Source organism: Schistocerca serialis, chromosome 11 (assembly GCF_023864345.2).
Source record: "Schistocerca serialis cubense isolate TAMUIC-IGC-003099 chromosome 11, iqSchSeri2.2, whole genome shotgun sequence".
Classification (NCBI taxonomy): Eukaryota; Metazoa; Arthropoda; class Insecta; order Orthoptera; family Acrididae; genus Schistocerca; species Schistocerca serialis.
The window spans coordinates 45,451,145-45,523,233 of NC_064648.1; the positions used below are offsets into that span (position 1 = coordinate 45,451,145).

Below are 72,089 nucleotides of genomic sequence, written 5' to 3' on the forward strand. Positions count from 1 at the left end.
CGAGAAATCAGGGCTCATGTGGAGGCATACAGACAGTCGTTTCTCTCTCACTCTATTTGCGAGTGGGACAGGAAAGGAAATGACAAGTAGTGGAAACACGGTACCCCTGCGTCACGCACCGTATGTTGGCTTGCGGAGTATCAGACGTAAATGCAGATGTAGGCGTGCCGATAAAACGAACGGATAGTTTTGTGTGACGGATGTGTGTGGGCAGCTGGTCCCTCCGCACGGACGAGAGGCGCCGTGCTGTGGTCAGGACGTCCTGCACAAACACTTCCGCCACGCGTGTCGTTATATAGGGCCCGTGTCCTGTGTTCCTATGTCAGTCCCAACTGCTCATCATGAATCCGGGAGACGTGGCTGCATCGCTGGTGGTTTTGCTGCTGACAAATGACAACGCGTTGTTCGATTGTGTCTGTAAACAGATCAAATTCGCCAAAGACCTGGCGGGTAGACTTCCAGTGAGTCCTGGTTTACTAGAGATCTGGAATACGTACTGTATACTTAACGGTGAGTACTTTTTTTCGTACATTATGGACCTGCATGACGTTAAGCGCTGTGCGGTTTTCCACAACTGAGAGGTGGTTTGCCTTGCACATACTGTAGCCAAGGAAGATAATACGTTCTCAACCTCACAGTAAAGGACCATCTTTAATTCTGAAAAATGCAGTTCATTTTCAACCTTTTAGGTCAATGGACTTTTTCAGCCGTTTTCGGACTGAGAAGATATCGTGTATTACTATTTCAAAAGACTGTAAATTAACCATCTACTTTCCCTTCATTCAGCCCGAAACGCTTCCCACATTTGTGAGACATGTGTAAGTGAGAGGTGGCCAAATGCATTCCATATTATGAAAGCATGTTTGTGGAGAGCTTGTGTGTTTTCTTGTCAATATTGGGTGCATGATGTGTGTACTGTAATCCTACATTATTTGCAGATCGAAGGGTACAGAAATACCGGGTAATTCAAAATGAATACGACAACAACAAAAGGCAGCGATTGTTTGACGCATAGTGCTGCCTCGATAAGAATTACAGACAATGTGAAGGAACTGGCTAATAATCTGGTAATAAATCTGCAACGTAACTTTTTCAGTTTTTCGATACGACGTGTTCAATCGTAAACATGTTTTCGAGCCACTGCCGGCTCATCATCAGATGGAGGTCTTACAAGAACATTATGCCGTGGACCAAGTGTAGCTACATGCAGCGTTGATGCTGCTGGCTGGAATGACGGATATTCAGTAATCAGCGACGAAACGTTTACGAAACCGAAAGTTTGCCTACGTTTTAGGTAATTACGGTACACTGCCTTGTGGTATCTGCATCAAATCTCTTCGTATAATATACATTATTAAGTTATCTACACAGATATACACAGTATTTAGTTGCACTTGGTTTTACGCTGATTCACAGAAAGTAAACACTGCATGTTTTTAGAAAGAATATTGATATGACAGATATGACACTTTACTCCATCATGGCCTTTGACATGAGATACACTGTATTACAGCACAAATATTACTGGTATAGAATTTATATTTCAGTAAATTTTGCTAGCTGCAGGAGTGTGTTTGTATTGGCAAGGTAATTTTACACAGCGCTCATTATGAACACTCTGTTGGTCATATCAGTGACAATCTTTCAGTGCTACACATTGCTGCGAAAGAAATACAGCTGGACCTCCTTGAACAATTACAGATTTACATCCACAAACTAAAATCACCTCAGAAAATCCTAAATGAACAAACTGAATCATCACTTTTTCTTCCATAGTTTCCAGGACATCCTGGCACCAAAACAACAAAAATGAAAGTGCTAACACATATTCATCTTCCTGTATGAATTTTGTTCTCCCTGTCATGCAACAACTATGGTATTCCGTAATTTGTAAAAAGTTTTTAATTGCCCAGTAAATTGTCCACTCTATTTGTACACCTTTTGTATAACTGTTAACCCATATTACAGTTATGTTGCCAATGTGAAAACGCTCCTGCAGCTAGGAAAATTTACTGAAATGTAATATCTGTTCTGGTGATATTTGTACTGTAATAGAATGTATTTCATTCCATGTCCACGATGTAGTAAAGTGTCATATATATGATATCAATATTCTTTGTGAAAGCATCCACTGTTTACTTTCTGTGAATCAGTGTAAAACCAGGTGCGGGTGAATACTGTGTATATTTGTGTAGTTAGCATAATAAGTGCCTTATAGGAAGATATTTGATAAGGATACCACAAGGCAGTGCGCCGGCTGAAGTGGCCGAGCGGTTCTAGGCGCTACAGTCTGGAGCCGAGTGACCGCTACGGTCGCAGGTTCGAATCCTGCCTCGGGCATGGATGTGTGTGATGTCCTTAGGTTAGTTAGGTTTAATTAGTTCTCAGTTCTAGGCGACTGATGACCTCAGAAATTAAGTCGCAAAGTGCTCAGAGCCATTTGAGCCATTTTTGAACCACAAGGCAGTGCACTGTAACTACCTAAAACGGAACAAACTTTCGGTTTCGTAAACGTTTCGTCACCGATTACTGAATATCCGTCATTCCAGCCAGCAGCATTAACGCTGCATGTAGCTACACTTGGTCCACGGCATAATGTTCTTGTAAGACCTCCATCTGATGATGAGCCGGCAGTGGCTCGAAAACATGTTTACGGTTGAACATATCGTATCAAGAAACTGAAAGAAAACGACTGGTTGCATAATTATTACCAGATAAATCGCCAATTTTAATCACAGTCGCAGTTCGTCATCCACAATGGATATACTGGAAATGTAAAGGAATTTGGGTAGTCCAGAAAGTATATCCAATCGGAAGATAGTGCGTATGCCGTGGTACATTACACGAAAACTCGGCTTCATATGTGAAAATGGTGGGGGACATTCTTCCAATCGGCTTCCTGTTGTCATAGCGCAGCTATGCAGCTAAGCTCCTCCCAATGGCCACAACATCCGCAGGTGGCAGCGTCGTTTTGAAGGAACAGGATGTTTGTGCGAAAAGAAAGAAGAACCGGCGGTCGTCAGAGGATCGTCGTTTAGGTCAGAGGCGGGAGCGAATCAGCTGAGTGGTCAGCGCTGCAGCTCAGGCAGGGAAACGAGCAGAGTGTGCGCTCCGGGGAAGTTAGCCTCGTACAGCTTGCCGTAACAGGCGGGGAAGCGAGGCGTATCGAATCAGGTGCAAACTTGTGACATTGCTGTGGTGTCTAATGTCTCGTTCTTTTCAGTGCATCAGATTGAGGTGCTAAAGAAATAGTTTCATTATATTCGCTCAGTAGCTCGGTACGGGCTTTTGTTAAAGTTTCGAGAATATACCTTCACTGAAGAGTCAAGCAGTATATTGCTCCCTCCTACGTATATCTCGCGAAGAGACCATGAGGATAAAATCAGAGAGATTAGAGCCTACACAGATGCATACCGACAATCCTTCTTTCCACGAACAATACGATACTGGAATAGAAGGGAGAACCGATAGAGGTATTCAGGGTACCCTCTGCCACACACCGTCTGGTGGTTTGCGGAGTATGGATATAGATGTAGATGTAGATATTCCTTTCATTGGATAACGCGTAGGAAAGCGAAGTAATTACTTTGACATCTGACAGCTAAATACTCCTTTGACTACTGCCTATATTCATGGAAGTACAGTAGACCGACAAGAAAGCTTATTTAGAACACTGCTCAAGCAACGAAAGACAAATTAAATTCAGCGCTTCAGTGTAGAAAGCCGCTTTACCGCAGTGCTCTGACTAGCCACTTCAATTGCACAGCGCACTGCACCGTGACGTAGAGCACTCAGCCAGGTGCAGTGCCGGGCTGCTCTTGAGCCCTGACTGCGCACACCCCCATCCCACCTTTACAGCACAAACTATCAGACTGACCTGTGGTTTGGATTTTGGCTGTTGTCCATTTGACCAAGAGGAGTCACATGTAGCACATGTTATATACGTTAACTTGTTCTGAACTTTTCTTTTATATTCTGTTCAGTTCTTATCGCTGTATCGTTATGCGTCATATAACTATAGCCGTTCGTCATCGCTGTATTCACTATGAAATGCCGATACAGCGAGGTACGTGCAACCTGCGGGCGAGGCTCGCTTGTTCAGGAGGCATCGCCTGCCTGCAGCCACTCACAAAGCCTGGCGAATACCTGCAGAAGGGGAGACTTAATTTCATAACTAAAGCCATATATACTAATAACAGCAATTCATTTTTGTGATAGTAAATGACAGGCAAAGTTTCTCAGTCATTGGCTACAATTGTGACGTTATTCCAATTCCGTGATCTTAAAGTTTAGCTTAACAAAACGTCAGGGACAGAGTTTCCCGAAACTATACGAGAAGGTACGAAGTAGTCCGAAATTACGTACACTGAGACAAGAAAACGATGCGTGTCCGTTATGTAAAGGGGGGGTAGGGTGGCAAACGGGCCGACTTGGAGTAGGAAAGGAGCCACAGGTATAAAACTCTAGAATTTTCCAAATCTACACTACTGGCCATTATAATTGCTACACCACGAAGATGACATGCTACAGACGCGAAATTTAACCGACAAGAAGAAGATGCTGTGATATGCAAATGATTAGCTTTTAAGAGCATCCACACAAGGTTGGCGCCGGTGGCAACACCTACAACGTGCTAATATGAGTAAAGTTTCCAGCCTATTTCTCATACACAAACAACAAATTGGTTCAAATGGCTCTGAGCACTATGGGACTCAACTGCTGAGGTCATTAGACCCGTAGAACTTAGAACTAGTTAAACCTAACTAACCTAAGGACATCACAAACATCCATGCCCGAGGCAGGATTCGAACCTGCGACCGTAGCGGTCCTGCGGTTCCAGACTGCAGCGCCTTTAACCGCACGGCCACTTCGGCCGGCACACAAACAACAGTTCTCCGGCGTTGCCTGGTGAAACGTTGCTGCGATGCCTCGTGTAAGGAGGAGAAATGCGGACCATCACTTTGATAAAGGTCAGATTGTAGCCCATCGCGATTGCGTTTTATCGTTTCGCGACACTGCTGCTCGCGTTGGTCGACATCCAATGACTGTTACCAGAATATGGAATCGGTCGGTTCAGGAGGGTAATACGGAACGCCGTGCTGGATCCCAACGGCGTCGTATCACTAGCAGTCGAGATGACAGGCATCTTATCCGCATGGCTGTAACGGATCGTGTAGCCACGTCTCGATCCCTGAGTCAACAGATGGGGATGTTTGCAAGACAACAACCATCTACACGAACAGTTCGACGACGTTTGCAGCAGCATGGACTATCAGCTCGGAGACCACGGCTGCGGTTACCCTTGACGCTGCATCACAGACAGGACCGCCTGCGATGGTGTACGCAATGACGAACCTGGGTGCACGTATGGCAAAACGTCATTTTTTCGGATGAATCCAAGTTCTGATTACAGCACCATGATGGTCGCATCCGTGTTTGGCGACATCGCCGTGAACGCACATTGGAAGCGTGTATTCGTCATCGCCATACTGGTGTATCACCTTGCGTAATGGTATGGGGTGCCATTGGTTACACGTCTCGGTCACCTCTTGTTCGCATTGACGGCACTTTCAACAGTGGACGTTACATTTCAGATGTATTACGACCCGTAGCTCTACCCTTCATTCGCTCCCTGCGAAACCCTACATTTCAGCAGGATAATGTACGACCGCATGTTGTAGGTCCTGTACGGGCCTTTCTGGATATAGAAAATGTTCGACTGCTGTCCTGGCCAGCATATTCTCCAGATCTTTCACCAACTGAAAACGTCTGGTCAATGGTGGCCGAGCAACTGGCTCGTCACAATACGCCAGTCACTACTCTTGATGAACTGTGGTATCGTGTGGAAGCTGCATGGGCTACTGCACCTGTACACGCCATCCAAGCTCTGTTTGAGTCAATGCCCAGGCGTATCAAGGCCGTTATTACGGCCAGAGGTGGTTGTTCTGGGTACTGATTTCTCAGGATCTATGCACCCAAATTGCGTGAAAATGTAATCACATGTCAGTTCTAGTAGAAAATATTTGTCCAGTGAATACTCGTTTATCATCTGCATTTCTTCTTGGTGTAGCAGTTTTAATGGCCAGTAATGTATTAAAAACTGTGGTAAAAATTGAGATAATTAACTACAATATTTGCGCTTTTTCTAAACATGAATTTTAAAATCTAACAGCTCTTTCATTTTTTGATAAATTAAATGAATTGTACACTTTCATACACCTGCAAGTATGGTTTGTATGCTGTGCAAAATTAATGGAAGAATCTCTCTTACTTATGAAGAAAAGTGTACCTATCGCAACAAATACAGCCAATAGGAAGTGAAAAAATGATTAAATTTCACAGGTAAAAAAAATTATTATGTTATGTTTTTGAACTTCCACTGCTATCACTGTGAATCCTGAATCCTTCCTGGTCATGCTGACAAGTTTTATAAATTTATTTGTAAAATTATAGACAGTGGAAATAAAAATATCCTGCAGTGCCCTTCCTGCTTCACGTCGGCCTGTGTGACGTGTCCTTTCCCCTTAATGAGGTCGTAACTCCGAGAAAAACATTGGCAGGCAATAATGAGGGAGCTCAAGTATGTGTCGTTCCAGGAGGTGACAGTTGGTGTGGAGGCGCGCTGGGAGTCGCTGGCCGCTGCTGGACGTTTACTGGAGCCGCGGAGACCCTCAGTGGCTGCCGCTGCACTGGGAGGCAGGCAGGTGTCAGGTAGAGATGGGCAAACTCGTTCATCCTTGGGAACTAGTTCACTGCTGATCGTTCTTTTTTGGGAACCGTTCATTTTTACTCGTTCACCGTTCATTTGTACTTGGTATATGGTTCTTATGAAAAACTGAAAACTAGTAGTGTAGGTGACTGAAGGATGGAGGACACCAAGAGGGGACACTTGCCTCCCCCCTGGAGTATAGAGTCTTTATTCATTACAGAATTCTTACACACGTTTAGAAGTTATTTCTGTGATTCTGCAGAACCTCTCTTTTAGCCAACCGTAGCCTTGTGTGGCTGATCGCAGGGAAATAATAGAGGGTGGCGCAAGGAAAACCGGCCCCGAGTACAGACTGCTCACCAATTACGGACGATGCGTTGCCCATTACGAGCAGATATAACAAACAGACAAACATGTAATAATTAGGCAGTGAAGAAATAACAAGCTAATGCAAGCAACAATTGCGAAACAATCGATGACGATGTGTAGAGAGCTGGAGAAGAGAACATGAAAATCTCACGCGACGCGCATGGGCTATAGCTCATGTAGTCTTGTAAACCTGTTAATATACCACAAGAGTCTTGTATAAAATTCTTCGTTTCGACTTCCACTACATAGCTATGCTACGTTGTATTCAATAATCGTTTACACCCTATATGTACTTCACGTTGTCTCTGAGTTCATAGGCGAAGTTGAGACTTTATGGAAACGTAAAATAAAATGTGGTTTTCTCATACTTGCGTCACACGCTTAGAAAAAAATTAGGTTTTTATGTTGCTTTATTAAAGTTAATGCAGCAGTAATAAAGCGCAGTAATAAAGTTTTTGGTTTGAAAGCCCATTCTTAACAAATGTTTTTGAGATAATAAGTAAATACGATTTTATGGCAACCTATGTCTTTCCAAATAGAGAGGCACCGGTCTTCCTACTGAGCCAAAATGACCCGCAACCCACTTTTTTTTCAAAGAAAACAAACTAGCAGGTAATGCAAATTGCAAACAACCACACTTAAAAATAATTGGAGCCTTCCTAAATGTGATGTTTTGTATATGAAAGATACACGAATATCGTTTTATATGAATTTTCTTACACTAAAAATTAAGCAAATTATTGAGAGTTAGCTGCTAAATCAAGTCGATGAAACCAAAAAACATATGAATAAGAAAAAAAAACTTGCCTTGTTATAAGTATGTCTTCTGCTGTTCATCGATATAATGAAGTGAGCTGATATGCCCTTTTGTTACCTGAAAAGACTTACCTATTAGATACAACGTAATTTTTATGTAATTTACGTAAGTACGCGCATGGGCTATAGCTCATGTAGTCTTGTAAACCTGTTAATATACCACAAGAGTCTTGTATAAAATTCTTCGTTTCGACTTCCACTACATAGCTATGCTACGTTGTATTCAATAATCGTTTACACCCTATATGTACTTCACGTTGTCTCTGAGTTCATAGGCGAAGTTGAGACTTTATGGAAACGTAAAATAAAATGTGGTTTTCTCATACTTGCGTCACACGCTTAGAAAAAAATTAGGTTTTTATGTTGCTTTATTAAAGTTAATGCAGCAGTAATAAAGCGCAGTAATAAAGTTTTTGGTTTGAAAGCCCATTCTTAACAAATGTTTTTGAGATAATAAGTAAATACGATTTTATGGCAACCTATGTCTTTCCAAATAGAGAGGCACCGGTCTTCCTACTGAGCCAAAATGACCCACAACCCACTTTTTTTTCAAAGAAAACAAACTAGCAGGTAATGCAAATTGCAAACAACCACACTTAAAAATAATTGGAGCCTTCCTAAATGTGATGTTTTGTATATGAAAGATACACGAATATCGTTTTATATGAATTTTCTTACACTAAAAATTAAGCAAATTATTGAGAGTTAGCTGCTAAATCAAGTCGATGAAACCAAAAAACATATGAATAAGAAAAAAAAACTTGCCTTGTTATAAGTATGTCTTCTGCTGTTCATCGATATAATGAAGTGAGCTGATATGCCCTTTTGTTACCTGAAAAGACTTACCTATTAGATACAACGTAATTTTTATGTAATTTACGTAACTATAAAATACTTTTTGATTACCGGTCGTGGACGCTGAATAGCCAGAACGAAGTGCAAGAACAGTTTGGAACACATTTAAAATAGGCGAGCGCAGTGAACGAAACGAGCAACTGGATTCTGAACTAACTAAGACCAGTCGGCAGTGGAACTGAGACAGGTGGTCATGCGAAGAACGGCGAGTGCGGCCGAGGGAGATCGAGACCGAGACGAGCACGCGACCGAGGCTGGAACGAGAACTGCCGAAGTGACCGCCGCGACCGAAGTGAATTATGAAGCGATCGTTCCTTGGAATTCGTTCCTTGGTCCTTTCGTTCATCTTGGTGAACCGTTCCTTTGCGCCCGTTCGTTCGCGAACTACCCGTCTCTAGTGTCAGGCCAGCCGCGAGCAGCAGTTCGAGTGGCTCACAGAGAGCCAGGCGTCGCAGTGGCGTCCCCCACGTGAACACGAGAGTGTCTCTCCCCGAGCAAATTGCAATGTTTCACGTACGCGTGTTCATGCATCTGATTCGTCAGCTCACATACTCCATCTCACCAATGAAATCATTTTACAACAAGTGCATTTTTTACTTGAAAAAATCTCTTTGTGATTGGCCGAGTACATTGCGCGTCGCCGTGGAGGGACTCGTTTTGGGCAATCGTGAACTTCACAACTGACAGATCCCGCGTTACTTGTGGCTGTGCACTTTTTGCTGCATGGAGAGCTCGCGATCCGATTTGGTAACAACAGTGACTGTCCAATTATCTGTCCGTCTGTTATTTGATACATACTGTGTTGGAAAGTCAACGTACCCGAACAGAATGCACTCCTCCATGCGAACCACCTTTGATTCTGGAAAACATAGACTTACGCTTTTCACATGTGTCATGCCAAAGGCCACATTGAAGGGAATCAGGTAGTGTATTTCTATTGATTTTCGAATATAAGTTGACTAATTATGCTTACTAAATGGATTATCAAATGGGACATCAAATGAATTTTTTTTTACTTGATTCTGGTAGAGATGGCATGACATGGAAAGAGGGTGGTCTGACAGATGTACAGGTAACCACAGCGAGTTAAGTTGGAACCCTTACTTTAAAGTGTTGTATGTCAATTACCCCGGAAGAAAATATTAACAGTGACCTCAAGTGATGATTTCATCTGTGAAAAAAATGTGCACTAATGTCCAGACAGGTACTGATGCCATCTGTACATAGTCCAAAGAATGTCAACTTACTTCAAATGTTAACAAACAAACAAAATCGTGCACTTTACAAATTGTATCAGCCAGCAGGTACAAACACCTTGGTGTAACTATTCCTAAGTCGAACAATGAAATACGCAGAATGAGAGACGGAGCACGTGTTAGACTGGATCATTGGTAGAACACTGGGGAAATGAAATCAGTGCATGTATACGAGCTTGCTTACAAAACGGCTGTGTGACCCATTTCAGAGTATTGCTCAAGTGTATGCAGTCCATGTTAAATAGCACTAAAAGGGAGTATCGAATGTAGATATACATATACAAATGGTCTCAGTCTTCTCTGATTCATAGAAGCGTCATGGGAAAGTTGTAAAACCTGCCAGAGAGTGGATGTCAGCCTACAAAGTATCAAGAACGGGCATTAAGCAAGGAGGCAACACTTGTACTACAGCCTCTTACCTATCTCCCCCTGAGGGCGTTTGAAGACGAGATTCGACCAATCAATGCATGCACAGAGTAACTTTTGAAGACATTCTTTCCGGTCTCTCAGCAATCAGTGACTAGATGCTTACAGCGAGTGAGAGATTTGGAACAAGTTCTACTCACGGTAACGGCCTTGTGCCTTGAGGTACATCATGGCACGATGAGCAACGTGCAGTCTCGAGTTTTTTTGTTGAAAGATAACGCCACAGAGATCCTGAAGACACAACAGAGACACAAGTCTTAAGAACTGAGAAATGTAGTGGCCGGGGTCCACGCTACCGGCTCTACACTGCGTACCAAATGACAGTCGACACAACGACGGCAAGTGCCACCTGGGCCCTTTGCTCTTCTTGGAACCTCCATACCTTGCTTGATACGTCCACAGTTATGCTATGATCAGAACAGGGACTCATCTGAAAAGATGATGTGATGCTACTCCTGTGTCTGATGTTGTCATCAACCACACCATTGTCAGCTTCAATCCAAGACGCAACAATGGTGTTAACAACCACCTCAGTTGTTAATAATTTGTCTGTCTAAGCATGTAGTACACACCATGTCATGTGTCATTTCTTGGTTACTGCTTTCACAGTCTTGCGATTTCAGTGATGAGCAGTGCTGATGCAGATTGAAAGCTGAAGACAGCTTCTCCGAGCAGTCAGTGTGCAGACCGTAAGGTGACTGAAACACGTTTTGCAGATGATTACCAGCTGTTCGAAACGTGCGATAACCTCAACCAGTCCTTCCCCACATTGCCAGCTGTTGGACGCCTGGTACCGACCACCTGGGACTTCAGACCTTTCCGGTAGGCAGACGAGGTGAAGTGTGGCTTCGTCACAGAGGAGATTCGTGGCCTGACGGTGGACGCAGCCGTGCAATTCTCGAGGGAGCTCAGCTGCCACATCGCTGCCAACTGCATTGACTCCTACTCTGTACAGGGGTACGTACGCCACTGAAGGCCACAACCACTAATCGTTCATCTAATCCTTTGCTCCTCTTCTTAAATTTTTGCACATATTATCTTCTGCTTTTCGTTTTGTCCGCCGCTAATCTCCATCAGTAACCACACTGAACGACACGGTCAGCTCCTAGGAGGCAGCATGCTAGTACCTTCAGAACCTATTCTGATCTCAATAATGGCCTCAACTAGACGACCAAGAGAGTCCATTATATAATGGCCTCAGCTAGACGAGCAGATAGTCCACTACTTTCTTCAGGTGTGGCCTGTACAGCTGAAGTCTTCATTGATGATTAGATCCTGTAGAGCTACCATCCTGCGAGAATGTTGATCGCCACGTTTCACACACCGGCACAATACTCCCACATCGTTTATATGAGTTAAAGATAAGACGGTTGAGTGGGTGAACCCAAGTGTGATACACCACCTCAGTTTTCGTGAAATATGCACGTATGTGTAGAGCCCTGTGAATACGGCTTTTGTGATCTTGTAAGATTGAAGTGTATACAGAATACTCGTCATGAACGTGATAGGGAAACACTCATTGATTCTCTTGCAATTAGCCTGGTTCAGATTCGTGGAAACCTGAATGAGTGGAACCAAGTGGTGGTACAGAAAACACCCTCCTAACAACACAGAACCATCTCTGACTTGAACTACACCATCTACACAATGCATGCTAAGTGCCTCACTGCACCGTCGGAGGATTTGCAAAGAAGCAAAATCGACACTTGTTGGCGCCCGCAATCAACCGCTGTCCACTTTCTGTGTTGTTTGGCCCACTGAACACGTGCAGGTCTACGTACCGGTGCGAGCAACAGCCTTTTGCTACATAACTGACTGCAGATCTCTAATCTATGCAGTTCTCTCGAACAAAGAACCACTTGAGTGCAAGGTCATAAGTTCAGTCGTTCTGAAGGCGTTGTGTTAACAATTATGACAGCAAAAATATTATGTGCTAATGATTCGCCATGCTCATCAGGAGGGCTACAGAAAATATGTGCCCAGGAGGCCTAGATATCTACTACCTAGGGATATATGTATTACACTTCACAAAATGGACATTGTTGACATTCAAGAAATGTTCAATAGAAACCATTAACTTGGACCATGAATACCAAATGAAAAATTCCACGCCATACTGATCACAAAGGTTCGCACCATCAAGGTCGAAGGCGTACGCCTTCGGAGTTACAAATCGTGCAGGACGTTCAGGTAGGTATCCACTCTTGAAGAATGCGTATAGAATAACATTGATGTAACGGGGTGACGGGAACTGAAGGAATGTGAATTTCATGCACCTGAATGCAGAACAGTATGTCTTGGAGTTTATCGTGAAACTATCTATCCTTTAAGGCGCAGCTGCAGGTAATGCGATAATATGTATTATAATCACTGGAGAGACAAACATCCAGAGGCTGAATTTGTTCAGCGGTTCCAGGTGGTATGAATTGCAACGTCATACACTTTTCAGGAGGGATAGTTTGCTCTAAACGAGTATGATGTTTGTACACACACTGGGAATCAAGTTATTTTGACCAGCTACTGGCCAAAAGCAGTGTTGATACCATAGTTGTAGTTCCCTTATGACAATTTTCCCACACTTGTTTGCTGTGGCGCGAATATTCCCTCCTCCCCTTATAAGATCATACACACACGAAAGAATCGTAGTGGGCAGAAGACCTCCAACTTCTATCAGCACAATAAATAGCTTTCCAACGGATTTACAATCCAGATTAACAGTCGGCATGCGTTAAGGTCTTGACGTTAGTTGATCTTTATACAGCTCTCTTGGTACCTCTGATTTCCAAGGTTTGTTCCATGTGGATTTCCTATTCAAATCCTGATTGATCGGAGTGGAATACAAATTTCTTTTTGAACAATGGGGTAAGTTTGTTTACGTCATTTGGAAATTTTTAAGACGATTAAACAGTTTGTTCTGCATCGAAATTGACGCTTTGTTTGAAATTTCGCTGTCTTATGTCTTCCAGTACTGTATCGCTGTTTGAAGCTATACATTCACTGCTTCCCTTGGAAACACTGTAATCTAGTCGCACGCAATTTGATGTGCATAACATAGTAGTTCAGCATCATGCACATCTGTAAATTATACCTAGCATCCCTGAAAAGTTCAAACACCAGTTTTTATCCTGTGTTGAATATCCTTAGTTTTGCTGATACCCTACACGTCCACATTGCTGTGGACCAATTCGAAATTTTAATAATCATTCTTTTACTGTTCTGCAGCTTCTCTTCCAGATATCTAATTATGTTTAGTGTTCGGTCCTTGGACAGCGATTGTCCTTTACTATGTTTCTCTAGAGACGAGATTTGTGGCTCTCTGTCCGACAAAACTGATAAACTACATCGCTCGACGCCTGTCTCAATATCGCTTTCACTTGTTACGTACATATTGTCAGCATGGTACTCCTCATGTACGTTCTCCATACAGTAGAGCTTAAAAGACACAACATATGCCACTGGCTCATCTTTCAGAAACGCTAATATAACTTCGACAACCGTTGTTCTGGATTTAATGCAGTATTTGCTTTGTTTAGTGTTGCTATTGTTTTGCTTTGTATCAACACTACTAGCACTGTAGCACCACTGTGAGTTACTCGTAATGTAAGTAGTTGAAATCCGTGCTTACCATTGGATACCTCCAGTTCCGCCCCATGTTGCCATTAGGAGCCACTCTTTTGGTTGCTTTGCAGACGATATGTAGGGCGTCGACTTCACAGTAAATGGGTTCCTTGTGATGACATCGCTAACGGATTTCGGCGTATCTGGGTTCACTGATAGCAGCAATTCCTGTAATGATGAAACATATTCTCGCTGACTCATTCTGCCTGCTGGAGAAAGATGTTTACAAGGAGGGCAACGTTCTCGTCCATTACCATAGTGGAAGACAAGACCATCGCCACAAGGTTGTCGCTATGGATGAGCATCAGGCTGGAGGAATCTCTCCCGGGACTGCACAGTACTCAATTTGTTATCGAAATTGATGTGAGGCAGCAGACATACCAGCCCAAAATATGTGTCACCCATCCCCCAGATAAACTGCTATGATTGCATGCCTGACACCTGCATTGTTACCAAGTCCTCACAGTGAGCAGTGCCACATACCCGTACATGATACCAGTCCAATATATGGCTGAACACGTGAATCTGCATGGGTAAGACCTACACTTGAACCTTGTGACCACCACACTTCTCTACAGCGATCGCCAGTCACCACACAATACCTGTACTTGCCAGTGAACCCGATTCCCTAGACTGAGATTCGGTTCCAAGAGCTCCTTAACCCAGTATTTTCGCATACCGAGTCTTGCAGATTTCGGACTATTATTCACAATGGACGCCTTTGGGATAAATCTATTGTATGGAGTTGCGTATGTACTGTCTGGGTCGATGTAGCCCTCCAAGTTGACAACGCATGTGGTGAGTACTGCTGCAAATAGAGACACCATCCAAACCCAGGTTAATCACTGGACAACGTTCCCTCTTTACGACGAAAGGCTTCATGGCATTAATGTGCTACTAGATGGGATCAAAATTTCCTATAGCTACTTTTCTAAATATCTAGGTGGCTCCCCCTTATTTGTCACTATCATTTATGGAGCAGCACATCAACGTGTCAAACAACGTTGGGTCAATAGCAAAGCTGCTGCACCAAATATCCAGGAAACAACAGGCGAGCAAATGCAGGCACACTACACAGTGCTGCAATTTCACTTGTGTACTCAGCTTCTGAATACTTCGCCCTTGCATGGAAAACAGTGCACATACAAATAGAACAGAATGGGGCTGCCACTACCATTAATGGCACTCCCAGATCCACTCCCATTCAGTGTCTGTCAGTCTGTTCCGTCGAACGTTGCAATAGTGGGCGGAGGAGCAGACACTTGGACATACTGCAGAGAACTCTCCCCACTCTGTATTTTTAAGGTAGCAACGGAGTGGCTGCGTGCCAACATGGTTGGCGGGTAAGTGGCAGCCAGCTTCTGTGGTCTAACGTGGAGGAGGAGGAGGAGGAGGAGGAGGAGGGGCTGCTTGGCGATTAAAAGCGCCGGTGCGCACCTGCCACGGTCGCCAGCCGAAAACTCGATGACAGTGTGGCCACACGGTGGTGTGGCTGTCGACTTCAGCAGACTTACACAGGAAAGAATACACCATGCCTCACTTCACACCTGACCTTTGCCACGATCTCACCATGATGCATTTCCACACACACACACACACACACACACACACATATATATATATATATATATATATATATATATATATATATGTGTGTGTGTGTGTGTGTGTGTGTGTGTGTGTGTGTGTGTGTGTGTGTGTCTGACAGCATCAGTCACATCAGATGTTAAGCGAATCTATCTTGTCACTGTAGTGGATGTATTCAAATACAGAGATGTGTTGACAGGCAGAATATGAAACTGCAGTCGGCAACAGCTATATAAGACAAGTGTCTAGCGCAGTTGTTAGATCAGTTACTGATGCTACAGTGGCAGCTTATCAAGATTCTGAACGTTTGAGTTTGAACAGTTGGCACACGAGTGATGGGACACAGCATCTCTGAGGTAGGGATGTAGTTGGGATTTTCCCATATATATATATATATATATATATATATATATATATGTGTGCGTGTGTGCGTGTGTGTGTGTGTGTGTGTGTGTGGTGTGTGTGTGTGTGTGTGTGTGTGTGTTTGGAAATCCATCATAGTGAGATTGTGGCAAAACTCAGGTGTGAAGTGAGGCAAGGTGTGTTCTTTCCTGTGCCAGTCTGCCGAAGTCGACAGCCACACCACCGTGTGGCCACACTGTCATCGAGTTTTCAGCTGGCGACCGTGGCAGGTGCGCACTGGCGCTTTTAATCGCCAAGCAGCGCCTCCTCCTCCTCCTCCTCCTCCTCCTCCACATTAGACCACAGAAGCTGGCTGCCACTTACCCGCCAACCGTGTCGGCACGCAGCCACTCCGTTGCTACCTTAAAAATACAGAGTGGGGAGAGTTCTCTGCAGTATGTCCAAGTGTCTGCTCCTTCGCCCACTAATGCAACGTTCGACGGAACAGACTGACAGACACTGAATGGGAGTTGATCTGGGAGTGCTATTAATGGTCCTCACAGCCCCATTCTGTTCTATTTGTATGTGCACTGTTTTCCATGCAAGGGCGAAGTATTCAGCAGCTGAGTACACAGGTGAAATTGCAGCACTGTGTAGTGTGCCTCCATTTGCTCGCCTGTTGTTTCCTGGAAATTTGGTGCAGCAGCTTTGCTATTGACCCAACGTTGTTTGACAGGTTCATGCACTGCTCCATAAATGATAGTGACAGATAGGGGGGGAGCCACCTAGATATTTAGAATTTATGTATATATTTAGAATATATATATATATATATATATATATATATATATATATATATATATATATGTGTGTGTGTGTGTGTGTGTGTGTGTGTGACAGCATCTGTCACATCAGATGTTAAGTGAATCTATCTTCTCACTGTAGTGGATGTATTCAAATACAGAGATGTGTGAACAGGCAGAATATGAAGCTGCAGTCGGCAACAGCTATATAAAACAAGTGTCTAGCGCAGTTGTTAGATCAGTTACTGATGCTACAGTGGATGCTTATCAAGATTCCGAACGTTTGAGTTTGAACGTGGTGTCACAGTTGGCACACAAGCGATGGGACACAGCATCTCTGAGGTAGGGATGTAGTTCGGATTTTCCCATATGACCATTTCATGAGTGTACAATGAATATCAGTAATCTGGCAAAACATGAAATCTAGAGCATTGCTGTAGCCGGAAAATGATCCTGAAAGAATGGGACCAACGACGACTGAAGAGAATTGTTCAATGTGCAACCCTTCCTCAGCTGCTGCAGATTATATTGCTGGGCCAACAAGTGTCAGTGTGCAAACCATTCAACACAAAGCTTTACGCCTCGCCTGGGCCCGTCAACACCGACGTTGGACTGTTGATGAGTAGAAAGAGGTTGCCTAGTCGGACGATTCTCATTTCAAATTGTATCGAGCAGATGGATGTGTACGGGTATGGAGACAACCTCAAAAAATGCTTGGACCCTCCATGTCAGCAGGGGACTGTTCAAGTTGGTGGAGGCTCTGTAATGGTGTGGGGCACATGCAGTTGGAGTGATATGGGATCCCTGCTATGTCTAGCTACGACTCTGACAGGTGACACATATGTAAGCATCGTATCAGATCACCTGCACATACTCGTGTCCATTGTGTCTTCTGATGGACTTGGGCAATTCCAGCAGGACAATGCAACAACACCCCAAACGTCCAGAATTGCTACAAAGTGGCTCCAGGAACACTCTTCCAAGTGTAGTTGCAATGTGCTGTTCAGAAGAGATACCCAACCTCTTGTACTCTTACAGATCTGTGAAAAGCCCTGTACGACTCTTGGTGTCAGTTTGCACCAGCACCACTTCAGACATTAGTTGAGTTGTGCCCCATTGTGTTGTGGCACTTCTGTGTGCTCGCGGGTTCCCTACACAACATTAGCCAGGTGTACCAGTTTCTTTGGCTCCTAAGTGTATATGCTCCTCCGATTCCATGGTTAAACCTTCTTTTGCTTTTACTTAAACCGTTTCTTGGATAGGATCGCTAAACACCACAGTTTACGGTGAATGCTTCAGCAGCAATACGGAAATAAGTAACGACAAATCGCTACATCTTCCATATGTCTCAATATCAGCATATATAATTTATAACTGCCATCAGAACTATTGAAAATATGTTTATAAGTGTAATAAAGTGATCCCCTGATGCCTGATTTCATACACAGACATGTTTTCTGCCTACAGCTCCAATAATATGAGGAAAGTTTGAAGGCTCTGTCGTCGGTTGGGGACGGCATTCCCCTTTGATGTTGATCCATATCACTTTGCAAACTTGTTGCACTGTTTCACGGACTACAGCTATTCCCAACTGACATCCATAGTGAAAACCAGCATGAGAGCATCTAGAAGCCAGGTAGTTAAAACATAAAATACATATCTATTGAGGTCTGTCACTGCAAAAGAAATGGAAAATCTGAAGTATGGATTTGTGAAAGAGTATTGGAAAGTTTGCTGTTTGGAAAGCTGATCAGCTGATACACGAAAATCCACATATACCTACTTCAATCAGCTTCTGTTAGTTGTAGGCGTTGTTGCAAGAAGTAAGACTTATGAGACCTTGAATTCAACTGAAATAGCGCAGGAAGACACAAGAGGTACTGAAGAACCAAATGAGACTTGGATATTAAAGCCCTTAAGGCTGAAGAAGACAAAGGAACTGTGAACAGTGAAATATAGCTTGTAGGGGTATGGAAAAAAATTCTGGCAAAAAATGATGATGATCCAGTCTGTTACTTTCTGTTGTCATTGCTGAACCATTAAAAAAAAGTACCTGACAGTAACGCAGTAACCAAAATTAATATTATGAAAGTCATCACGGATGCTTCTTGTCAGCTCAATCCGCCACTCTGGATCCATCCTGGAACACCAATTTCATTAGTACCGTCCAGCCATCCACTAGCTGTACAAATACATATGAAAATGTGCCAAATGTGGCGTCTCCAGAGACTTTATCTCACACATCAGATCATTCCCAAGAAGTGACCGTTATGAACTGTTTAACATTCGTAATAATATAAGCAATTAGTCATTATCATTTCCATTGGGCCCACTGCAACGTGGGGTCAGCCTAGTTGGTATGGATCTGGCGGTGTCAGAGGGCGTCCAGATGCCCTTCCTATCGCCACCCAGTATCCCCCTGGGTCAGAATTAATGTACTGGAGTTGTCTGCATCTAGTGTAAGCCATGAAATCGTGCCGACATTCCTCAAATGTCTGCGTGTCGTGGGACGTGGGAACCAGCCCAGTATTCACCCAGTGGGATGTAGAAAGCCGCCTAAAAACCACGACCAGGCTGGCTGGGACAGCGGCCCTCGTCGGTAATCCGCCTGACAGATTCGATCTGGGCCCGGTGCGTTTACCCGAGTCGAGGAAGCAGCACATTAGCGCCCTCAGCTCACTTGGTAGGTGCATATGTAAGCAACAAATATTAAGCTAAAATGAAATTTGTGTATTACTGATCCATGAATATAGTTATATGAAACCTGATGATATTAAATTATTTAAATAAGATACGAACAAGCTTACGTGATTGTTACGAGTAGCTTCCTTCAGGGTTATATATGATCGCATTTTCGCTGTCGTTCCAGGTGTACCAGTTTCTTTGCCTCTTCAGTGTATATGCTCTGCTGAGCCCATGGTTACATCTTCTTTTGCTTTTACTTAAAGCATTTCCTGTATAAAATTAATTAGTCGAAGCAAGATGCTGACATTCTAGTGCAGTTAAAAAATGTATTCACATGTACACTTAACTCCTTGTACGGTCTCCATTGGTATTTCTCTTATCCGGGAAAGGGTGCCCCGAGTGTATGTGTTTTCTGCCTCTGCGGTGCCTTTCTTTCTTCAAATGGCGTACAAAGAGCCAAGTAGCCACAGCACCTTCTGCAGACGCTTACAATTATTGTTTCCCGCAGGCTGAATATACAAACTGCGCCCATCTGGATATTCTGTGCTCAGAACAATCCACTGACCTGGTCCACACACCGCGGCATTCGGCGGGCCATTGCGTTGTGGCCCTTAAAGGTGGCCTGAAGGACTTTCGTGAAGTGACACCAAGTGACGCGCTCTGGTTGGCAAATTTAAAATTAACCTGCAAGTACACTTTGTACGTGCGTCTGTGTGTCCTGTAAATCCATACGATATTAATGGCCCTCCTTTGAAAGATCGTATCCTTGTTCTAACAATTGTGCACGAATATGTGTGCAGGATTTTTTGAGTTTCAATGGAATGCGTCGCCAGAGTCGTATGGCATCAGAAATTTATGTCGGAAGGAGGCATTCTGATACCCTGATTCAACTCTGAAGACCTAGGAAATATGGTCCAGTTCCAGGATTTCATTTGTTACGCTGTGTGACTCCGTTTCATTTTGTAAGGTCGAACGACGCGGAATGGAACCTGACGACGCTGGCAGCTTACTCTCTGTCTGATGCTATCATCTGGGAGTCACTGGACGCCGTTCAGCGCATCACAGAGGCGATGCGTGCCAGGGAAATGTGTTATCTCCGACATCCAATCAACTTGCCTCATCAGTATTTCAAACTACCTGGTGAGTCTCTTATTTGTATGTTTGTTATTGTTGACTTAGGCTTTAATATTCTCGTTAAGGTATGCTACCAAGAAAATTTTCGTTTAAGGCAGTGAACACGTAGATGAGGGGGCAGTGCAGGAGCTGTAACTGCGTCCTGATCAGCAACAAACTCAGAATCAAATAGTAAGCACATGGGAGGAAAAAAGAAACATCTGCTGAGAAGTAGATAGCGCCCAAGCTGGGGACGGATTTCGATTGATGTCAGGTAAACACACCACACGAAAAGTCAGTCCCCTCCCCCCCCCTCCCCCCCACCTCCCCGAGAGAGTCGGTGCTGAGGCTTGTCTAAACTACAGGGTGTCCACAGGGTGTCCATAAAGTTCCTTTACAGCTTCAAAATTTTATTACAACTACAGTTTTTGAAATATTTTAACAACATGTCTTTTATTGTCAGTGTTTAATAGACCTCTTTATGGGCGCCTTTAGTTGGACGAAGCCCATGATGAAGGTACTCGATTTCTTGCCATGTTCGCTGTATCATAGAATCATCAACAGTAACACACATGCAGTGACAATGGTATTACGAATCCTTTGCTTCAAATCAGCAATGTCCCATATCTGTGTTTGAAACACGATATCCTTTACATACACCCTAAAAAAAAAGTCCAAGCTAGTGATATCCGGCGAACGCGGTGGCCAAGGAATTGGCCCATCCCTCACAATCCATCTGCCTGGAAATATTTCATTGAGAAACCGACGAACATCCAGCCGCCAATATGGTGGTGCACGATCTTGCTGGAAAATGATAGTTGCTTGTAAGTCAATCATTTGAGGTGCTACATATTTCGTCAGAAAGTCAAGGTAAGCATCTGCAGTAATTGTTGAGTCGTTCAAGAAAAATAGACCTATTATTCGGTTGCAAATGATTCCACAGCACACATTCACTTTTGGACTATCCCGGTGAAGCTCTCTAGTCACTTGTAGGTGTTCATATCCCCAGATTCTTAAGTTGTGTCTGTGTAATGTCACTGAAACAAACTCGACAGAGGAATGCCCATTCTCCGAAAGGCGTTCCAGCATGTTGAGTGCAAACTCTGTCCGTTTTGGCTTTTCATTTGACTCAAGTGTCTGTAACAGTTGCACTTTGTAAGCGTACTACCGTAAGTTCTTGTGGAGGACCTTATTCACAGTTGAACATGGTGGTTGCAACTGTCTGGCAGCAGTGCGGATAGACTTCATAGGTGAACGAGTGAAGGAGTTTAAAACGTCATCGATGTTTTCCTCGGATGTTCTTGGTCGCCCGCTCCTCCCTTTATCCAGCACTGTCCCTGTCTCAATATTTTTTTTGTCCTATGGATGGATTGAAGGGTGGATCTCTTCCATACTTCGTTCTGAAAATTTGTTGAGTCTGAACATCCGATTTTGTCTCAATAAACCAGGAAAGACACCGTGCCTTCTCTTGAGTAGTTGCCATTTTATAGGGGTTCAGTTTCTTACATCAACAGAGTATCTGAAACACAAAATTTTAGTAGATATAAAAAACCTTTAGTAAACAGCGATTACAATAAAAGAAATTTTGTTAAAATATTTCAACAACAGCTGTTGTAATAAAATTTTGAAGTGGTAAAGAGACTTTATGGACACCTGTATTTACCGTCCATGTTCCACTTCCATACGTAGCTATACTCCATACAAATATTTTCAGAAACGACTTCCCAGCACTTAAATCTATACTCGATGCTAACAAATTTCTTTTCTTCAGAAACGCTTTCCTTGCCACTGCCAGTCTACATTTTTTATCATCTCTACTTCCACCGTCATCAGGTATTTGGCTCACGAAATGTCAAAACTCATCTTCCACTTTCAGTGTCTCATTCCGTAATACAATTCCCTCAGCAGCACCCAATTAAATTCAACTACATTCCATTATCCTCGTTTTGCTTTTGTTCATGTTCATCTTATATCCTCCTTGTAAGACACTGCTCTTCCAGGCCCTTTGTGGTCTCTGACAGAATTACAATGGCATTGACAAACCTCAAAATTTGTATTTCTTCTCCATGGATTTTATTTAATTCCTACTCCAAATTTTTCTTTTGTTTCCTTTACTGCTTGCTCAATATACAGATTGAATAACATTGGGAATAGGTTACGACCCTTTCTCACCTCCTTCTCAACCACTGCTTCCCTTTCATGCTCATACTATAGCAGGCCATCAAAATTTAACTTATTGTTGAATGCACGACACATAGCTGCACGCCTCGCCTGGGCCGTCAAAACCAACATTTGACTGTTGATGGCTGGAAACATGTTGCTCGGTCGGACGAGTCTAGTTTCAAATTGTATCGAGCGGATGGACGTCTATGGGTATGGAGACAATCTCATGAATCCATGGACCCTGCATGTCAGCAGGGGACTGTACTAGCTGATGGAGGCTCTGCAATAGTGTGGGGCATGTGCAGTCTGAGTGATACGGGATCCCTGAAACGTCTAGACACGACTCTGACCGGTGACACATACGCATGTATCCTGTCTGATCGCCTGCAACAATTCATGTCCATTGTGCGTTCCGCGGACTTGGGCAATTCCAGCAGGACAATGCGACACCCCACACGTCCAGAATTGTTACAGAGTGGATACAGGGACATTCTTTTGAGTTTAAACACTTCCGCTGGCCACCAAACTCCCCAGACATCAACATTATTGAGCATATCTTGTATGCTTTGCACCGTGCTGCTCAGAAGAGGTCTTCACCCGCTCGTACTATTACGGATTTATGGACAGCCGTGCAGGATTCATGGTGTCAGTTCCCTCCAGCACTACTTCAGACATTAGTCGAGTCCGTGCCACGTCGTGTTGCGGCGTTTTTGCGTGCTCTGGGGCCCCCTTATCGATATTAGCGAAGTATACCAGTTTCTTTGGCTCTTCCGTACATTATATAACAGAATAATTTAGACATATAATGGGGGTGACACAGAAAGACATAAGGCTATGCTCGATAGAGCCTGAATCTGAAAGTGGCTCTCCAAACAGTAGAAGACGCTCATCTCCAGAGCATCAGGAGCAGTCCAGTGAAAGTGAGAACGAACTGTTTGCACCCAACGTACAAGACAACATTTGTGCACTATTACGTTCGTGACTGCATTTCCTACAGCAAACTAGAGAGGCGTTATAGATGCATCAAAAGTAAATCAAATGGCAGCTTATATCTAAATTAGGTGTCTTGCAAAAGGCGAGCAGCGGATCGTTTCAAAGGAAACAGACTGTAGCAACTACCAACTATAAAGAGCTTGCAATATCGCAGTTTGATAGAGCGAGGTTGTATGGATCTACAGTTCACTGTTGGCATCTGCAAATGCGCTCACTTGAAGCGTATAAAATGGTTAGCTTGGACAATTTCAATGACTTTTGGAAGGTGGCCAAGGTCCTGATGTTCGGTAAGTCAGGGAAAGACCACTCGATCCCACAAAATTACCGACCCATGTCTGCTGTGCTCGCTCAGAAAGATTGTTGAGAAGGTAATACTTAAACGCATCACTAGGTACTGCAACGCCAATGACACCCTAAGACCGGAGCAATTCGGCTTTATGAGTCACCACTCAAGAACACAACAACTCCCCCACGTAGTGGAACGTATAACGCACAGCTACAACCCGAACAGAGGCACAGCATCGAGAAAACTGTCGACCGTCTCTGGCACAACGGCCTTATACGCAAACTAAGCAATGCTGGTTTCCCAGACGGACTCAACGTCTCATACACTCATATCTCACGAACGCAGCTCCCGTCTGGGGATATGCAGCTCCTACACGACTGCGCCGCCTTCAGATCGTACAGAACAAAGTGCTACGAATCATTAGTAACGCTCCGCGCTCTACACACACCGTAGGTCTTCACGATGAATACTGCCTTGAACCCTTGAAGGGAGTATTCAAACGACACGCCACACGACTATACAGGAGCTCGGGACACTCGAGCAGCCCTTTCATCCTTACACTGGAAAACTATTATCACAACCATAGCTGGAAGCATAAGCGGCCAAAGACGCTATTCGCTAGGGCATAACCACCTATGACAAGCATAAATCCTCAAGCAATAACACAAGCAAGCCCCTGCGTATCATTAACGTTGGCTGTATATGCCAGCTGCTACTAAATACGACCAACAGGCTACAGCAGGGAAACCGACAAATTTGCACATTGACGCACAAACAAACCACCAACACTTCCCTACAGCGTGAATCTGATGTATGACCTATCGGACACAAAACGATGATGAACCTCTCCGTTACAGGTACGCTGACGCTGACCGAGAAGTGGAAACTGCCACCCACCGGCAGCCGCAGAGTAACACCACCGCACGACGACAAAGGTATGCGCCTGCATGATACCCACTACTAACAGAGCCCACCCTTGCATGACCTGTCGTAGGAAGCAAGAAAACCGCTACCGCTCTTACAACCCGACCCAACTATCGCAGAGGTTTTTTTCCCTTGGCTCTTGCCTTGGCACTTTTTTACCTCTGCCCTACAAACCGATCCTTTTCGTTCAACTTTCGACCCAATCTACCTCCAAATGAGCGCATATTAGTAGTTAACCTTAACCAGACGTACGCAAACATCGCACTACCCACAGCCTGCGAGACTTCACTTTAGCGAAACTAACCCCTATGCGGAGTACATGTTTTGTGCTGGCCATCAAGCGGGTGAGGGGACGGGGGGAAGGGGGGGGGTGGGGGGAGGGGCTCCACCTGTTATTAAAAAAATTTCAAAGTTTCGATTTCCTTCATCAACGATGTTAAGTCTGAATATGGCATTTCGTCCAGGTATATTACTTTATTTATCACACGTAGGGAGACAGAAGACGGTAATAGTGTACATCAGAGGCAAAACAGTTTGTGGAGGAAGTCGCTATGACACAGCAGGGTGTAGAGAAAGGAAATGTTTGGGACAGTGACCAGACTCAGTTCCAGTGTGAAATGTCTTCATCATCAACACTATCTGACAGAGAAAACTACAGCTAGTGTGTTGCAATCTGTAAGTAGTTCTACCCACAGCTACGCCATTGATGTGGCGTTATCAATAACAGGCAGACTATTAAACAAGTTGTACATCTGTCGTCAAGATGCTAAAGATGCTTTCACCCCAAATATTTCAAAGATACTTGAAAAAAACTGCCCACGAAACACGCATGTGGAGGCAAGAAAAAGTGGAAAAATGACTAAAGAACACGTAACAAGTGAAAAGGGTCCAGTGCTGTGCGATTCCTGGTCAGCTCATACAGGTCGTACATTTCTAGATGCAAGTTTTCCAAACAAATATGTTATGCTGAAGATATTGCCACCAAAAACAAATAAATATTATCAACCCCCTTTGATGTTTACTTCTTTCGGCAGTATAAGTCCTGTAGCACAAGGATTGCTGATTTTTTAAGACTACAAGTAGCCAAACCGCAAGTGAAGATACATGGTGGTTATTTCACCATCTTGACTTCGCCATGTGGTTTACAATTAATTTTCTGCAAAAAATTATGCACCTGTGTTGCAAAATTCTTGGCGAGAGGCAGGCTATGACATTTACATACTCATGTGATCATCTGAAAATGTAAGTAGTCTGGTTTTTGATACTAGACTGCTTGAAAGCGAAAGCAATTTTGAATGTAAAAACGTGGCTTTAGTGAGGTGTGCACATTGTTCTCTTCCGCTTTGTTTCAACCACTTCAACGAAATCCTACATATGCACTATGAGAACTAACATAAGCACTATCAGGAGTATAGGATATGTGTTTTGCGCTATTATAATCACTTTAAGCAGAGGCCTTTTTGCACTATTCATTGAAAAGTGATGATATGCTGACGTCATTGAATTACGTAAAATATCCCTCCTATGGAACTGATATCTTCTTACTTTGTTTATCTCTATTTAAATGTCACTTTTGGCTGAATGGAAATTGTACCATGGAAAAGACACAACTAGTTTCTTTTTATGATCGAGTGTTGTTCTGAATAAGATTCTATGCTGTACCAACGTTCGAGATCAAAGATGTCCCTTGGTAATAAGTCAACATTACAACATGCATAGAACAAGAGAAGTACCTAGTTATAACCAGTGATGATCAGTTATCGTGTGCTAATGTGCCACAGCACACTATAAATATCACACCAAAATTATGCCATTTCTCCTTGAATGCAACGTCAAGTCACACTAAAGTTACACCATTTCTCTTCGAAAGCAGGCTATAAAATTACCTACTTCTCTTAGAATGGGTGCTGATATGCAAATGAAACCGAAGAAAACATTTTTATAGTGCCTTGTCTGCTATTACTAGAAATCAGTGTCGAGGGATGTAAATGATGATCAGCCACAGTATGGTCAACTTCGCGAAAGGACTCATTGGCTGTTTTCGACTGCACGTGGTCCGATGTGACTCCATCCTTTCCAGAACTGCAACGTTGGTCACAGCGTCAGGTCAGCATTTTTCTTTGAAACTGCATTTGGCAGATTGTGCGAGAGTGGGGTATAAGGGGTGTTTGAGTAGCTATTGGTGTAACGTCGTTGTGGCTTAGCGGTCTAGCACACAGACTAGAATTAAAATTACGAAAACACTGGAAAATAGTTTCATCAACTAGTTTATTGTCCAGAACCACTCCATATGTTCGAATACTCAAACACCCATGAAAATCTAGAAGATTTATCCCAGCTATCTAAGAAATTGAAGAGTTTATTAAAACCTTATTATAAACGCATTGGAGACGACTCTATTGGAGCAGAACTTTTGGAATGGTCTCTGTCGCTCTTGTTGTTGTTGTGTTCTTCAGTCCAGAGACCGGTTTGATGCAGCTCTCCATGCTACTTTATCCTGTGCAACCTTCTTCACCTCCCAGTACCTACTGCAACTTACATCGTTCTTAATCTGCTTACTGTATTCATCTCTTGGTCTCCCTCTACGATTTTTACACTCCATGCTTTCCTTCAGTACTAAATTGATGATCCCCTGATGCCTCAGAACGTGCTATACCAACCGATCCCTTCTAGTCAAGTTGTGCTAAAATTCCTCTTCTCCCCAATTCTGTTCAGTGCTTCCTCATTAGTTACATGATCTACCCACCTAATCTTCACCACTCTTCCGTAGCGCCATATTTCGAAAGCTTCTATTCTCTGCTGGTCTAAACCATTTATCGTCCATGTTTCACTGCCACACATGACTACCCTCCATACAAGTACTTTCAGAATAGACTTCCTGACATTTAATTCTATAATCGATCGTAACAAATTTCTCTTCTTAAGAAACGCTTTCCTTGCCATAGTCAATCTACATTTTGTATCCTCTCTATTTCGACCATACTCAGTAATTTTGCTTCCGAAGTAGCAAAACTGATGTACTATAAGGTTTTTGACTGGTCAGGATGATGGAGGGTGGGCGTGAGGGTCTTAGGGCGAGCCAGTGATCAGCATTTGAACACGGTCGAATAATTTAACTTTTATTAAAAACTCGTTACATACATACTCAGAAGCGGTCAGTGTCCTCTCACCCTACCAACCGGAACGCGACGCGGAAGCCCGGTGTCTGACGACGCAGCAGGGTGCCTGATGACGACAGCTGCCCGGCCGACAGAAAGACCCACTTTTATTCTGCGTTGCTAGCTGACTCGCGCGGGCGGCGACCCGGCAATGCGGAATCAGCGGTGACGGAAATATGTGTACCGCGCTGGAGGGTGATCGATCGCTTGCCTATTTCACCCGTTCCCTTACAGTACTACTTTAACTGTCCCATTTCCTAATCTAATTCCCCTAACATCACCTGATTTAACTCGGCTACATTCCACACAGTCTTTACCAAAAACAAAAAAAGAGCTAAAATTAATCTTTGAGAAAACGTAATAAATGACAAAACTTGCAGGTGAGTAGGTTACATGCTCGCCGTTTTGTCCGCAACTCTGCTCTCCAACTAAGCTCCCACTGCTACCCTCTACAACACTCAGGTGTCGATTACTTGGCCTGTGTCTCTGAAAAACAGCCAAAAACTACGGGCCAATCCCAAGCTAACAAGATCAAAGCTTTGAGGGGCCCAATACATATTGTATTTACACTAAAACTAATGAAGTATGTATATACAATGTTTCCGATTTTATCATCACTTTTTCTCCCTATATATTGTATTATACAACATTTAAATTTAATATTTTACATGTAAGATTCTCTTTTCTACAAGATGTACAATATATGGGGCATGAACTGACTGGCAGCAGCAGATTAAGGGAGCCACACATACATACACAGTCACACATATCCATAAACGTACATAAGACGAATGAGTCATCCAGCTATTCTGCGTACACTCGCACACACAACTGCTATCTACAGATAAACAGCCATCCAGACACTCAATTAGACAAGTGAATAGGGTGGGAATGGGATGATTCCGATCCTGTCTGCTCGGGTCAACTATTTGTCGTCATGACACAACAAAAAAACGTTAAAGCTGTTTCACTGTCTCTTGTTAATATATCTGGCGTCGAATGGATGGTTCCCCAGGTATGACGGGTAAAAAACAAGGGCTTGTAAAATTAATGAAGACAAATCCATTGATGTTGGGAACTTTCATTTCATGAAATACCATTGCACAATACCCAAAGAAAATGTCTGTGCAGCCTTAATAATCGATCACTTTATGCAATTCAGATTGTCATGAAGACTGTTTTCATTAGAGTCAGCTGATTGAATAATCAGAAATTTCAAGAATTTCTCAGAAGTTTGAATGCTGAATATGGGGATATCCTACGTTTTACGGAAGAAAGGTGGACAGTGAAAGCCATGTTGTAAAAATATTTTACACAGTAATTAATTACATCAAATCGTCCATCATATCGAAAGAAAAATCTGTGGCATAACTTTACTGTGTCAACTGGGTGGCAGAATTAGCATTTCTGGTAGATTTCACTGCTCATTTAAGTGACTTAAACAGCTGTCACCTAAGTAGAAACCGACGTGTCAGCACAACGCTTCAAAAAATAAACGCACTCCAAATGAAACTGAAATTATGGCAAGCGCAAGCAAATGAAAACAATTTTTTTTTCTGTTTAACACGCTGGCTGAACATAATCTTAAAGATCAGATAATGTACACAGCCATACTTTTCGATTTGATGCAAGAATTTTAAAGTCGGTTTCAGAATTTAAAGTTTTGTGTTTATGCAACACCTTTTACATATAATAAAGTTAATTGCCACGAGATTTTCCGATGGAATGCATAGAGTTGCAGTCTCGCATCAAGCCAAAGATAAATTTGGTAATGTATCTTTGGTTGCTAATCACATCCGCCCATATACCTCTTGCTGCAGGGTCATGCGACATGTAAGTCATCTCTGTTTGGAAACACGTATGTTTGCGAACAGTTATTTTTAAGATTAAAGCATACAAAGAGAGAAACAAAGAATAGAAACAAAACCTCTGACGAACATTTTGACGGCGCCCTGAAATTGCTACCACTTTGATCGAACCCGACGTTGATACATTATTTTCCCAAATTGAAAGTCAAATGTGACATTAATTCTACGATTTTTGATTAGTTTATGAACCTCCGCCGAAGACCATAGCGATATCAACAACGGTACATATCTACCAGAAGCCCTGTAGTTACTCTAAATCATACGGCCATGTTGGAGTGCTCTGTGGTTGCTGGCGCTTTTTAGGAAAGAATTTAGGAGTTCGGATTGACAACACACATGCAGACTACCAAGATCCTGCCGCTATCCTCAATACCAGTCGAGTCATTTTGGAAAGGCAATGACCTGCAGTATGCTGCAGTTAGGTGCAAGGCGGTTCTGTGCTGTGAGCTCATACACTCCCTCAGAGTAACCAGTGAGGCTGAGGAGAAAAGTTTTGTCAAAATTAGGGGAAAAGACAGCGTGATATATCAAGGGGAGGGGAGGCAATTGCAGTGTGATTCAGAACTTTTAACCAGAGTTTCACACTGAACCTTCAAGGAAGAGAGTCTGTTAAGGCATTCAGCCATGTAATCCACCTCAGCCTGTACTCGCTTGTTTTGACCCATTGAAGATTGTCTAGTTTCATTTGTCTTCCACAGGGTATAGCTAAAAAACAGGAATGTCTTAATGGCCAGATTACAGACAAGGTACTTGAATATTAGTCTGAAATGTCGCTTCTGGCTTGCACTCATTGTAAAGATAATTAAAAAACTTCTACTCCCTTTAAAAATCCGGAAATTAACAAAATTTGAGAGTCAGAAGCCAGATTATTCAATTCATGTTTACAAGTTGGGTGTAGATAAAAGCAAGCCAGATGACAAAGAAAACACTGGGTGGAAAGAAGTCAAGCATAAAGTAAATGGACACCTCCAACATAGCCAGTTAGTGTTGAAAACACATATATTTCTTGCTATTCGCCAAATGTGTAAAGCAACACTACGTCTGGATCAAGATAATGTCCCACCAACTTTCGTACCGATTGTCAAAACGCCATGGGTCACAGCAATTTCCCCATAGATTTCTAAACTCTTCTACTGAGAGCAACTGTCTCCGCAATTACACCTGTCGGAAGCAGTATGTGTGGAAAAACATGCTGAGGATAAAAAGTTGTTCGTGTTTAAGAATGCCCATCACCGGGAGCACTGCCTCCTTGTCGTATATGCTTTCAGTCTTTACTGCCTCCCGTGGCGCATTGTGAAGGTGGTCGCACTGCCTCTCATACCACCTTCACTGAACAGCACATACTGTATGCAGTGGCGTATCAAGTTGTATGCTCATATAACTCTAATCTCAATCAATTCAAATCATACATCAGGGGTAATCCTGCGAAATGGTTGCTGTGTGAGCTTCAAAAACTTGTATGGCATGTTGATGCTAACTATAGCAAAAACATTCCAACTACCAAATTGCAGCATAATGGTGTCTTATATCAGCAGGAGTTCACTATCATATTTACGGGGTGTCACTGAAAAGAAATGCGGAAATTCCTCTTAGAGACCACCATCATCAAACAGGGAAGTTCTGCAGTGCAAATTACAGTACATGCATCATGAAATATCAACTGCCATGACACATACCCAGCGCCTTCCATAATTTGAGCAGTTGCGATGCTCACAGTCTTGTTGAACATGTCGATGATTATTTCTGCTTGAAAAATGATAGTTTCAGTGTCATACCCAACAATATTGAAAGCTACATCTCGTTTTCCAAACGTTACATGCCAAGAATAACGTTCCACTTCCAGTATCCAGTAGGTTTCATGCAAGAGCCTCCTCAGAAACTTGCTAAGACAGTGCATCACTTGGATATGCATATCCCCAAAACTGTATACACTGGCGATGCAAAGTATCAGCTTGTGACAAAGAATGGGGTCAATCATGGATTCGGAGGAGAGACTAAATGTAACCACACTGTCTGATATAACTGCATTTACTAGTAAACTCACAGGCACTTCCATAATGAATACAGAATACGGGCATGCGAATGTTTGGGAAGAGTTGGACATCTCTGATTTAGTGGAATCTGTTTGATTTTACATGGAATCTGACATACACCTGCTCACAGATCCTGTCTTCCATTACACAGTACCAGAGCTTATGTGGGACGCAGTGTTAAAAAGGATTTGTGCCAACATCGAACTGATTTGTGGGCAACAGGGGGAGGTGCTTGCCAGTATGCGCAAATAACCCACAAATGAAAGTGGAGGAGTACTGGCCACCTCACAATTTGAGTTACACTCTTCACTTAAATGTAAATAACCTCTATGGGCATGAAAAGCCACAATTTCTGCCAGCTGGAGGGCTTTGCCTGAATATGAAACCATCAAACTGGAGAAAAACCTGCAACATGTGGCAGTGGATTCTGACGGCGGATATTTCTTGGAAACAGACCTGTAATATTCTTGCCATTTACATACAGTGACTTGCTGCTGTGTCCAGAACGCATTGTCCCACACAGTGGTTCGGTTGCAATTCTGATTACATACATTCTGCTCTACTGAAATCTCCAGCAGTGCTTCAGTATGGCGAAGGAACTTATCAGAATTTCCTTCAAGCAGCTTCCCTGGATGAACTACTACACTGATGTAAATACCGGAAAGAGAGCTCTCAGGAAATGAACAATTCTGTTTCCAGCAAGACCACGTAAAATATTACACACCACGCTTAAATTAATTTAGTTTGCCATTAGAATTGGCTTCATCGTGAAACTGATTACATAGCAATTCCAAATTCTAACCTGCCCACAATTTTATTTGAAGGACATTGTTTTGGAGATGGACAATGTTCCAGCGCAGTTCATGAAGCCTGTCTATATGGGTATATATATTCTGGACCTCTACAAAATCCTCGTGTACTGATTCCACTATGGATTGGTGAAGCCAAACTTCGCTGATCCGAAACTACTTTATATGGCTACAGACAGTTTCATCTACTGGGCAAAAGTCTGGGGTCTGTATGAAGCAATTTTGTACAAACACATTCAGACATCTAGATATGCAGCTCATAAACATTATGGAATAACACCTGAGGATAAGGAGGTTATCAGCCTGATAAAAACCAAGGTGAATAGGTTACAGATTGTGTAGTGTGTATGGCGCAGGTCTAAAATGTATGCATACAGTATAGATGCTGGTGTCACTCACAGGTGGGCTATGTGTGTGCATCATGCAATCTCAAAGACTCTCATGATCAAAGATTATAAAAAGTGCCTGATAGAGTGCGTTGGTAGTGCTCCACGTATGACTCTCCAGGTGTTCTTTCAATCACGAGTTCATGAAGTACACATTGTACTGCATCAAAATCAAGATTCACAGCTTGGCTAGTGCTCAGAACAAAACTGTACATTTTTTTTCCTTTTACAAAAAGCAAATCAAATTCATTGAACACAGGGAAAAGGCCAATTATGCACCACTAATTGAATAAAAAAGTTCACCCCTTAACAAGATTAACTAGACTTAAATTACAATAATATTCCCTTAGACAAATAAGAGTAGACCAATGTATAATTATGGGAAGACTAGGACCATAAAAGAATCAACAGAGGAACAGATCAGATGCAAGAAAATCAAACAATACAGTAAGCTACTTCTTGGAACATGGAAAAAAAAATTTCAGTTATTAGATGAAATCGTAAACGCTCATGTCCTGTTTCCAAACACAACGAACAATAGCTTACCTTTTTCAATTACATTGAGGTGACAAAAGTCATGGGATGCCTCCTAATATCGTGCTGGACCTCTTTTTGCCTGGCATAGTGTAGCATCTCGATGTAATGTGGACTCATCAAATCGTTGGTAGCCCCCTGCAAAAAGCTTTCTCTATAAATTCGAAAGCGTGCCAGTGCAGTATTTTTCACACGCACTGACCTATTGATTACGTCGAATTATTGTCTGCTGAGATTCATGTCGGGCTGGTGAAACCATGTGGTCGTACTGTCCAGAATATTCTTCAAGCCAGTCGCAAGCAATTGTGGACCTCTGACATGGGGCTTTATCCTCCATAAAAATTCCATCATTGTTTTCGAGCATTAGGTCCGTGAATGGCTGCAAATGGTCTGCAAGTAGCTGAATGTTTAGAGGATCCAGTCCATTCCATGTAAACACAGTCCACACCATTTTGGAGCCACCACGAGCTTGCGTGCAGATTGAATTATTGACAACTTGTGTCCATGGCTTCGTGCGGTTTGCGGCACACTCGAACCCTATCGTCAGCTGCTACCAACTGAAATCGGGACTCATCTGACCAAGCCACGGTTTTGCAGTCGCCTAGGGTCCAACCAGTATGGTAACAAGCCCAGGAGAGGCGCTGCAGGCGACGTCGAACTGTTTGGAACGGTGCTCGCGTCGGTCGTCTGCTGCCACAGCCCGTCAACGCCAAATTTCGAGTCCTACAGGACACATCCGTCGTACATCCCACATTGATTTCTGTGGTTACTTCATGCACTGTTGCATGTCTGTTAGCACTGACAACTCTATGTAAACGCTGCTGCTTTCGGTTATGAAGAGAAGGCAGTCGGCCACTGCATGGTGCTTGTTGAGAGGTAACGCCTAAATTTCCTATTCTCGGCACGCTCTTAACGCTGAGGGTCTTGGAATATTGAATTCTCTAACGATATCCGAAACTGAATGCCCGATGCTTCTAGCTCCAACTACCATTCCGCGCTCAGAGTTTGTTAATGCCCGTGGCGCGACCATAATCACGCCGAACATCTTTCCACATGAATCACCTGGGTGCAAATGACAGCTCCGGGACTGGTCTGCCACTTCATACCCAGTGTAAGCGATACTAGAGCCATCTGTATATGCGTCTATCACTATACAATACTTTTGTCATCTCAGTGCATTACTACAGGGATTAGGATTTTTGTCATATCCTGGAGAGGATACAGCCTCCCTTCAACATTCCCAAAATCAGACCTGCTGGCATATCTGACAGCCCGCCAAACCATTACTCCCTGAGTTGTAGTCCTATAGAGAAATAATGCTATCTGAGAGTGGTCAGCGCGTCATCTACAGACAAGACAGCGCCGACCAGACTGCCACCATCAGAAGCGATTTAAATCGCCATACCAATATAACGCCACTCAGTGTCCCAGTTCAGTCTGGCTCTGCACCACGCAAGTATATTGTCTGTGGTGTGGAATCAGTGGTGGGCGACACACTCCAGATGTCAGCCCAGCTTTATCTTACCTGTTCCAGACGGTCAGTGGTCTCCTACCCACACTCAATCTCGCCACCATACGTTCTTCAGTCATTCTGCTGCAGACGGGTGTTTGTGCAGTAAGTCAGTGCAATGTTCCAAGGTCCCTCAAGCCGTTGATTCAGTCAGAAACACGACGATAAACTGCACATAAATGTCTAATGGGCATGCTCCTTTGCGATCTGCCCCTGAATATTTCCAGTAGCGATAGACACACACAGTAGCCATTATGCACTCGCGTCACTCTTCTTTTTTGCAGTTCAGAACTATGTTCACATTAGGTTGAAATTTCGGTCATCATGTCGCTCAGCCATACAAATAATGAAGTATGAATTTGGTAACGTTCGGCAAAGGTGTCCATCCTGTAAATGTAGCCATTGTACATTGATCTACCCTGAAGAGCCAAAGAAACTGGAACATCTGTGTAGTACCGTTTAAGGCCCCCGCGAACACACAGAACTGTCACAACACGATGTGGCATGGACTCGAATAATCTGAAGTAGTGCTGGAGGGAATTTTCACCACGAACCCTGCAGAGCTGTCCATAGATCGGTAAGAGTACGAGGGGATGGAGAACTCTTCAGAAGAGCATGCTGCAAGGAATCCCAGATACGCTCAGTAATGTTCATGTCTGGGGAGTTTGGGGGCCAGCGGAAATGTTTATACTCAGAAGAGTGTTCCTGGAGCCACTGTGTAGCAATTCTGCACGTGTGGGATGTCGCATTGTTCTGCTGGAATTGGCCAAGTCCATCGGAATGCTTAATGGACATAAATTGATGCAACGATCACACAGGATTCTTATGTACATGTCACCTGTTACAATAGTATATATACATATCAAGGGTCCCACATAACTTCTGCTGCACACACCCCACATCACTACAGAGCCTTCACCAGCTCACGCAGTTCCCTGCTGACATGCAGGGTCCATGGATTCATGAGGTCTCTACACGTCCATCCGCTCAATGAAATTTGAAACGAGACTCGTCCGACCAGGCAAAACATTTTCAGTCATCAACCATCCAATATCGGTGTTGACAGCCCCAGGCGAGACGTAAAACTTTCTGTCATGCAGTCATCAAGAGTACACGACTGGGCCTTCAGCTGTAAAAGCGCATATCGACGATGTTTCGTTGAACGGTTCGCACACTAACACTTGTTGATGGCCCAGTATTGAAAGCTGAATATGCAGAAGGATTGCACTTCTGTCACTTTGGGCGATTGTCGTTAGTCCCGTTCTTGCAGGATCTTTTTCCGGCCTCAGCAAAGTCAGAGATTTGATGTTTACCTTGGACATGCTGTGTCCCATCGCTCGTGCGCCGACCATAACGCCAAGTATAAACTCACTTAAATCTTGATAACCTGCCATTGTAGCAGCATGACACCTTCTTGTCTTTTATAGGCGTTGCCGACTGCAGCGGCATATTCTGCCTCTTTACATATCTCTGTTTATTCGGCCCTTAAGTGTAATGTTGATTCTACTTTCATATGGTCTGTGAGCTGGTGTGCGCTGACGGTGAATGTTGTGCTTCTGCAGAAATCAGATCCATGGGATTGTTCACTAGCACTTGTTCTGTTTCCTTGTCCAGAATTCCGGGATGATGTGCCGATGGTCTTCCAGGAAGAGCTCTCCAACTGCTGGAGAGACAATGCACAGTTGCTTTCATCCGGAATAACGCACGTCTCGCGACTGCTCATTCCCCTCGCATTCCAATACATGGTAAGTGGCTTTATTTGTCCTCTTTTGAGGTGTGTTATATGTAAGAGTGCTGAGAAAATTACCAAGAAATTTGTCCATATTTTTTTCGTATTTTTCTCACTATGTCCTCATTAGATTTGGGAAACTTCGTGTTAGATCCTATGACTACAGATCCTTGACTACATATTTACTCAAGATAATTCTAGATTCCACTATTTTACTTTTTATTTTATTAGCTATTTTCTTCTAGTCTGTTATCTACATAAAAGAACAGACCAAATGTTGCATACGAATTGGCATGAAAGTAGCACACAGTATTTTAACAGCATTTCAAATTTGTTAGTGACTAAGCATTATGTTGTTTAAGAGGGAAAAAACTGTACATACAATATCTATGTAAAAAAAAAATAACAAAAGTAAATCTACGTATTACCATTTGGCAATGTGGCACATGGATATCTGTTCATCTGGAATCCAGAAGGCACACACTACTGATATGTTACACAATTCTGGACTACACTAGTAAACAACATTTCACTACACAGCACTACACAACACAAACCTACGCTACACAAAGGGGCAAAACACACACCATAAAGTAATTTCGCAAATTAAAAATCCAGATAGTTAAAGGAATGCTGGCGCAATTTGCAAATTGTGGTGAATTTTATTTCGTGTTGTGTTGTTCATCGCGTTTATTATGTGAAGACATTTTGTCCATTTTATGTGGATGGTGTAGAAAAAAATTGTTTTAAGCATATTTCCAGATAGTCATTATTATAGTCACTGTTATCAGAAGAATGATATGTTTATTAATTTCAGTTAATGAAATTCACGTATATGAAACGATAATCTGAGAAACAAAAAAACATAAAATATCACTTTAATATATGGAACACAAATATGTAAAACATGTAACTTAAATAGTAATGAACATTTAGATGTTTTAATTAGGAATGTTGAAAATACTCTGACAGCACATTGTGTAAAACTTATTTTCCAAAAATTACACATGGATGAATGTGGGCTGAAGGCTTATTTAATTGATCCCGTAACAAGAGGTTCCATTTTTCAAAACTGAATAACAGTGCTTGATGTTTTTGAAAATTTCAAGTGACTACAAAGTTTGGTGATGCAGTTTTGAAGAACGTTTATTACATTTCAACTCTTACATGGAAAACAATTTTTATATATAATGGTTTAGAAGATATTCACTCTAAACTTAATATGCTAAATTACCTTTCAAGAAGTGTTTTACCCACTTCAAAAAATACGTGTCGCGTTATTTTGTCCCATCTACATATCCGCCAAGTTTCATTAACACTATGCCATCTGGCGACACCACAGTGGTGTCGTGAGCATAGTATCGTGCAGTGGATGGCGACAGCACGTTAGTATCTTTTGCATTCTGTTGGTGTTTTGTTTAAGTAACAATAAGTTTACACACGTCAACGTTTTGTTTTTATAAGTACTTGTGCCCTTTCATCATGGAGGACGAAAGAGACAATAGGATTATTTATGATGAATGCACGGACGTCTTGTCTGACGTTCCGGACGACTTGGCCGATTGGGAAGAAGACATTGGATATCAAAAAAATGAAAGTGAAGCAGAATCGTAGGAAGATAGTGAAATACGTCCAAGAAGAATTCGGCGAACGCTACGATTGCCAACTGATTCGAATGAATCAGACTTTGATGTACCGATGACCAATAATAAATTTGAAGGATCCCTGGGTCCAAATATATTTCCCAAAGATACACAGAGCGTCGAGGGTATCGTACAATTAAATATTGGGAACGATCTATTTGAATATATTAGCAACGAAACCAAAAAGTACTACAGTCAAAATTGCAATAGAAGGAAACTGAATTTAAAAAATGCCAAATTTGTCAACGTAGCGTGACCCGAACATAGAAAATGGTTTGGGCTTGGTATTCTTATGTGAATTGTAATAAAAGCAAGGATCAATGATTATTGGTCAACGAATCCGTTGATAGACACACCGATATTTCGCAAAACGATGTCCCGCAACCGATTCAGAGAAATATTATCATTTTAACATTTTTCCGACAGTAACAACAAACTGGATAGTGCGAACTGGCTTGTCAAAGTGCAATTCGTAATTGATTATTTTTCCCGAAAAGTTTAAAGAAACGTTTAATCTAAGTCAAAAAATCTCAATTGATGGAGGAATGATATCGTGGCGTGGACGGTTAAATTTTAAAGTTCACAATCTGTCGAAAATTGCGAAATACGGCATAGTCATTCGGATGCTGAGTAAGGGATACATTTCCTCATTCAAGATGAATTCAGGCTCTGGACAGCCTTTAGCAGAAACAGTGACGGAACTATTGACACCTTCTGATGGAAAGTGGCGTCACCTCTGCATGGATAATTATTATAACAGTGTAGAACTTGCAGAGAAGTTACTTGAAGAGAAAATTAGAGTTTGTGGAACGATACGACAAAGTAGAGGATTTATGGAAAATTAAAGCATGCAAAAGTCAATGTGTTTGAAGCTTGTCATCAATGGAGAGGTGACAAACAGCCGGCGACAAGCCAAGTCATCCTCCGACTTAGCGCTGCCGGCGCCAAGCGAATAAATTTGTACGAGACATGCGGACAGCAAAGTTTTAAGATTGCTTACTTGCACTTGGGAATGTTCCCTTGTGAGACATGTAAGGGTGAATGAAGGTTGGGTTGTCTTTAAGGTGATAGAATCTCCTCTGACCATTATGCTCCTCTAACTTGTGACATTACTGAACATGAAAAGCAAAATAACACACTATGATCCGTGTATTACTGCAACTTTTTGTGTTGCCTGTGAAAGTGTCTCAGTCCCTAAAGTGTTGTGAGCGGATTAGCTTGGGTCGTTTGCGAACAAAATTTGGGGGTCTTGGCGCTATGAATTGATAAGTTAATAAGCAGAGTAATCCTTTTTACCATAAATGCTATTGATTTATTTCTGGATACTATATCTGTTGCTAGAAATTGGTCCTTTTGTTTCAGGCATTCTATAAAGAATTTAACACACACCCCATCACGCCTAATGGTCTTTCCTGTAGTGGGCATCTTGAGCTGATTTTCCATTCGACGCTTGTTTATCTGTCGTTTTAACTTGTTTGTGGCGATAGAAAATGTGCAACTTTGTGCGAAGCCATTTCTGAAGATGCACTTCAGTACTTGATCCTTTGTTCCAGCACCTTCCATGTAAATATCATTATGATCAAATGTATAGATGACCTTGCTACGTTCAGCAATTTCACGTGCGACCAAAACTTTGTAGCATTGATAGACAAAGCAGTAGATACAATCTAACTTTGAAATTCACATAACGGGTCCTACATATTTGTTCTTACACATGGTTTAACAGCGTTCAGATTGTGCATTTGAACAAGGATTTCATTTTGTTTGAATCTGCAATGCATCACTCACTGCTTTCTGTAGCAAGCCATAATCTTCCACATTCTCCTAGCCGGTGACAAATGTCTGGTGCAGATTGCTTAGGTAGATTGTTTTACTAGTCTAGTCAGAGATGTCTCCATAGATAGTTTAATACTGAAGTGAACCTGTGGTGGATGGCGCACCTCTGTGCACAGCTGGGTTGCGCCGGCTGATTCTTATGAGTGGTGAATTACTGGCGGGTCAAGTAAACGAATATGAATGGTAACACGTTTCATTATTTTTATGTTGGAAAAATTGGGAACTAGCTGCACAAAAGAAATTTTGTATATTTACAGGTTTCAGGCAACTAATGCTCTTCTTCATAGAACTATTTCATAATTACCAAGTGTTAAAAATAAAAGGGGTATACAAAATAGTATTGTAGTCATGGACAAATAAGATATAAGGACATCAAACAACTCGTTCAGACTTCATGCAAGAGTTCTTACCGTTTGGTGCCCTTATACAATGTTTATACATTACTGTGGTACTATGTTGCATAACCCTGTTTATTTTTTAAGCTCGCTAATTATGAGATAATTGTAATCTTCTGGAGAAAGGGACTAGATGCCTGAAGCCTGTACAGAATTAAATTTTTTAACAAATATACCTACAGTTGCTGAATACAGATAAAGCATTAAATTTTATCAAAACACATGAACCACAATTGCAGTGTCACTGCCCAACAGTCATCATGAAGTTAGTCTTTCCACCTCTGCATCACTCCTTGTATCACTCAAATATTTTAAGAGTCTACGAAGAGTCATTAGTCCAGCTCAGTAATTTTTACAGCGTCTTAAGTACTAGGCACCATAGTTCTAGCACTACTTGTATGTATTTGTACATAACATTTCCTCAGTTCACACTTCCAACCTCCATGGTCTGTGCATGGTCAGTGAACTAGACTCCTGGGTGACTAATGAGTGCTCACTTGGGTGGACGACTCTCTGCATCAGGTAGATGAAGGATGCACAGAACAGGGTCAGAGCTGGTATGGTGCCTCATATGGTAACATTCAAAGTCACTACCACATCACGTTGCTTTCTTGTTACTGCCAAACGTGTTGAAACATATGTTCCTTCTTGATTAGTTATGAGTTGGTTACTTCTCATCCTTTTCTCTTTCTTCGTGATTGATTCTTGTGGTAATGCATGTATTGCAATGGTCATGGGTGTCTGGAATGAACTATCGTTGTTCTCACTGGTAAATGAACTTTGATGTTGATTGGCGATGTCTCTGCTACTTGACAAATTTCTTTGTACCTCACTACGAACTTCCTTGCTTTACTGTTCAGTGTATGAGGGCTGGACAACATTACCTGCCGCCATACCCTGTACTGCAGTGAAGCCCCTGTGTGTCTCGTTGCCGTTTCTTGCCGTTCCAGAGCTTTGGTGTTAGCTTTCTGCACATGCCTCTGTATCTCTTCAGAGCCTTTGAAAAATTGCGGACTGCCCCTCTTCTATTGAAGCTTATCAGTCTAACCATATAAACTGGCTATGACATCTTTCTTCCATTGTCTACCTCATAATGGGATAACCCAGTACCACTTGAACCTTTGAACAGCGAGCTCACACAAAGAATAACAAACATGTATCCCTGTCATTGTGGTGATAGTGGACACAGCAGCACCAATAGTATGACGAACTCGCTCCATTCTACCATTTGCTACTGGATGCAGTGGACCACAATTTCTTAACACATAGCAAACTATACACTTGTCAGCTGAGTCCGACAGGAAGGTTTCCTTTGATTGTTTATAATGTCTCGGATACTCCAAACTTGGGGAACTGGCTGTTAACCACAGCTTGGGCGCTATAGTTTCTCTCTGATTGAAGATGTTAATCATTTTCACATACCATGATAGGTGTCAGCAATCATTAAAACAAAATGGTTTCCAACTGTAATCTCATTAAATGGGCCTAGAAGATCCATCTTAATCATTTAAAATGGTTTTGTTGCTTCTGGTAACCTTACTAATGGCATCTGATTATGGCCCATGTGTGCTCACTGTGTGCATCTGTGCAATCCTTCCTACTCTTCCAGTGGTGCATGACAAGCTTTCATACATGCGGAACAGAAGCTGAGTCACTCACTGCTTGCAGTCGAAATCAGCAGTTTGACTCACTTACCACTCGGCAAGGCCTCTGCCTGGCTCCTGGATAACTGCTGTTTCTCTGATCATACATTATAATCAGTGTTCCCAAGCTTGTTGCCTGGCTTATGCAGAACTTTGCCCAGTACTAAACATTGCAGTACCAAGAAGGGTGTAGGGGGTACTTTTTGCCTGTCTTTTCCATCTTTTGTAAACTCTATATGCAGTTAACATTTTAAAATTGTGAGTAACCATATTTATTTTTTTAAGGAGCTCTTATGGCAGATTGTGTAATCTTTTTAAATTTTTCAGTAAAACTTAGTCCACAAATTTGTCTCAGTAGTCAATATTCACTACTGAGACAAATTTGTGGGCTAAGTTTTACTGAAAAATTTTAAAACAAATGTCATATTCACATTTTCAGGCTCAGGGCCCTTCTTACACATCTGCGCAGGGTGGTCAGAAACAATCTGAAAACGCGGTACAGGTGTTGCAGGGAAGATTGTGCTAAGAAATAATTGTTAAGGAAAAGTTTGATATTTTGCATCATTTCTGTGTTAATTAGCATCTAAGTTAGCCATTTGGGCTGTTGTGTGTGCCAATTCAAGTGGTCCACCAGATACAGGGTCGCAAAATGTGTTCTTTGATTGGTTTTCTAAAAACAAACAGGAGAGCAATACAAAAACTGGGACATGATGCAGTAGTAAGGATTGAACCTGAGCCAAAGGCAGGGGAGTTTCGTGTGATATCATGCGTGCTGTGAGAGCAACTGACAGTAATTATGCGTCCTGGGCCACTTGTATTTGCGTGCACCGTGGTCTGACTGGATTAATTCACTGCTAATTAACTTGGCAATAGCACAATGCATCGATTTTTTAAAGTTATTTGTCTGTGCTACCTATTCTGCAACACCGTTACAAGCTCGTCAGAGTGTTTGTGACCACCCTGTATATCGTATGAAAGTTTGTTGCGAACAAATGTCAGTGACAGTTAACGAAATTTGTATAATTTTAAAATTCTTTTGCGGTGGTCTGCACGTACTCCTCTCATCTGCTAACACATACGGAAAATGCATTGGTATTGCTAAGATTGCTCTAAAAGATGCACATCAGTATACCGTTGTACCTATGTAAAAAGTATGTTGTTAATAAAAGTTAAGACCAATTAAAGATTTTTTAATTTTTTTGGTGTTAGGCATAAAGTATCCCCCTTTGGTAGTTGACATTATGAGAAATGCATTCATATCGCTAGGGTTAACGGCCACCTCGTAAACCTCCCTGAGGGGTCTTTCAACCCTAATAAACATTTTATAGTTGCATGGTCAGTCACTACTTCGAATTTTTTCCTGTAGAAACAGCACTGAAAATACGTCATTCTTTAAATTAAACTAAACATTTTCTTTTCCATTACTAAATAGCTTTCTGCCATTTTATTCGGTTGTTCTGAAGTGTGGTCCATTAGATGTTCTCCACAGTTCACTACTTGATGCAAAATACTGCCCAAAACCTGATTAGGAGAGTCAAACAACAGTAGAAATTCCTTTAAATAGCCTGGAAAAGTCAGTGAGTAGTGTTTCGACAGCTGCAGTCCCCTTCACGAACTTTTGTGCAATATTTTGAAAACCTCCAAACGATTGTAACTCCTTACTATTATTAAGAACGAGAAAACCTTTCACTGCTGCAATCAATCTCAGGTACGTCTCTATCTCTCCTTTGTTATATGTCCCATGTTCCCCACTGCTTGCAAGGCAAAATGGCATTTTTCTGTGCTTAAAGTAAGATGCTCTGCATGAAATCTTTCGAAAACTTCTCTAAACTTTTGTACCCTCTCTCTCTTACCTCTCAATAATAACATTATGTCATCAGGGTATACTAAACACTGTTAAGGTTTTATCTCTCTTAGTAACACATCCAATAACAGCTGGAATGTTGCTAGTGCATACATTAATCCGAATGGCACCCTTCAGTGTTGAAAATGACCCCAAGGAACCGAGAACATAGTGTTCAGTTGGTTCAACAGAACCACCGCTAATTGATGGTACCCCCTCCTTAAATCCGTGATAGAGAAGTACCATCACGTCCTAAGTTACCAGTGTCTCTGTGATCTTAAGTTCAAATATGCTCCTGTTACCATTTTACTGTGGAGATCTTGATAGGCACACCAGAACCTATATTTTAGAAATCGGTTGTTGCTAGTGTAGACGCAAAAGGAACATCTGTACCTCAGAGCGTAGTAATCCACTCCGTTGGCTGTTTGTTTGTCAATGAAATCCCCCATAATTTGTCATAAATGCCAAGGTACATGAAATGCTTTGTGATATATAAGTGCACCATTTCCTGTTAGGATTCGGTGTTGAATTATGGCCGTTTCTGGCGGTGGGCGGAAAGAATTTTCGAATTCCATCAGCAAGTTTTTTATTTTCACTGATTTCAGTTTTTACAGATGCTCTACCTTCGTAGAAAATACAGTTATAACAGTGGTCGCCATCTGGTCATGGTTTCTACGTGCCATGTCACAGTCATCATCCTTCTGGCTGTCCAAATTCACTACCGACAGTCACTTTGCTATCTCCTCTTCATTGTCACCAAAATTATCTTTATTCGTGGGTACCATCTCTGACTTCTACGCTTGAAATACTTGCCTTACCAAACAGCGTGATACACCCAGTAAAGCGCACACTTCTAGTGACTCTCCCACACAGACCGTATCGACATGTAACTGAGGCTCTACACTATCGCAAAGTGACTTCCCAGTGCCCTGTGGCGGAATAGCTTGTTAATGAAGACTTAGTGATTTTGCACGCAGTTCCATCGGTTTGTCTCTTAGGTCAAACGAACCTTGCAGTGTTACATCACTGGCAACATTTGCCCCTAGCTGGAATGTCGTCCTTCTAGGTTCCAATATAGGTCGTCCAAGGTCAATTTTAGCCAGCTCTTTTATCAGAAAGTCTAGCTCCAGTATCATACAGTAGCCTTCCATTGATTGTTGCTCCCAACCCCAGGCAGCCTAAAGTATAATGAGTTCTGTCAGCTTCAGCCTACAAAGTTGTGCCTGGTCATTGACACACTCTTGCACTTCAGAGTTCCTACTACAACACATTCCGCCTCTGCATAAGCATTTAAAGTATCAGCTACATCTACACTCCGCAAGCCACCTTGCGGTGTGTGGCGGAGGGTATTTTCTGAACCACTGTTACTGTCCCCTTTCACGTCCCATCACAGATAGATTGCTGGTGAGCTTCCATGTTGGCTCGAATCTCTCTAATTTTATCTTGGTGGTCCTTTCATGAAATATACGGGATGTCCGAAAATAATGAATACACTCTTTGAAACTGAACATCTCTTTAATGAAAGAGGTTAGAAATACAATTTTAGTGGTGTTAGGTGCCTCGTGGTCCGAATTAAGGTGGTAAATGTTCAAACTGGTGCCCGTCCATCGCAATACACCGTCGGCAACGACTTACGACTGAGCGACACGCCAACTTTATTGTTTCCAATGGAATAGTATCACAGGCTTGCTCAACTTGCTCTCGAAGATCATCCAGTGTGTGTTGTCCTTCAAAAAAGTGTGTGTGGTTTCGCAGCATAAACTGTGTAGTTTTGAGTTAACCCCACCGAAAGAAGTCTAGAGTTGTTAACTCTGGAGATCGAGCGGGATACTCCACACTGCCCCTTCGACGTAGCCATCTGGCAGGGAATGTACGATTGAGAAATGCCCTCACATCCAGCTGAAAGTGAGGTGACGCCCCATCCTGTTGAAAGTAATAATCTTCATTTCCAAACTCCACTCTAAGACCAGAAGTTATCATTTCCAACATTTCCAAGTATGAGTCGCCCGTGACCGTGTTGTCAAAGAAGTACTGCCCGATTAACGCTCTAGAAGACAGACCACACCAGACTGTTACTCCTGGTAGATTAACATGCCTTTGGTCAGCTACGTATGGATTCTCCCTGGCCCAGTACACGCATTTATGGCGGTTAATTGTTCCATCAAGTTTAAACGTCACTTCATCCGACCAAAGAATTCGATCTTGCAAACGTTGCTCGTCTTCACATCTCTTAATGAACCACTCACAAAATTCGCTTCACCTACCGGGATCATCATCGTTAAGAGTGTGGAGAATTCTTGGAATGTAAGGCTTAAAGTTCTGAGACCGCAAAATTCTATGAGCACGCCTTCTGCAGATCCCAGTCTCTTGAATGCATTGCCTCACAGATTTCTTTGGGGGTCGTAGGTATGTCTGGATCACTGCATCAACACGCTCATCGTCTGTTGAACTTCTCTTTCATCCGCTATATCCCCTCTTCATATCGTGCAACATTCCTTCTACTCTGATTCTTGTAACTGTTATTCATGTCGGTGGAGGTGTTCCAAATTTAACTCTCCAACATCGGCGTACCGCATTCACATTCTCTGCTTTCCAGTAACACTTTATCACCCATTTCCGTTGTTCAAACGATAACGCCATGTTTGCTGACAATCCTGAAACAAAAGAAAGCATTGTTATCTTTTTCACCACCTTCTAAATTATTACCCATAAAAATTGTATTTCTGTCTCCTTTAATTAGAGAGATAGTCTCTTTCAAGCACCACATTTGTTGACTCTTCTAAGAACGTGCACTCTCAGAACTTTAACAACAAACCACAGACCGAAGCAGAACACCTGTCCTGCAGCGTCTGTCACTGAAGTTGGTTTACAGTCCCTGTGACACCTTCGCGCTTTTTGAATGAACCAGTAACGAAATGCGCTGCTCTTCTTTCGATCTTGTCTGCAGCTCGTGGTCTAATGGTTAGCGTTGCTGCCCCTGTACCACAGGATCCCGCGTCCAAATACTGGCCAGGTTGGGGATTTTTCTCTACGTGGGGACTGGGTGTTTGTGATGTCCTCATCATTTCATCATCATTCAGGAAAATGGTGAGGTGCCCCACAAACCAAAATCATCCATCATCTCCTTTACTTCTTCTCTATTTTATCTAATAGTCATGTCAGGTACAAAACCCATACTGAAGAGTAACATTCAAGTTATTAGTCGAATGAGTGATTTTTAAGCTACTTCTTTTGTTCGTCGACTACATTTCCTGAGGAAATGCAGTCAGGCATTTGCCTTACTCGCGATTAATCTTATGTGTTTGTTACGTCCAAATCGCTCCGTATGTGTACTCCTAGACATTTTATGGAAGTAAGTGGTTCTAGTGGTTGTTCTAGAATTTTGTAATCATAAAGTAAAGGTAATGGTGGAAGCTGAAGAAGAGGATTAAAATTTGTGCCACAGACGGGACTACTTGCTCACTAGGCAGAAATGCTGACCATTTGACCAACGTAGCACTCTATTCAACATTGCTACAAGAATTACTGAAGTCGATTGCCCTCCCCAACACAAATTTCAGTTCATATTTTCAGCTTATTTTTCCCCTAAATTGTCATTACTGTTAGGGCTCTCCAGTATTGTAATAGGACCCCAGCGTTGGATGTAGTGGGAGATGCCTGTACCACAAGTGATCTTATAGATCTTATAAATAAATTATCCCTCAGACATTTGAGTCTCATCTTTATTTACGATAATGACGGAAGCTGAAGAATTGAATTAAAATGTTTGCCATCGCTGGGACTTGAATCCAGGTGTTCTTGCTTACTAGGCAGAAATGCTGACCATTACACCATGGGTTCGAGTCCCAGCTGTGGTACAAATTTTAATTAACTTTTTCATCTTCCATCGTTATCGTAGATAAAGATGAGACTTAAATGTCCTGAGGAAGATTTAATTATACAATAAAGAGTTTTTCTGCCTGTCTATTGTAAGTTGCATTTGCTTACGTTGAGGATCCACTTCCATCAAGCTTCAGTGGTCTGCTGATCTTTGTGCATTTCGCTACAGGTTTCTAGTGGTACGACGTCTCTGTACACAACAGGAATCATCCATGAAAATCCTCATGGAAATTCCAACGTTACATACTGCGTAATTAGTACAGGGTGTCTCTCCTAAGATTCGTCAGGCGCTCTTTCTGTGGTGTTTTAGAAGATACTTGTAATTCCATGTTTACATTGTGCAGCAGGAAACAGCCAAACAGAATGTTCATCATGTCTTTCATAGGACGCCCAGTTCGACGGAAAGCGTCGGTGCAACTAGTTGCATGTTTATTCCCAAATAAATTGTCAGTTATAATCACAGTGGCAGTTCATCACCCATAAAGGATATACTGAAGTTAATACTACATTGTCACATAAAATGATCAATCATCAACTAGAGGTAAAAATACTTCCAACTGATGAAATTCATCCAATCCATAAAATTTAATAAGAAGTGTCTCTCACAAAAACTATTCCAGACTGCATTAATCTCAAGATCAGTAACAACAAGTCAGCAAAGAAGGCTAACGGATTTTGTTAAATGCTAACTAAAAAGCTTTATGAGTTGCATTATGAACTATCTAATGTCACTGATACAAGTCCCCTTACACAATGTATTGACAATATTGAAGCCTAGGTTAATAAATTACGAATACAGGTAGTATCTAAGCAAAACAAAAAAGTTTCGGATCCGATCTCAGACAAATCGAAAGACACACCTAAAGAGCTTGTATGTACACCACATAAATTCTAATGTAGATTAGTGAACAACACTGATATAACTTTCAATGCTAAAGAGCTGAGCTTACTAAGTAAGAAACTAAAACACAGCATTCCTCCCATGCTAAATAAGAATAATATCAAGAATCTCATTATTACATCTAGATACTCCGCAAGCCACCCCACGGTGAGTGCCAGAGGGAACCCTGTACCACTACCAATCATTCCATCCCCTCTTCCAATCGAAAGTAGAACGAGGGAAAAACCACTATCTAGGCGCTTCTGTGTGAGCCCTAATTTCTCGTGTCTTACCTTGGCGGTCCTTACGCTCAGTATATGTTGGCGGCAGTAGAATGATTCGTCAGTCAAATGCAGGTTCTTTGAATTTTCTGAACAATGTTCATCGAAAAGAACGTCGCCTTCCCTCCATGGATTCCTATTTGAGTTCCTGAAGCATGCCCATAAGACTTACGTGTTGTTCGAACCTGCCGGTAACAAGTCTACCAGTCTGCCTGTGATTTGCTTCAATGTCTTCCTTCAGTCTGACCTCTTACTGATCCCAAACACTCGATCAGTACTCAAGAATAAGTCGCACCACATTTATCACATGCTTCTTCAATTTCGTATGGCATTGCAACGTTACGCCCAGACATTTAAACGACTTAACTGTGTCAAACAGAACACTACTAATACTGTATACGATAATTACAGGATTTTTTCTTCAAACTCATCCGCATTAACTTATATTTTTCCACATTTAGAGCTAGCTGCCATTCACGACACCAATTAGACATTTTCTGAAAGTCGTCTTGTATCTTCCTATAGTAACTCAATATTGACACCATACTGTACACCACAGCATCATCAGCAAACAACAGCAGATTTCTGCCCACACTGTGCGCAAAATCATTTGTGTATACAGCGAACAACAGCCGTCCTATCACACTTCCCTGGTGTACCGTCTCTGATGAACAATCGCTGTCATGGACAACATACCGGGTTCTAGAACTTACGAAGTCTTCCAGCCACTCACATATCTGTGAACTTACTCCACCTGATCGTACATTCATCAACAGCCTGCAATGGGTCCCCGTGCCTGATGCTTTCCTGAAATCTGGAAATATGGAATCTGACTGTTGACCTTCACCCATTTTTCACAGTATATCATGTGAGAAATGGGCCAGCTGAGTTTCGCATTAGTGCTGCTTTGTAAAATCATGCTGATTCATGGACATAAACTTCTTAGTCTCAACAAAGTTTACTACATTCGAATAAATATGTTCAAGAATTCTGCAGAAAGCCGAAGTTAGGGATTTTGGTCTGTAATTTTGTCAGTCCGATCTTTTACCCTTCTTATATACGAGGATCGTTCAATAAGTAATGCCCCACATTCTTTTCTCAGAACATATTGATTGTTAAGGGTCAGAATTTGGTGACAATATACATGTCTTGTACATGTCCTATTTTTCTCTGTAGTCTCCATCAGGTTCTAAGGCCGTACGCCAACGTTGTGGAAGAGCATGTATTCCCTGCTGGTAAAAGCTCTTGTCCTGTAGACATAGCCATGTTTCCACTGCGTGACCGACACTTTCATCATCTTCAAAGCCTGTTCCCCACAGAGAATCTTTAAGCGGCCCAAAGAGATGCAAGTCCGAGGCTGCCAAGTCTACACTGTAGGGTGTATGAGGCAATGATGTCCAGCACAATTTGGCGATGTGTTCTCGGGTTCTCAGACTTGTGTGTGGGCGTGCATTATCGTGTTGGAGCAAGATTTCTATTGGATTCTTTTCCGATTGAACACATCGAAAACGGTTTCTGAGTTTATTCAGAGTCTTCACATATGCATTTGAATTGATGGTTGACACTCTTCCATCACATCCACGAGAATAACGCCGTCACCATCCCAGAAGACTACACCATGACTTTTCCAGGAGAGGTGGCTGCCTTGAATTCTTTTATGGTGAATGAGGATGATGCCACTCCATGGACTGCCATTTTCTTTCTAAAGAAAAGTGATGTGCCCAGCTTTCGTGCCCCATAACGATCTGTGACAGAATGGCCTCTCTATCGGTCGCAAAACGCTCCAAGAATTCAGATGAAATGGCGTTTCTTTGAATCTTGTGGTCCATTCTGAGCATTCGTGGAACCAATCGTGGGCATCTCTTTGAATATCCGAGAGTCTCGATCATAGCAGACACACTCCGTCTACTGACTGCCAACTGTAGAAACAATTTTCGAGTTGTGATGCGCCGGTCGGCACGAATAACGGCATCCGCTCGATTCAGTACGTCTGCAGCAGCGGCTGTGACAGGGCGTCCCGTGCGTGGCTGATCAGCGAGCTCTGTTTCTGCATTTCCTGAGGCCTTAGCTTTCTCTACCCATCCCCCGACTGTACTCCTATCAACTGCAGCATCGCCATACACTGCACACTAACGTTTATGGATGTTCACTATCGTGTTTTTTTTTAATGAATTCAATTGAATACAGCGTCATACAACGATAACTGTGCCGTTATTCCTATTGTATGAAATTGTTTTGAAAGTACAGTTTTCTGTTTGTTAATAGCCATGGCTAATTTTTCTCAGGGCGCCAGAAATAACATATGTATCCCAACGTGAAGGCATCTGTCTTACTCACGATGGATTGAAAATCTATCTGTAACATTACAGGATAATCCATTTAAATAATGCTTAATTAGTTTTTCTGTGATGCTGGATGCTCCAGGATAGCTTCCTATGTGCGATGGCAGCGTTAGCATTTATAGATATTACTGTTAATAAAAAACTGTACCTCTGGCTTAGTATGAATTGGGAAATATTACAAGTCACCGTTTTCAGTTTATTCAGATTATTCTTTTTAATACTTTTAGCATTAAATGACTGTTAAAGAACCTTATATAATTTTTTTCATCAATGGCGTCGCTCAATAATGAGCCTACACAAAATGGCCAAGGCAACATTTCATTATTACGTACTGAATCATTTGCAGAATAGGCACTCACTACTGAGAAAAACGCATATTACAATTATTGATTTCATATATATTCAACAAAATTCTATTACTACTACAGACAATTGTACCAGTTACAGACCGTGAACAATTAGCGTCTGTCAGCTAGAACATCAGAAGCGATAAGATAATGAAACAAAAAAAAAAAATACGCTCATTCTTCTTGGACAAAGATAATAATAGTAGAAGTTCTAAGAGCGCAGATAGCGCTTGTCCATTGTTGAGTATCGACGAATGATTCATACTCTTTCTTACCGGAGGCTGTGCTATATCACTAAGGTTTCTTTTTCTGCATACAAGAATTCAATAAGACCACGCTGCTTGTAACGTAAGTCGTACATAGACGCCATATTGACACTGTACTACGGATCTGCTATCTGCCACTTCACCGGTGCACAGGACAAACATCAAATGTGAAGCGCCAGCAAGGACGTTTGTCTGTGTATATTAATGGCTTTTCAAAAATATATGGGGCATTTTTTCTACTCGTTTGGAACTTTTTGCACCAAAATAGCCTGTGCCAGAACCAAACTGAAACACAACGTACAGAATGCCATAGCACATAAAGCAAATGAAGTTGCAAAGAAAATAAATTTCTAGATGAGCCCACAGTGAACTTATAAACAACAACAAGAAACTTACTAGTCGTGTGGCCCCAGTAATAGAGATAAAGCACCACAGCAGTTATCATATATCACAGTGCCCACAATGACACGAACAAGTAATATCAATTAACTAAAATCAGATGGCACCCAAAAATACCAAGATAAGCTGAAAAACTACTTAAAAACTACAATTTTCAACTGACCATTAATAACGCTCAGCATTGTGTTGGAATAAATCCACTGGTCCCCAGGCTAATGCCCCAGGAATAAATCCACTGGTCCCCAGGCTAATGCCCCACCCTAAGATTCACAAAATTCGTTGTCCTGTACGTCAAATTATAAAAGCAATAAACATTCCACGTAACAAAATTTGCAGAAAATGTCATGATACACTTAAGGACAATTACACTTTTGAAATACATTTTCAGTTAGCAACAATTTTGAGTTAATCATAAATATTAAGGATATAATAGTATCAGAAACAGCATTTGGTTGCTGTGATATAATAAACTTCTACACAAATATAAAAGAATTTAATCAAACACAAAAAGCTAAGCAACACATAAATTTATGCATTCATGGCTGCTTGATTTAATTCTCTCACAAAACCATTTTCCATTCACTGGCAAGTTTTACACATAAAACAATGAGCGGGCAATGGGTAGCAGCCTTGCAGGCTTGCTTGCTAGCATTTATACCTAACCTAGAACAAGGATTCTTCTTAACTCATCCATAGTTTACTGACAAAGTTATATATTATAAAAGATATATGGGTGACACAACAGTACAATTCAATACTCCAAAAGAAAAGTCTAGCAGATCAAATGAATAAAATGCACTCAAATATCAGATTCCTACATGAGACAATTGAAAACAGTAATTTCCTTGATATGACTATTTCAACTCCCAGTAACAAGCATACTTTTAGAATATGTCGAAAATCTACTGCTAGTGATACTGCCATTAACAATACCTCATGCCACCAAAACTAATTTGAAACCACTTTCTTCAGGTCATTTGTAAACCATATGCTCCACAACCCCATCAGTGAAGAATATGAGTATAAACAGAGAAGCATACTTAGCTCTATTGTGCAAAATAATGGTTGTAGCATTTCCCTCATAAGCATACTTGCTGAAAAAACCCAAGGTAAAATTAAGGAACCACCATCACCACTACAAGCTAAGATAGGTATGCAAACATTTGTCTGTTTACCATTCCTTGGAAAAGTGTCATGCAAAGTTGCAAATCTTTATCAGATCATGTAATGTAAAATACACATTTACATTGACAATAAAGTACAACATAAAATTCTTCACAATAATATCTTCAGTGGAGACTATCATTAAAATTCCGACATACACAAAGTCACATGCTCCTGTTCTTGCGTCAATTATAGGAGAACAGGGAGAAATTTTGTTGCCCGCTAAAAGGAGCATATAGAAGCTCTTTGACTCAAAAAATCGAGTAAGTCCATCTTTGCATTATAGATTGCTCATCGTGAATATTCTGTTGGTGACAACAGTGATAATCTTTCTGGGCTGCATGTTGCTGAGAAAGGGTTACATATGGATTTCGTTGAACAAAGAGAGGTTTATATTCATAAACTAAAATATCCTCAAAAGATCCTTAATGAACAAAGTTAATCAATGCAGAACTTTTTATTCCACAATTTCCAAGCTATCCTGGCTCCAAAATGCCAAAACGACAATAATAAATCAGATTCATTCTCATGTATAAATTTTATTCTCCTAGTCATACAATACTTATGGCGTTCTGTACTTCATGAAAAAATTTCATTGTATTAGTTTATCTTTGCTTTAAGTTTTAGCATATACAGGTTTGTTTCTTTCTTTTTTTTTCAAACATTCGATACGTGAGCCACCCGGTAGACATCAGTGCAGTAATCGAATTCTTGCCATACCCAGCCGAGCATGGCGTCATCGACTGAGGCAGTCGCTTCCCGTATTCTCTCGCGAAGCTCTGCTACATCACGTGGTAGAGGTGGTACACACACCAGATCTTTAATGTGTCCCCACATAAAAAAGTCAGACAGAGTGAGATCTGGTGATTGGGGACGGCATTTCATGAAACAGCTGTCCTCTTCTGTAGCTCGGCTGATCCATTGGTGTTGCAGCTCTGTGTTTAGGTACCCACGAACTTGACGATGAAAATGGGGTGGAGCCCCATCCTGCTGAAAGATGAATGGAGAGTCCAATTGTTGCAACGTGTCCAAGTAGGAATATACAGTGACAGTGCTCTCGGCGAAGAAGAAAGGCTCGTACAGTTTTCCACGTGACGAGGGACAAAAAAAAGAAAAAAAATTACCTTTGGGCATTAACGCTCAAATTCAATGCATTTGTGAATGCTTTGTACACAAGATATGACAATTATTGCCTGTTAACTTTCCCATTAGTGTGAAAAGTTGTTTCGTCTTCATTCAGTTGTTGAAACTGTGAACAAAACTCAAAACGCTTGTCTTTGTTGTCGTCATTGAGGTTCTGCACTAACTCCAGTTTGAATGGTTTCACAGACAGCTTTGGTCGCAGGGCTTTCCACACTGTCATTTGAGCCATTTCGTGTTCATGGGACACACGACCAATTTCTTTGGACTCCTTATGAATGTCTCTCGTATGCACTCTACATTCACTTCACTCACACAGGGACGTCCGCTTCTCTTTGCCGGGCACAAGCAACCCGTCGTAACGAATTTGTTGTGCCAGTGGTAACTGGCCTTCCTTGTTGGTGGCTTCTTACCGTACTTAGTCCTAAACATCCGTTGAACAGCTGCAGCACACTTGTTTTTGTCGAACTCCAACACACAGAAAGCTCGCTCGGCACCTGAACTCGCTACGTTTGTCACTAGCGCTGCCTATCGGCATATTACCAAACTACGCTGTGGCGGTTTACATGGTTTCTCTTCAAAATGCAATATGTATGATATCTGTACAATGTTTGGTTCATGCGCAGTAATAATTGAAGGTGTTTCAGACTTTATGTACACCCTGTATTAGATGCGTAAGATCACTCCTACAGCTATCAAAATTCACTTACGTATAATTTCTGTACTTGTCATATTTATACTTTAATACAATGCACCTCCGGCCGAAATCCGTGGTGTAGGAAAGTGTGACATCTGTTGTATACATATTCTTTGTAATCACATCCGGTGTAAACCCAAGTGAAAGTGTAAAACCAAATGAAGATAAATACCGTCTATATTTGTTTATTTAACCTGATAATGCGCATCATGAGAACAGATTTGCAATCAATACCACAATGCAGTCCACTGTATGTAACTGAAACATAACAACATTTCCGTCTCATAAACGTTCCGTCACCGATAGCTAAATTTCCGTCCTTTTCGCCAGCACCATCACCACAGCGTTTAGTTACAATTGGTCCTCAGTATAATGGTCCTGTAACGCCTCCATTTGACGATGGCGCTGCAATGGCTTGAAAACATGTTAATGGACATTAATTCTTATGAGAACAATTAAAAAGCGCCAGGTGCATATTAATTTCCAAATACAAAAAGGTGACAGAGGTCACGGGGTAGCGATACGCACACATACAGATGGCGGCAGTATTGCGTACAGAAGACATAAAAGGGCGGGGCACTGGCGCAGCGGTGATTCATGACAGTAGGAGTACGACCTTTTTGTGGCTGCACGACGAGAATTATCAGATTTGAACGCGGAATGGAAGTAGAAGTTACACTCATAGGATTCTATTTCGGAAACAGTTACAGAAATCAACATTCCGAGATCAACAGTGTCAAGAATGTGCCAAGAATACCAAATTTCAGGCGTTACTTCTCACCATGGACAACGCAGAGGACAACGGCAGTTTTCCTTGCTAACAGGCCACAGACATACAACACTCAGTTAAATAAGCGCAGAAATCAATGTGGTACGTACGGTGAACATACACTGTGTGATAAAAGGTATCCGGACACCCCCAAAAACATACGTTTTTCATATTAGACGCACTGAGCTGCCATCTACTGCCAGGTACTCCATATCAGCAACCTCAGTAGTCATTACACGTCATGAGAGACCAGAATGGGGCGCCGCACGGAACTTATGGACTTCGAACATGGTCAGGTGATGGGGTCTCGCTTGTCATATGTCTGCAGGCGAGATTTCCAAACTCCTAAACATCTCTAGGTCCACTCTTTTCTATGTGATAGCCAAGTGGAAACGTGAAGGGTCACATACAGCACAAAAGCATACAGGCCGACCTCGTCTTTTGACTGACAAAGACCACCGACAGTAGAAGAGAGTCTTAATGTGTAATACCCAGACATCTATCCAGACCATTACACAGCAATTCCAAAGTGCATCAGGATCCACTGCAAGTACTATGGCAGGCGGGAGATGAGAAAACTTGGATTTCACGGTCGAGCGGCTGCTCATAAGCCACACATCACGCTGGTAAATGCCACACGACGCCTCGCTTGGTGTAAACAGCATAAACATTCGACTATTGAACAGTGGAAAAACGTTGTATGTAGTGACGAATCACGGTTCACAATGTGGCGATGAGATGGCAGGGTGTGGGTATAGTGAATGCCCGGTGAACGTCATCTGCCAGCGTGTGTAACGCCAATACTAAAATTCTAAGGCGGTGATGTTATGGTTTGGTTGTGTTTTTCATGGAGGGGGCTTTACCCCTTGTTTTGTGTGGCACTATCACAGCACAGGCATACATTGATGTGTTAAGCACCTTCTTGCTTCCCACTCTTCGATTCGGGGATGGCGACTTCATCTTTCAACACGATCGAGCATCTGTTCATAATGCATGGCCTGTAGCGGAGTGGTTACACGACAATAACATCCCTGTAATGGACTGGCCTGCACAGAGTACAGATCTGAATCCTGTAGGATACCTTTGGGATGTTTTGTGAACGCCGACTTCGTGCCAGGCCTCACAGACCAACATCGATACCTCTCCTCAGTGCAGCACTCCAAGAAGAACGGGCTGCCATTCCCCGAGAAACTTTCTATTGCCTGACTGAACGTATGCCTCCTGGAAGCTGTCATCAAGGCTAAGGGTGAGCCAACACCATATTGAATTCCAGCATTGCCGATGGAGGGCGCCACGAGCTTGTAAGTCATTTTCAGCCAACTGTCCGTATACTTTTGATCACATAGTGTATCTGTTAGGGCTGTGGCAGCAGATGATCGACGCGAATGCCTCTTCTAACTGTAAGACATTGCCTGGAAGGCCTCTCTTGGTCTTGTGACCATGTTGGTTGTACCCTAGATGACAGGAAAACCGTGGCCAGGTAAGGTAAGTCCCGGTTTCATTTGGTAAGAGCTGATGGTAGGGTTCCACTGTGGCGCTGACCCCACGAAGCCAAGGACCCAAGTGGTCAAGAACGTACTGTGCTACCTGGTGGTATCTACGTAATGCTGTGCGCTATGTTTACGTGGAATGGTCTGGGACCTCTGGTCCAACTGAACCGATCGTTGACTGGAAATGGTTGTGCTCGGCTACTTCGAGAGCCTCTGCAGCCATTCACGGATTTTACGTTCCCAATGCAATTTTCATAGACGACAATGAGTCATATCACCACAATTTGTTTGTAGATCTTTCTGAACAATCGGAGCGAATGTTTTGTGTAACCATATCTCCCAACATCATTCCCGTAAAACATTTATGGGACGCAATAGAGAGGTCAGTTCATGTACAGGATCCTGCACCGACAACACTTTCGGAATTTTGGACGGCTACAGACGGCGTGGCTCAGTATTTGTGCAGGGGAGTTCTGACGACTTTTTGCATCCATGCCATGAAGAGCTGCTTCTCTACACCAGGCAAAACGTGGTCTGACATGATTGGAGGTACCTTGTCGCTTTCGGCACCACAGTGTAAATAATAAATTTAATTCACTGCTGCTGTTACACGCGTAATGTATATACTGAAATGCGAATACATGCCTTTTGGAGCACAGGCCGGCAATAGGCACAAAACGTCGTCCGAAATTGTACTGAACGCTTTCTCATTAAATTATTTCCAACAGTTGTATATGGGAACAGATACTAAAAACTTTTCTAATAGGATTAAACACTTTAAAACATGTCTGCTAGATACCATTCTGTGCTTCAAATACAGTGCAGAGTCAAGACTTATTGCTACGGAATGGATGGCAGTGCCTGATCGCTGAATATACGTAGAGCTCTTATAGCCATTGATATAAGGAGTCTCTTCAAAGCGGAAAACTCAGTGTTGTAATCCACCAAAGGAGGAAGAATAACTAGAACAAGTGTGAAAAAGAGCAGGAAACAAGATGAATGTGGACCTAGGATGCATTAGTGCCACGCAAGATAATAGAAAAAGCAAGTTTTAACTTTAACTCGAATTTCCTGAATATTAAATTATTTCATGTGCTGGTACATTTTGGCTAAAAACTGTTAAAACAGAGAGCTGAAATTTTGTAAACTGTCTTAAACATGCTTAACTAAAAAATAGACTACTCTTGTGACTTAACTTAGAAAATAAAATACTTCTTTGAAGAAAAACCCTGAATTCATTTGCAGAATGTTTGATAAGCATACTTAAAATTCTTTTGTACCACGATTGATGACAGCATCGTCTGCTTTAAAGATGTTAGTGCAAAGAACTTACAGGAAAAAAAAGTAAACCTTCTACTTTGCTTGTATTTTGAGTAATGTGTACCTATGTTGTGCATAAATAATTACCATGGTTTATTTCACTTGCAACAAAAAAATACAATTAAAGAAAATGTGAGAGCTAAAGTTGTGGTTCATACATAAAAATGTTCCGAAAAGAAGTCTTAAAAGATGGTGAGAATTGTATGGGGCTCCAAATTGAATTCTTGGAGTTACACTGTTCAGTAAACTGATAGTCGTTTCAAGGTTTCCCCTGGTATTCACGGACCAGTCCCCTTAAGTCTGGTTGGCAGTTGGTTCGTTACTTATTGCACGAATTATTCGTTTAAATTCTCCGACCAGTTGTTTTCTGTAAGTTGTAATGGTTAATATGGGGTCTGCTGGCGCTTGACTGACTGTATCATTTTATTAAATTCTGCCTCCAGTTGTTTGCAATAAATCATAGTGTAGTCTTGTCAGCAGCTGCTATTGTAATGTTTTGTTGTTTAAATTCTGTCTACAGCTGCTTTCCGTAAACTGAAGTAGATCTGGCTGGCAGTGTTACTTAGTATGGAATTTTTAAAATTGTTGCATTGAGTTTTTAGTGAATTTTTCCTTCTGTGTTCCTTGGTAAAGTAATACTATAAATTTTGGGCAATGTGTTACGTTTGTGAGGCACTTTTGTTTAAATAAAATAGTTTGTTTAAATTTGAAGAAAATTGTCCAACTTAAGCACTTTGCCACTCAACACCACCTCCCTACTGCTTTCGGATGTAATGTTTTTATCTTCGTACAGAAATAGTCAAAGTTACAACCTTACCTAAAATGCCTACATTATTTGCCAAAATCCTATCTCAGATCATACAAAACCAATATCATACATTACAACGTCCCACATATTAGCGTTAAAATTTATCTTGAAGTACAAAATATTTTGCATATTCTATAGGAAGTCTGTATTGTCTGTATTATTTGTCAAAAACACACTTTAGCTAAGTGATAATCACTATTATCTTATGATCCCTACAGGAGATATACAATGGTTATAGCATTGTGGTCACACATCCTATTACAGTACAGATTCTTGAAAATTTAGATCTCACAGTTTCCTGAGAACAACGTTGTATTTCTTCCAAGGACACCCATCTAAGTTCCTACGAAACAAACTCTGGTCGCTTGTCATAATACACATTCTTGTGTGGTAACTTAGTTGTTGTATAACAGCAAAAGGGATACATATGATTCACAGTAGTGTTGACACTAGTCAGACCCAAAACACATAAAGATTTCTTCTATGACACTTCAAAACATACATGGCACTAATGCTGTTCAACTTAAAGTGTACTTGTGAACAAGAATGGTTTTATCTCCATACAAATGTAAAGAATGGCATTGCTGTGTCTAAATTTTCTTTATTATTTGTCAGATACTGCTCTTAATTCAGCTAAAACCATTACCAAAGTAAGTCATATCGACCATTCCACACTCAAACACCGTGGGGAAATAATAAATAATGCTTGCATTAAACCCCAAAATCTTTCTGTACTTTTAATCTAGCCCAGCACTGTGCTGCAACCATATGGGATGTTGTTACATGAAATAATTATGGACTGTAGATGTGGTACTAAGCAGTACAGAGAAGGCGTTACTAATGTAAATGATGGAAGTGGCTAAACAATTCACAACTGATGCCAGGACACACCTGTACTGTTGATGTCCGTTATATGCAATATAGATTATGATATTATTAGACTTGAAAAGTCTGTCTACATCTGTGCATAAAAAGAGATGTTAGATTGATGCCATACAACAGACAGCTCGAAAATCTAAACTTTTGCAGAAATAATGTTCTTAAATAAAGTGTAAATATAACATCTGTTCTCCTTATGTGCAAGCACACTGCAAGTGAACAAGGTGACTCGCAGACTGGTGCAGCTGCATGGACAACAGCTGGTGGTCAATCTGCCACCTCGTAGCTCCTGGGGTGATACAATATGTCACTGCAGTGGCTGTGTTATTCTGAATTACGATGCAAAGCTCATTTGGACATGCATGCACGATGAGAATGAAAATTTATGCCGGTGTGGGATGGATGTGTGAGTACAGGATGTAGAAGCATGGCTGACAACATATGGAAATTTGTGTCTGACCAGCACAAATTTCCATTGTCGTTATTCCATTATACAGCTGATGGTTGCTCGTATTCACAATTGCCAATACATTTCATGTATTTCATAAGGCTGTAGTTGCCACAGTGCCTGCACCTTTCGACATGCATGCATCTCCAAAAGAGCTTTGCATAATAATTCAGAACAACACAGGAACTTTGATATCGTATTTATCTGCCGACACTGGGCAAGCGACTTTTAGGTTTAGATGTCTACCTTGTACAGGAATATACATAATGGAAGTATGAATGCAGCATATAGATGCATGGTTGATAGCATGTGGAAGTTTGGGTCTGTGTGTGAGTTGTGCATGGATAACCAAATCGTAAGGCAGCTGCTCATGATAAGTGGGAAATTCGGCTTCCAGTCCCGGTCTAGCATATATTTTCATTGTCGTCATTGCATTCTACATCTGACAGTTGTCCATACTAGCAACTGCGAATACATCTACCGTATCCCAGGGAGATGCTGCATTACTTTACAAACGCTACCTATTCCTGGATGTTTCCCACATTCCACATACATCAATACATGACGTAAAAGCTCCTCAAATAGGAATGTAGCCTTAGCCTCAGTGGTGATTCGAAAAACTTAATTTTCAGAAGCAAAAACATATGTAATATTCGACATCTGTGTGCCATATGGGGAAAGCCCGTGGTCCAAGGGGAGACTGACGGTTGGCAGCAGATGCTTGGGGTGTGAGGTCAGAGAGATAGTCGCACATTGAGGGTGGGTAGTGGGAGATGCCAGAGCTGGCAGCTGCCCAAGGTTGAGGCTCATATTCATAAGGTATGACAGGCAAATTGGTCGTAATGCCTGGCAGCAGGGAAATGTTTACAATAGGAACACCATTCCTTCCTACTTCCTGGGGTACAGTGCGACTGCATATAAATGTTGTAACATTGCACATTCCTAAATGTTTAAGTAAATAGACAATGCAACATGCAATGTGTTTGTTAAGTCCTGATAATTAAATACTGCTGCACGCTTATCTTATTGAGGTGAGCTCAAAACATATCTAAATATTTAAATAAATAGACTATACAGTATGCAACTGTTTGACACATGATATCTTACTTTGATTATTTTGATTTCCCACTGTAAATTCCTGTTCTCTGATGATTTACTACAGTGTTTCCCGAAAAGAACGTCGTCTTTGCTCCAGGGATTCCCATTTGAGGTCATGGAGCATTTCTGAAGCATTCGCATGTTAATGGAACCTACCTGTAATAACTCTAAATGCCTGTAAATAGCTTCGTTGTCTCCCTTTAATCCCACCTGGTGGGAAAGCAAACAGTCGAGTAGTTCTGAAGAATAGGTCACACAAGTTTTCTGTTCATAGTCACCTTGGCAGATGAGCCAAACTTCCCTAGAATTCCTCCAGCTAATCAAACTTCGACCACTCCCCTCTCCCTAAAACCCATCTGATGTACTCGTCCCTTTTTGTATCGCTTTGCAAATATTAGATGTAGACATGAAATCACTGTATCCAGGAGCACTCAACTAATCCTGTATCTGAACTTTACAGAATTGTTCTTCCAAAAGATCTGCGCTGGCGTACATTTGTCAGCACTTGAAGCAATCTCCCATTCATCATCCCAAACAGAAATTCTAAATCGTCCTGCGCCCTTCTGCAGACACTCAACAATGAGACTTTTCTGTGAGCTTCAGCCCTACCAGCGTACAGCCACAGATTGCTGCGCACTCTGTCCACTAGATCGTTTATACAGGGTCTTTCAAAAGCAACTGTACACATGGTTATAAGGTACGCATGAAAATGAGAGTAAAATGTTAAACAGTTTTGTCTGGAACTGCTTTATTTCCGAGGTATGGTGCCTTATGCAGTCTGTGTTAGGCATCACATCATGGGCCAATACAGACTTTGGGCCTCTCGTGTTCACCTGCGTGTCAACTGACATTGCTGCATACACCCTTCTACAACACTCGGATGATTTCAAGCACGGAATGCGTTGTTTACTTGACTCTGGTGTGGTTCGTTGTAGTCCATGGTGCTGTTGCAGTGAAGCAGCACCAGATATACTATGTGCGTTCATACAGTCGGCAGTTCATAGACGGCAGTCCTTGTGTGCAGTGCAAAGGAGTACACAAATTGTGAATGTGCAGATGTGCAGTTTCTTTATGGAGCAGCAGAAGACAACACACGAGCAGCAGGGCGACGGTATGTGGAATGTTTCCAAACGGAAGAGTACCAAACCATCAGACTCTCACAGCTGTGGACAGGTGTTTAAAGGAATATGGCATTCGTGGTGCACTACAGACAGGCTGGCCTCAACACAGTGGAGTGGGTGTTGTGGAGATCCTGGAAATGGTAGATGAAGATTCCACTGTAAGTACTCGCCATATAAGTACTATTGTAGGGCTTCCTCGATCAACTGTATGGCACCTGTTTCAGAGATAGCAATTCCACCCATATCACCTACAGTAGGTACAGGAGATGACATCAGTAGACAACCCCAGATGTCAGGACTTCTATCACTGGTTGCTTTATGGGCATACTGCTGATCCACTCTTTGATCATAGGGTACTTTTTATGGATGAGAGCCTCTTTGCCTGAGTGGGTATCGTGGACCCTCACAAAAAGCACATGCAGTTGTATGACAATCCTTGTGTGACTACAGTGTGAGAATATCAACATTTTCAGTGAAATTTGGTGTGCTATAGTCGTTACTCGTACTGCACGTTACTCTACAGCGCGTGACTGGCAGTGCGTGTCAATAGATTTTGGACCATGAATTGGGTGGTCTACTTCATCGCTGCCTAATCGCTACCCAAAGCAACTTACAGTTTATGCACGATGCTGCTGCTGCACATTTCAGAGAGAACCTCAGTGTTGGTTGTGCCAACAGATGTATAGGTCGTCCAGGATTGGTTACTTGGTCCGCCAGATCTCCGCATCTTAACCCTCTGCACTTCTATCTTTCAGGCCATCTTAAGGAGCTCCTCTATGGTGTTAAGACTGGGAGTGTAGCACAACTACAGCAGCAAACTGAAAACGGCTGTGCCGCCACGCAGAATGAGATGAAAGTAGCCTGCAGATTTCCGAGAGCGGTGAGACGGCGAGCACGTCACTGTCACATGGACATCATTTTGCACATGTCTGGTGTAAATATGCTCTACTTAGATGTGCTGAATTTCGGACACCTTCTTGTCGTTGTTTTCTGAGAAGAATTTATTTTGTGTTGCTTGTCGTGCACTTGTGATCCCTACTCTGCTGCCTAACTCGGAAGTAAAACAATTTCAGACGAAACCTTATTTAATATTTTACTCTTATTTTTGATGCCTACATTCCACCTACGAAGTGTATGCAGTCACGTTTGAACCACACCGTGTGTACAGAGAGAAAAAGAGAGCTCCTACCAAACCTCCCTGGGACACTCATGACCATACCTTGGCCTGTGAACATTCCCTGCTCCATGTGTGTATAAAACATCATTGCACAGTATTCTCTTCATGAACAATGGAGATATTTCGAGATATCTTCTCTGATTTTGCTTCTGTGTTAACATCAGCTACAACGTCTCTGACGGACTCATTTCCCCATCTGAAGCTCGCAAAATTCGTAAACTTCGCTACATGCCTCCAAATTTGCTAGATTCGAGACATGTTCAGAAAAAGACGATCACGTCAAACGACGAACAACAAACGGATATTTTGAGCGAAAACGAGTAGCGATACAACAGCCAAATGATGACGTTTGATACGTGCATAACCAATTGAGATAATATTTCTGACATAGAGTGCTTGTTAACTATCAATAAGTATGCAAACGGTCACTTCATGTATCCCACCTTTCCCACAGCATTGGTAAGAAGCAAGAATTTGACGCAATAGTCTACGATCTCAGGACTGTCACTTCGAAAACCGTTGAAAAGTTTGCATTAAATTTCCTTTGTCTCCTAGCCACGTTAGGTGGTTACACATGTTGGAGCTTGACTCTGCTCGCAGCCATAAAGGATTTAATTAAGACACACTGCCGCGAGAGCACGCATTCACACATTTGTGCTGTATGTTTGTACAGTAACTACCTGGAAATATCTACAGCTGTCTTATTTGATGTTATGGGGTGAGAAATGTTTGTTAATTACATAAGGGGCGATAGACTGTTTCTATTTGATGGCGTCGGTACAGCGTTTGCGCAAAGTAGCGCGACTCCAGTGCTGGTATATAAACACTGACATGTAGTCAAGCGATTGGTGTGGCATTCGTGTCTTTGTGATGTGAGTATGGCAAATGAACAGTGGCAACATTATTACCAAGTGTGTCATAACAGGATCAATGTGCTGTTATTCTTTTCTTGGCTGACTGACACCAGTAGACATCCATCGGAGAATGATGGTGCAGCACGTCTGTCAAAGACCACTGCTGTGGAATGGTGCGCCAAGTTCCGCGCTGAGCATGACTCGGCATGAGCCGCTGGTTGGTCTGGGATACCAGCCGCATTCGTTGTGTATGAGTCACATGGGAGACACTCGAGCACCCATCCTACAGTCCTCATGTGACTATCTCTCCTTTGGTCGGTCCATTAAAAAAGGCCTTGAATGGTCGGCAGTTCCTGTAGGATGAGGATGTGCAGCAGGCAGTTGCAGACTTCTTCATGCAGCAGAATGCGGTGATTTTCCAAAGGGAAATATTCAGCATTGATTACCTCAATGCTCAGATCGATTTTGCCTGATTGGCATACCAATCCTGGACCATATGGACTTTGAACAGAAACATTTTGATTACCCCTTATACTGCTAGATACTATAATTGCTTTAATGCTGTGCTGGCTGCACACAACAGAATATATAGTCATCCACGTGCAATACTTTAAATGTTATGTAATAATGATGCCTATAAGTGTAAGTTAACATTGGCTGCTGCGAATATTACACAAGTAATTTCTACTACTTTCTGTGCGTTTCAGGGTAAAAACATGAATGACCAGCTGCTCAATGAATGGATTAAGGACATGAAACATGTGAGAGACATGCTGCACACGAAATTAAGGGGTTGGGAACGCGATGTTCAGTATATCAGGGAGCAGGTAGCGAACTATGCGCTGGAAGAAGACAAGAAGGTTCCTGGAAGCTACATACTTAGGTACTGTAAACGCTGTGTACATTCGAACTTTTTTCCAACTCTTTATAGTTGAGGAATGTTTATTTTACTTTTCTCCATGGGTTACATACTTTACTGTTATAAGAACTACTGAGATCATTTAATTCACAATAGAGTAAATATGTGGCTTGTGGATCATGGTGAAGGAGACGGTTACAGCATCAACTCATTTACAAAGCCCTGGGATCCCATGTACCCTTCAGTACCTTCATTTTTCTTTTGTCTTAAATGGGCCGCATATTGCACTGCAGATGAGCGGAGCAGACCGTTACAACGACAAGCGTTACCACCGGTACGGCAGCGAAGCATCTCAACAAATGAGTGAGTAAAGTGTGAGCGTTTACTTACACTGAAACGACTGAGATACTGGTGTAGGCATGTGTATTCAACCACAGAGATATGTAAACAGGAAGAATGCGGCGCTGCGATGCACAACGCCTATTTAAGACAGCAAGTGCCGGTCCCAGCTGTCAGATCGCTTATTGTTGCTACAATGGCAGGTTATCAAGACTTAAATGAGTTTGAACGTGATGTTACAGTCGGCGCACGACCGATGGGACACAGACACTTGGAGGTAGCGATTAAGTGTGGATTTTCCCGTACAGCAATTTCACAAGTGTGAATATAGGGAATCCGGTAAAAATTCAAATCTCTGACATCGCTGCGACCAGAAAAAGATCCTGCAAGAGCGGAACCAACGACAGCTGAAGAGAATCGTTCAGCGTGACAGAAGTGCAAATGTTGCGCAAAATGCTGTAGATTTGAATGGTGGGTCATCAACAAGTGTCAGCATGCGAACCATTCAACTAAACATCGTCGATGAGGGCTTGTGGATCTGAAGGCCCACTCGTGTGCCCTAGATGACTGCCAGATGCGAAGCTTTATGCCTAGCCTGGGCCCGTCAACACTGACATTGGACTGTTGATGACTGGAAAAATGTTTCCTGGTCGGATGCGTCTTGTTTCAAATTGTATCGAGCAGGTGGACGTGTACAGGGACGAAGACAACGTCGTGAATGCATGGACCCTGCATGTCAGCAGGGTACTGTTCAATCTGGTTGAGGCTGTGTAAAGGTGTGGTGTGTGTGCAGTTGGAGTGATATGGGACCCCATATACATCTAGATACGACTCTGATGTACGTAAGCATTGTGTATGATCACGTGCATCCATTCATGTCCATTGTGCATTGCGACGGAGTTGGGCAATTCCAGCAGGACAATGCGACACCCCACACATCCAGAATTCCTACAGTGTGGCTCCAGGAACACTCTTCTAAGTTTGAAGACTTCCGCTGGCCTCCTAACTCTCCAGACATGATCATTACACAGCATATCTGGGATCCCTTACAACATGCTGTTCAGAAGAGATCCTCACCTCTTCGTATGGATTTATGGGCAGCTCTGGACGATTCATGGCGTCAGATCCCTCCTGAACTACTTCAGACTTCAGTCGAGTTCATGCCACGTCGTGTTGCGGCACTTCGTGCTCACGGCGGCCCCACATGATATTAAGCAGGTGTACCAGTTCCTGTGGCTGTTCAGTGTATACATGGTGGCCAGAAGTAGTATGAAAAGCTTGTAAGTACATTGCAGGGTGGTTTGTGCTGAGAAATAATTAAAAAAAAAATTTCTATGCCTTGCGCTGTTTCCAATTTAATTACCATTGACGTTAGTGAACCAGGTCGCCCTTCTGTAGATTGCGTCACCATACGTGTTTGGCTTTGGGTTTCCTTAAACACAACAAGAGAGGAGTACAAAAATTGTACGTGGGAACCAGAGTCATAGGCTGAGCAGTATTGTGCTCTGTCATCAACGCTATGAGAGTAACTGACAGTAATTGTATCACGCGGGTCACTTCAATTTGTGCACACAACGGGTAGCTTCAGTGGTAGTTAACTCTGAAGCAGCACCACTTAGCGAATTCCCTTCTTAAAAATTATTTCTCAGCGCAACCTAGCATGCAACGCCCTTACATGCTTTTCAGGCTGTTCGTGACCACCCAGTGTAGCAACGCGAAAGTGGATGACGTGAGGAAATGGATTTGGAGCAGCTTCGGCCCCGGGGGGATGCGTGAAGCCAGGCACGTGGGGGAGGAGACCTGTGGCTTGTCAGAAGCCAAGGTCAACAGGCGGCACCAGCGCCGTGGCAAATATTTGTGTGATCACTGAGATCACACAGAACGCTGGGTTGAGGAGCCAGAGTGGGGTGTGAGGAGGAGAGGGAGGGTTGGCTACAAAAGGAAGGCATAAATCGCTCGTCGGCTTCCGACCAGATCGACGCGTGAACGCAGCGTCCACATGTCCTCTTGCACCTTGCTGCTCGGGCCCGTGACCTCGGCTGCTGATAGGACTCTGCCATCCACACTCCCCACTGCAAAGGTCAATCACGTTCTATACGGTCCATCCGTGTTTCAAAGTCGTGTCGGTTCCGCATTAAGTGATGTTGCTGTTCGGCGTGGTCACTCGCGACTTATTGCCACTACTGTTCGAACTCACTCAGGTTACGTTCATTGGCTACAAATTGGGAAAGTTTTCCACGTCGTAGTTTCGTTGGTTACCTAACATTTATGGTTACACAATCTGAAGTAACGACTAGAACTGATAAGCCAGAGAATTTTGTTGTTGATAAACCTGTGTGTGTGTACATACTCACCACATGTGTAAATTATCGAATGATGACACTGTATCTGTTTTTATGGAGGGTCGTCGAATTTCTATAAAGTTTAAATTTATTGTCGATACGACTATATAAATTTGTTAGTTAGTTAGTTAGATGTTACATAGATTACTTGAACAATTTTTTAAATGACATGATGTGGAATGAGTCAGTCTTCAGGATAAGTATACGTGACTACTGTTAACACTGATTCCTACTCATGCAACTAGACATGAAACTAGTGTCATCTTTTATTTTTCATTTTTCACTGGCTATCAGTTTTTATAGAGAAATTCGTCGGTGGATTAAGAGTTGTCCAAGAGAAATGATTTCGATTTAGATTTAAAACTTGCTTTGCTACCTCTCACTCGGTTTTTGTTATTGGAGAAATGATCAAAAATTGTTATTGCAGCATATGGAACTCCTCTCTGGACCTCTGACATTCTAAACGCCATTAACTGTGCGCTAAAATTCTACTTCAAAAGTATACGTGATAAATATTTCCAAGTACTATACTTTGTCTATAGATCAGAGATTAATTATTCACAACTCGAACTTTCAACAGGAAAATTTGTTCATGGTCTTAGCATCTCTGTTGTGCAGTTTACAATTACAAATTTTATACTATTTCAATCATATTTTGTCTTCTCTTCTGATTGCAGCATTCAGAATTTATGTATGTTTAATGGACTTGAAACTATGGGCAAAATTATGTAAATTTAACGCTGAAGAGTATAAATAGGTTGTAACATATAATGATATCACAATCTAGATCGGATATGTAGTTACTAGTATTCCTTGCCAACACGCTCTGCAGTGCTGCTAGTGTATCTGTCCTTGTGTACAAGTTATGGTGAAATTAATTAATTTCTAATTAAACTGACTCTCTTATCTTATTCATGAGAGTTGTGCATCATATGATTATCTCAGTCGATGAAGTTCATGAAAACCTGCTAGGGTACCGAAAGCGTTAAAGCGCTGCTCCCTGGAATCGTGTCGGCGCGCCAGCCACAGATCGAATCCGCCAAGAGGATTAACGATGGGGGCCAGTGTGTCGGCCAGCATGGATGTGGTCTTTAGGAGCTTCTCCACATCCCGCTAGGTGAATGCTGGGCTGGTCCCCACGTTCTGCCTCAGTTACGTGGCTCTCGGACATGTGAAGACATTCGCACTATTCCATGGATTACACTAGATGCAGACAGCTGGGGTACACTAATTTCTTTCTGGGGGGTATGGGGTGGCGACAGGAAAGGCATCCGGCCACCCCCACCCCCCGCTCCCCCCCCAAACATTAACATGCCACATCCAATTAACCAGTAGGCCCCGCAAGTCGGGATACATGCTTAGGAAAGAGAGAGAGATGGAGTTCATGAAAGTAAACGATATGGTTGTCGAAGCTGTTTGTTGCCATGATTACATTACACCCAGATCAGAATAACAAACTGACTGACGTCTAGCTGGCTGTTTAAAGAGCTGCTACCATAGCGACAGCCAATCAGAGAACGCTGTTGGCGGCGACTCCCTGTTCCGTTCACCGTTGTCAAACTACCCTTCTACTGCAGGTAGCGGCTACTGTGACCAGCTGCTGACGATGGTCACGGCCGATAACGTAAACAGTTGTCGTCCGTTTCGTTGTGTGCTTTGTTTCTCTGTGAGGTGAGTTTATTTTCTCCTACAGAATGTCTGAATCTTGTAGCGAAAGTGTGCATAAGATAGTGGCTGCTAAATCGAAAATTCAGCGATCTTGCCATATTTTGCGTGGTCAGACGCTTGAGTTTGTTGCTCGATGCGGGAATATTTCGAGAAGGAGAGGGACCATGGTGCAACCCTATTGCCTCTAACGAAGGTAGTCGAAAGCACTGCATAAAAATATGTTCGTCTAAATCTGTAAGGAGAAATACTGTGCAGTATTGGAAGAGCCAGGTTCGTCCAAACTGCAGACACTCGGCAAAAAGAGAAGGACAGCACCAAAAATCCTGTGCGTCACTCTTCGCGAGGCAGAGTTATTCAGTTTCAGCAAGAAGTTTTTCTTAACGGTTGTCAGAGCTCTCGGATTTGGGCACAAAAAAACTAATGGTACCGATAATTATAACTGAAGAGAGCTGACATCGCAGCGTGGCATTGTCAATTCTTAAGAAATAGCGTTAAAGTGCCGTTTGAAGACAATGTTTGGTTCGTCGGAACCTGTATAAACGCCGGTCATTCCGTCACAAAAAAAGATGATAGCACATGTGGAAGTTCTGCTCTTCTCGTGGGAAAGGGCGCAAGAATTATGGTCTTGCATGCCTGGAACTGCACCTGGTTTCGTCCCCCACTGTCTCCTCGCTTACAAATCGAGGAAATCAAGCGACAACCATGAGGAAATTGACCACGATAGTTTTCAGGAGGGGCAGCTATTGGGCAAACTTAAATCGGCGCTCTGGCATTTTTTTATGGATAATGCCCCATAGCATTCAATTATTAAAGGCTCCAACGATGGCAACGAAAACATCCGACGCCTTTGAATGGTTGAAACGCCACAATGTGAAAATTCGGGACACTTCATGTGACGTGGAACTCATGAAAATAGTGAAAAAAATGAGCCACTATTTCAACAGTATGTAGGTAGCTAAACACCGTGGGCATAGTGTTCTTAGGTCACACTATAGCACTGCCGCATCAGCGCAATCGAAATGGTTTGGACACAGATTAAACATTTCGTGGCAACAAATAACAAAAGCCGCACTGTGGCAGAAATTCCAAATCTGTTGGAGTCACCTTGGCACATCCTGGGCTGTTGTTCTCATTGGCAGTTTCCACATGTCTACATCCTCAGTGGCCTTCAGTATGTCTTACCTCATACT

General features: G+C 42.3%; 1 long non-coding RNA gene across 1 annotated transcript; it reads left to right on the plus strand.

Moving 5' to 3' along the window:
* Positions 1 to 368: 368 nt before the first annotated feature.
* Positions 369 to 36,976, plus strand: LOC126427347 (uncharacterized). The gene is made up of 5 exons (XR_007576644.1): positions 369 to 510; positions 11,148 to 11,388; positions 20,434 to 20,606; positions 24,879 to 24,956; positions 36,858 to 36,976. It is a non-coding gene; the product is annotated as an uncharacterized LOC126427347 (long non-coding RNA).
* Positions 36,977 to 72,089: the final 35,113 nt, after the last annotated feature.